Source organism: Pinus tabuliformis, chromosome 8, assembly GCF_031772625.1.
Source record: "Pinus tabuliformis cultivar Carrire ecotype Pingquan chromosome 8, CPIR1, whole genome shotgun sequence".
Classification (NCBI taxonomy): Eukaryota; Viridiplantae; Streptophyta; class Pinopsida; order Pinales; family Pinaceae; genus Pinus; species Pinus tabuliformis.
This window is the reverse complement of record NC_142294.1, coordinates 396119004-396191092: the sequence shown is the minus strand read 5'-3', so window position 1 is coordinate 396191092 and position 72089 is coordinate 396119004. Positions and strand designations below refer to the sequence as shown.

Sequence of the window (72089 nt, the reverse complement as noted above, 5' to 3'; positions counted from 1 at the left end):
AGGGTTTCAATCATGGGAGATTCAGATTTAGTTATCCAACAAGTGAAGGGAAATTTTGTCACTAATGACAAAAGACTAAGGTCTTACAGGTCTGCTGTGGCTGAAATACTAGGCTTCTTCTCTGAATTCCAAATCAACAAAATTTCTAGGACCCACAATCTACATGCGCATAGTTTGGCCACCTTTGCTAGCACTTGCAAATTACCATTGGAACCTAACAATTGTTTCACAGCTGAGATAAAACACAGACCCTCCGTTCCAAACAATGTCAAAGACTGGCAGGTATTTGAGGATGACATGCAAATAAACAACTTCTTGACATTGCAACAAGAATTTGCAGGACTAAACATTGACACTGAAAAAGCAAGTCAATCACAAATACCTGAAAAAGCAAGTCAATCACAAATACCTGAAAGAGCAAGTCAATCACAAATACAGTTTGAACAAACTAACCACCCAATATCACCTACAACAGCAAAACAAATGCTAAATCCAACTATTTTCAACAAGGAAAACATTCAGCAAATTCAACCTATCAGTTGTGAAGAAATGGCCAATGCTGAAGCTGAAATCATAGAGCTGAAAAACAATTTTCTACCAACAGGCCTAACTCCACTAGAGGACATCTTTGATTCAAATGATATTCCCAGAAAACCAAAATTGCAGCCCCTAAATGCAGCCATTGAAGAATGCAACATTGGTACCATTGACAAGCCCAAAATAATAAAATTGTCTGCATCTCTACCTCCTGATCAAAAGCCTAAATACATTGACCTCTTTAAGGAGTTCCAGGATGTCTTTGCATGGAGTTATGAGGATCTAAAGTCCTATGATACCTCTGTTATCCAGCATACTATCCCTCTCAAGCCTGATCAAAAACCCTTTAAACAAAAATTGAGGAGAATCAATCCTATTCTTCTCCCAGCAATGGAACAAGAGGTACAGAAAATGTTCAAGGCAGGCATCATAGCACCTATCAGATTCTCTGAGTGGATTTCAAACTTAGTCCCTACAAGAAAGAAAACTGGTGAAATAAGGCTTTGTGTAGATCTAAGAAATCTGAATCAAGTATCCCTCAAAGATAACTACCCCTTACCCAAGATGGACCACATTCTTCAAAGAGTGGTAGGGGCCTCAAGGATCTCATTACTGGATGGATTCTCAGGCTTCAATCAAATCCTGGTGCACCCTGATGACCAAGACAAAACAGCGTTTACAACCCCATGGGGAACTTTCAAATATGTAAAAATGCCTTTTGGGTTGAAAAATGCAGGGGAAACCTTTCAAAGAGCAATGGATATTGCTTTTGCAAAGGAGATTCATGACTTTTTAGTCATTTATTTGGATGACCTCACACCCTTCTCAAAATCTGACCAAGAACATTTAAAACATTTGAGGCAGATCTTCCTAACATGCAGGAAATATGGAATTTCATTGAATCCCAAGAAGTCCCTGTTTGGTTTAGAGGAAGGTAAATTATTGGGCCACATCATTTCTAAATATGGCATTAGGATAGATCCAGATAGGATACAAGCTATCCTACAAATGCCCCACCCAAGAAATATCAAAGAATTGCAGGGATTTTTGGGAAAAATCAATTTCTTGAGAAGGTTTATCCCAAACTTAGCAGAACTAATCAGATTACTAAATAACATGCTAAAGAAAGATTCAAAGGTAAAATGGACAGTGGAAGCCAACCAGGCCTTTGAAGGGATAAAACTGGCCCTCACCCAAACCCCAGTCCTAACAAATCCTCAATTTGATAGGGAATTTATCTTATTCTCTTTTGCTTCCCAACACACAATTGCTGCTGTCTTGTTACAGAAAGATGACCAAGGAAACGAGAAGCCAATTGCTTTCTTTAGCAGAGCTCTTAGAGATGCACCTTTAAAATATCAAATCATGGAAAAGCAAGCTTATGCTTTGGTCAAAGCCATTAAAGACTTTAGGATTTACATCCTTTATTCCCATATTGTAGCATATGTGCCAAGTCCTATCGTGAAAGACATACTCACTCAAGAAAACCTAGAAGGCAGAAGAGGAAAATGGATTGCCAACATCTTGGAATTTGATATTGAGATAAAACCTACAAAACTAATAAAAGGGCAAGGTTTGGCCAAACTAATGACAGAAGCCAATTTCCAAGCCTTAGACATCAACCAGCTGGACAGTGAATCGGAGCTGGCGACTCCAAAGATCAATGTAGCCTTTGAACAATCCCCTTGGTACTCTGATATATGTTATGTGTTACAAAACCTGTGTGCTCCCCCAGGATTGTCCAGAACTAAATGTAGGTTCCTAAAAATGAAAGCTTCTAAATTTTGTGTAATGGATGGAAATTTGCTTTGGAAAAACCATGAAGGGATACTACTGAACTGCTTAATTGAGAATGAAACCAACAATATCATGAAAGAATTTCATGCAGGTGACTGTGGTGGACACTTGTATTGGAAGTCCACTGTGGATAAAATACTAAGGGCTGGTTACTACTGGCCCACCATGTTCTCTGATGTGAAGAAATTCACCACCTCATGTCATAAATGTCAAGTGTTTGAGGGAAAGAGACAGTTACTGCCACTTCCCTTAAAGCCCATTGCAACAGAGAGACCTTTTCAACAATGGGGCTTGGATTTCATTGGGGAAATTCATCCCTCATCTTCAGGACAACATAGATGGATCTTAACAGCCACAAACTACTTCACCAAGTGGATTGAAGCTGCTCCATGCAGACAAGCAAATGATTCAACAATCATTCAGTTTTTGGAGAATAACATATTGGCTAGATTTGGTTGTCCTGACAAAATAATAACAGACAATGCTGCTGCTTTCAGATCTAAAAAGATGGTGAATTTCTGCCACAAATTTCATATTACTTTGGGCCATTCCACTGCATACTATCCCCAAGGAAATGGCCTTGCTGAATCATCAAATAAAAGCCTAGTAAACATCATAAAGAAGGTGCTGGAAGAAAACAAGAAGAATTGGCACAAGAAGCTGGTCAATGCCTTATGGGCAGATAGACTAACAACCAAGAGATCAATTGGGACCAGCCCATATGAGTTGGTTTATGGATTAGAAGCCAAATTTCCTTCATCACTAGGGGTGCCTGTTATGAAACTTCTTCAAGAAAGCCAAGCAGAACCAAATGATATGCAAAGAAGAATCAATCAAATAATATGTTTACAGCAAACTAGAGACCAAGTTTTCAGCAGAGTTCAAGTTCTACAAGAAAAATTAAAGAAGGCCTTTGACAGAAGAACCAAGGCAGAAGATTTCAACATTGGTGACAAAGTCCTCAAGTGGGATTCAAGAAGAGAGGATAAAGGAAAACATGGAAAATTTGATTCCCTTTGGAGAGGACCATTTGCTGTCCAAGCAGTGCAAGGAAACAATACTTATTTCCTTAAAAGTCTAAATGAAACTGACTTGGATGAAGGTCCTGTGAATGGTAGGATGCTGAAGCACTATTTTGACTACCATCCATAAGTACAGCCTGAGATTCCATTGTACATATCCAAATGTATATATTACTTTCTGATAAAATGTAAAAATGCAGTTTCTCAAGTTTTATTAACTATCAGCAAAAGATAAATAGATTCAGAGATCTACCAAGAAGGAAAGTGCACAATTTTGGCATTTCAAGGCAGCATACTGCAATTTTGGTAAAAGCAGTTAAGGGCCAAGGCATTCTGACCTGCTGTTCTTGGTCTTTCAAATGAAAAACCATCCCCATGTGGAGCCACTGTTTGCTACCTATATCAATAGGTTTCATATTTCATGATTGGTTACAAAAAGGTCCAAATATGCTCTGCTTTGATGATGCAAAGATCCCATATTTCCATAAGGGGACAAGGTGTATATATATCTGGATGGGGACTAAATTTTGATGGACGGTCCAACAGCCTAATCTGGATCATGCCATGTTTTAAATTTCCAGTTGTAGAATAGAGAAAGAAGTCTGTCCAAACTGTTTAATCTTGGCAGACAACTAGCTTAGGTAGAGAAGTAGGGTTCCCAACTACTTAATCTGGGACCTTGGAAGAAATAAGGGTAGAATTAGATAGAAAATCAAAAGGAAAAAGCCAGAGAAAAGAAAAGGCAAATAAGGGTCTGCAAGCCTAAGTGCACCCTCCAAGAAGAAATAAAAAATGCTAGGCAAATAGATGGGTAGGCAGATGTGGTTGCACAAGTGTCATTGCTTACAATCAAAGGTGTGCTGACCTATTTCACAAAGCAAAGTCAATGAATTGAGAAATCCTTCTTCTCTATCAGGTTGCAGCAAGCAGAGAAGCATGTCTAACTTCCCAAATTTTCCCCATTTCATTCATAACTAACATCCCATCATCAGTTGAGATTCATGGAAGAATTGGTGTTCTCATGCTGGTTCTTATGCTTTTAAGAGCCACATTTCCTGTGTAAAAATATTTTCATTTTGATCTACTCCTTAAGCTAAGTGTTTTTCAAATAAACTTAGTATTATTGCCCCTCATTCACTCCTTTCATCCATATTAACCCTAACTCTATTATATAATTCCCCTATGTTACCTTTTCCCTAGTACTATAACACCATGGTGTATAAACCCCAAAACATTGTATAAATATCCATCCCCTTGGCATTATAGCCAATAAGTCCTCTGTCAGGGATCAAATGACATCTGGTCACTTTGATAAACCAAGGCCAAACCCCCTCCCATCTTCTGAATCCATTTGGCCCATTAAAACCTTCATTTGCTAAGAAAACCTTGGAAAAAACCCTTTACCCATAACCCGCTTTGTATTATGAAATAACACAAAAACCCACTTTTTGCCATTTATCCAAAGTCTCCGCCCGCATTATTTCATTCCGAAAAAATACATTGAAAAACATTACAAAACACCATATCCCTAAGTTTTTCCGTCGGGCGCAAACTCCAAAAAATATGTTATTTTAATCCTTCCCCCGCGTCCGTATCATCCGATCAAATCATCAACCCGTCAACCGTCCGATCGGGCACTTGTGATCGGACGGCTATTATGAATATCGGGTTGGGCCCGACGTCCGACAGTTATCACCCGAGAAACTGTCAGAGGGTGACGTCAGCTCTCTGCCACGCGTCGCCCTCACAGCTTCTCGGGTCGGCCTCTGACAAAACCGTCACCGTATTGTAAGCGGTCCGAGAAAACCATTACCGTTGTTCCACTTACCACCTGTTTTGCCGGGCTTGCGTCATCCCCACATCAGAGCCACGTCACTGCCACCACGCCGTCGCATCAACTCCTTCGTTCGCCCCCGTGCTGATATGGCCGCCACCTCACTATCCCCATGGACCAATCGCAGCCTGCCACATCACCCAGTGACGTCATGCTGACGTCATCCGACTCCGACCCCACCCGATGACGTCATGCTGACGTCATCCCAAAAACGCGCCAATATTGCCAAAAATCCATATTTAGGCCAAAATGTCATGTTTTTTCCACTTTTGGCAAAAGAAACTCTAGCTATTTTTGCATGCTGCTCACGTTCAAACTAGCGCCAACCTGCTAAAGTTGATTCCAAGACCACCGGCGCCTCCATTGCACCTGCATTTGCAACTCTTACCGGCGAAATTACTAGGTATTCCTCAAAATCATTCCATGAGCCTGGTTTTATCCGTATTTCCTCAAGCAAGTTGTTAAGAGACTGTAAAACACAGTTTTCACCATCAAATACACAGTGACTTGCACCCATTTTCAACCAGTGAAGCCATAAACCTCCTGCAGAGCCGCAATTGACAAATTCAGTTGAATTCACAGCTAGTTCGCGCAGTCGTGAACTAGAAATTTCAATTGACCAGATTCACCACAGAAAATACTCCTGGTCAGTCCTGCTACTGTTTTATCAATCCTTTAGACAGTATTTCAACTGCTGTTTATTCAATTTGCCTTTTGTTTCTTACAATTCACTTCCATTGCAAGAAAAAATTCCTCTCTGTTGTTCTGCTCGATTGAAACCGGTTCACATACAATTCAGAAACTTTACTAGCCATGGAGACACCAATAGCCCTGAACATTCAGCCTTTGAATGCTCCTCAAAGGGAGTTAGAATGGAAAGCTCTGGGAGATTTAGATTACCAGATGATGGACGCTTTCCCAATGAATTCTAAATTCAATATTCACATGCTAAATTAGTTGAAAGCCCAACACCTTAGTGGAGCTGACATATTAGGGATTTGGGACTCGAATTTGCCAATTTATAACCTCCCTCAAATCAATACCTTTCCAGACTTGGTCCATAGGTGCCAGGAGTGCTATGACCCATGCCAAAGAGTTGTTCTCAGTCCTACAGGCTCAGTGTTGTTTTATATCACCCTAGAGGCCATAAATGAGATGCTGTGTTTTAAAACTGCAAGACCATTGGCCCCCCTCTCCATGATAGACTTGGTCAAGAAGGGGAGTAACTTGGCAAGTGCCCAGATCACCAAAATTAATCAGCTATTCATACTGCCAAGTTCTGAGACCATAAGAACTCCTCCTATTGGATATCCTTATCTGAATGATTTGGGCAGAATGCTGGTATATTTGATCAGCTATGTCCTGGGGTACAGGGGAGTTGAAGATGTTGATAACACTATCATGGAAATGCTGTCAATATTTTCTCCTGGGAAAGCTCCAGCTGTACACTATGACTATGCCACATACATTGCAGAAAAGATTCATGAACAGCTAATGAATCTGCAAAGGGAAAGGGTTTTCATATACACATCCTACATTTACCATCTATTCTTGTTCTATCAACCAGACAGCTTCTCCGTTCCCCTCAGGAAACTTAATGTACAAGGGAATCCAAGGTCAGTTGTGTTTTGGTCTTCAGTGTTTCACTATGTTTCTGAATCACCATACACATACTGTGAATTCATTGACCTGTTTATTCACCCAGCTATGACATTGCTGTATGGTGTCCCTCCTCCAAGGCTGACCGATGACATGCAGAGAATCCTCCATCTCTCCAAAAAATACAGCATTGGTGATTGGTATTTTTACCAACATCACACAGTAATCAGAGTATATGGCTGTGAGTTGGATCCTTATAGGCTGCCACGGTATGTCCCTATGAGACTTTTTGCCCTAGAATACTTCAGGCAGTTTGGAAATGCAGACTGCTTCCATTTCCAAAGTAGGAATAAGAAGGTGCAGCTGAAGGTAAGGAACCAGCTAGGCCCTTTTTTGTACAACAAAAGAGAGGAGGTATGGAAGGAGGCAGATATGATCCTAGAGGGCTTTAAACTGCAAACTAGTTTCAAATGGGCACCCTATGACCCTAATCATTTTATTACCCTCAGAAGGATAAAATATAAATTGGGTAATTATGCACATGTAAGGCTACCTCATATTGAAAAGTATGCCAATTGTTTGAGCTGGAAGGAGGGCACTCTAGAAGAGCCAACTACTAGAGAACAGATGCTAGAAAAAGAGGCTAGAATGCTCGAAAAGAAGCTGACTTGGAAACTTGTGGACAGGTTTCCTTATCTTATCAAAGGCAACTTGGAGCAGCTGCATCCTCTTCAACAATACATCAGCAAGCTGCCATGAAAACTCAACAAACATCCAGCAAAAGCAAAGAAAAGCAGATGGAACAAGAGCAACCACCTCCCATGACTGAAGACCAAGCAGAAAAGGAAATGGAACGGCAAGAAGAAGTACAACAGCAGGTAGAGCAACAGCAACAACAAGAATCATAGCAAAGAGAAGGGAAGCATGACAAAGAGCATCCCACACATCAAGAAGGGGCAGTTGAGGCCCCAGTTCTCACTGAGCAGCAGGCTCAAAACATGGTGCCTCCTAGGCAAGAAGCTGTTAATGAAGCCTCAGTCCTCCAAACTCCACAAAGGGAGGATGTAAGCAGAAAAAGGGATAGAGACACCCCCTTAACTACATCAATAAGCCATGGGGACGAAAGGCACAGGATAAATCCCCTTTCAGAGGAAGAGATGCCTATAGGGCAATCTTTGGGTATGGGCCTGCCTAGTATGGAGGCATCTGCAAGTTCCTTCCAACAGGAACAAGAGAGGACAGTGGGAGGAGAAGTCAGCTCTTCCGGCCAGCAGAGAGAAGGTGAACTGAGCATTAAATAGCAGTTCATCGACATAAAGAGGAGGAGTGACCCCACAAGAATGCAGCTGTACAATCATTTGCTAAAGATGGCTCCCACTAACCAGGAGAGACTGATATCTGCTTTTGATGTTAATGAGGGCAAGATGATCATGAGTCACTTCATGCCAACTACTTTGCAGCCACAGTCCCCTTCAGATTACTTGAGGACCAATCTTGAGGTCCTGGCCAAGGACATCCACCCAATGGACAAAATTGAATTGCATAAACAAATAGGTGAGATGGTCTATGCATCCTTGGCAGATAAAACCTTGGATAACTACAGGCTAGTAAATAGCCTAAATAATACAGCTGCCAAGCTTGAGTTGGAGAGAGCATCCTCTCAAGTGAAGGACAACAGAATAAGGTCCTTAGAAGATATAATTATTGAGATTGGGCATGATCCCAAAGATATTAAGGGCATACAGGAGATATTGAAGTTGAGGGATGCAGATATGGCCGCTTTAAGGAGAAAGTTCAAAATTCCAGCCACCATTCACCCTCAAACAGATGAAGTAGCTCAACAGAGGCATGATGAAGATGCCACAGCTTTGCTGGTGTCTCTCTATAAGCAGCTTATCCAGACACAAGAAAAGTTGGGAGAATCCGAGGCTGCACAGGCAGCATTACAAGCAACTGTGAAACAAAGAGAAGAAGGGCAGATCTCCCAGCCTCCTCCTCAAATCATCAACCTTGAGGAAGCTGCTCCAACTACTATTCCTCCTCCTCAACAGACTGAACAAGCAGCACCATCCACTTCAGCACCACCAACAACAGAGCAGGCCCCTAGCTTGGATATGCAAAAGCTAAGAAATGAGATTCAGGCCCTAGAAGCTCAAATGACAGAACTTAATGAGACCAGGGAAAAATTGGCCAAAGTAAATGATAGATATGACAAATCCAAGCAGGCTATGGCAGAAAAGGGCAGGGAGGTAAAAGCCCTCAAAGACAGGATCAAAGAACTAGAAAATGAGCTCAAGTTAGATAAGGTTGTGGCTGGGCTTAAGGCAATGCTATGGGCTAACATTGGCCAGTCTATTACTGACCAATGGTAGTATATCGAGACAATCCATGAGCAGTTAGAGCTCATTCCAAAAGCACAGACTGAAATTCATAGATCAAGGGCTGCTCTAGGCAATATGCCTGAAGTTGCCACCAGGATGATTAATGTGCTCAACAACAGAACAAGTACTCAGTTGGCTAACATGGGAATTTCAAACAGAACTGAGCCCATTCAGTTAATCAAAAGAGTTCTTACCTTGAGAATCTTGGTGCAGACATTAGAGAGAAGAACCCAAGACATGCAGACCGAGGTAAAAAGGTTTATGGACAAATTCCTGGTGCTGCAAAACAGAGGGTTCCCTAGCTTACGGAACAACGCAGGGAGACTGTTCACACATGAGCAGTACGCCAAGAGAGTCAATGCATTTGCCACAAGCCAAATCAATGAAAATCCCAGCAGCTCAGAGGAAACAGGGCCAGCCACAGGACAAACTATCTACAACATAGTAGAAAGTTTATTTTTTATAATGAATGAGATTAATCACCTGTTTGAAGTAGCTCCCAATTTTTATAAGTATACAGAGGCAGAGGAGACTATGGATGCAATTCTCAGGCATCAATTACCTACACAAGACTGGTGGACAAAGGCAATTCAGATGATCCTATAGAACGGGAAGCCATTCTTCAAGTTTTATTATTTTTTATCAAAAAATACACAGTGGCATGCACAAGAAAAGTCAATAAAATCAGCATGCATTAGGGATGAAATCTGAGCCACCTCAGCAGAACTTACGGCCAACAAAGCAAGGTGAAAAGCTACAGGTGTCCAGGCCGAAAAGCTACAGCAGAACAACTCCTAAAGCGCATTTTAGTAAAGCGGATCACTCCAACCGACTTGTTGGCTTCCAAAAGCCAAAATATCTTCTGACAGATAGAAAGATGCATTTATGTTGTATTAAAGACAACAATAACTTCTTATCTGTTGTTCTGTACAAAGTTAATGAAATATTTATTTCTCAAATGACTCAACGCCTTAGATATTTTGTAAAACTGTTTGTATATATTTGCCCCTCGCACAAGCTTGCAGGGGTTGTGGTTTATCTCTCTGGAAGAATTCCTTGTGCTGTAATCTTTTTTTCAGAAATTTAATACAGAAGATGATGGAATTTCTTAAAGTTCTGAAGTGTTGAATGCGTTCTGGTGTTTGTTGAAACTGCATGATTCCTATGTACCTCACAATACAATAAGTTTCCTGTAACTCTCTCTGTTATGTATTTCAAATCTATTACAATCCATATATGTTTCAAATTTATAAGTATTTAGCAACAAAGAAAAAGAATAGCCTTCAGGATTTATTCGTGCAATACCCTGAGCTCAATCTATGTTGTTAAGGAATGTTTTCTTCAGCTATAATCTTGATATGTGTAATTCTTAATTGCTACACTATCAGAATATATCTTTCACAGTGAACTTAGTTTCAGGAATTCAAGTTTGCTCCTGAGCAATATACTTCACTTTCACATCACCAGTTTAATGGAGAATTCTTAATTGCTTTCCGTTGGCTGACCATACATCACCACTTAAGTTTAAATCTTGTTTGTTGAGATACCCAATAGGCCCTGCAGTCTGAACATTCTCACCAAAGCATTTCAAGCATTTCACAGCTCTAGACTCCATTGCCCAATGAAATATAACTGTTTGAACATTACATCTTAGGCATTTAAAGAGATTCTTCAACCAAAACATAAACAAAAAACCTGAGCATAATAGCTAGCCTAAAATACTTCCATAACAGAGACAAATCAAAAAGAGAGAGCCCTCTCTGATTACAGTTTGGCTAGATCCTGTAATCCAAAGATTGGTTAGTGGTTACCCAGGCCGTATTCCCTTCGGAGTCATAGGGAACAACCTGGGTGTTAGCAGATAGCTTGAAAATGGATTCGGAGAAGATAGAAAAAACTGTAAATTGGCCCTCACCTAAGAACACTTTTTAGGTGAGAAGTTTTCATGGCTTAGATAGCTTCTACAAAAAATTTGACATGAATTTTAGTGGCATTTGTGCACCTATCATTGATGCCATCAAGAAGAATAGGAAGCTATTTTATTGGACAACAAGAAAAAAAAAATCAACGATTGAAGAAGAAGATCATTGAGAAGCCGGTGTTGAAGTTGCCAGACTTCAATCAACCCTTTCAAGTGAGATGTGATGCTAGTGGGACATGCATTGGAGTTGCACTAAGGCAAGAAGATAAGCTCATTGCATATTTCAGTGAGAAGATAAATGAGTCAAAACATAAATACTCTTCCTACGACAAATAATTTTATGTGGTGGTTCAAGCTTTGAAGCATTGGAGGCATTACTTGATGCCTAAGGAGTTCGTTCTATACATGGATAATTTTGTCTTACAATACATTATGCAACAACATAAGTTGAATCATAAACATGCAAAGTGGGTGGAGTTCCTTCAAAATTCCATTTTGTTTCAAAGTATATTAGTGGTAAGGCAAATAAGGTTGTTGATGCCTTGAGTAGGAGATGCTTAATCATGCAGGAAAGTCAAATACAAATTTTAGGCTTTGATTATTTGAAGGACTTGTATGACATTGATGTTGATTTTAAAGAAGCTTTTGCAGCATGTAAAAATGCATTTAATAGGGACAACAGTCCATGGAAGGAGTTTATGTTGCAAGATGGGTTATTGTTCAAGAACAATTTGTTATGTATTCCCAATTGCTCAATGAGGGAAAACCTGGTCCAAGAAAAGCATAATGTCAGGTTGGTTGGACACTTTGGTGTTGAGAAAACACTTGGGCAGCTGAGTCACTTCTCTTTTTGGCATAAGATTAAGGTAGATGTACAAAGGTACATGAGTAAGTGCAGGGTATGTCAACATGCGAAAGGGAGAAGTCAGAATGATGGACTATACATGCCATTATCCATTCCCAACAGACCTTTGGATTCAATGAGTATGGACTTTGTTTTGGGTTTACCGAGAACTCAACAAGGTAATGATTCAATCCTTGTAGTTGTGGATATATTTACTAAGATGGCTCATTTCATTCTATGTTTCAAAACTAGCAATGCTACCCATGTGGATAATTTGTTTTTTGATGAGATTGTTCGGTTGCATGGTTTTCCAAAAAGTATAATCTCTTACAGGGACATAAGATTCATCGTACGTTTCTATAGGACCTTGTGGAAGAAACTTGGCACTAAGATAAATTCTAGCTTAGCCTATCATCCACAGTCTAATGGGAAAACAAAGGTTGTAAACAGGAGTTTAGGTAATTTGTTGAGGAGTTAGTAGGTAACCAACCAAAGAAATGGGATCATGTGCTAGCCCAAGCTGAGTTTGCCTATAATGACTCACCAAATAGGTGCACAAGAAAAAGTCCATTTCAGATATTGTACGACATGCATCTGAGGGGAATTTGTGAGCTAAGAGACTTGGGAAAGCTTGAGCATAGAAGTGCTAATGGAGATGATTTTGCAACAACCATGAGTGAGTTGCATGAGAAAGTAAAACAAAGATTACAAGATACAAGCAACATCTACAAGCAATGAGAAGATTTACACAGGAAAGAGGTAAACTTTGAAGTGGGAGATGTGGTCCTAGCTCACCTAAGAAAAGAGAGGTTTCCAAGGGGAGAATATAACAAATTGAAAATGAAGAAGATAGGACCTTGTAAGATCCTCCACAAGTTTTCAAAGAATTCTTATGAGCTCGAGTTACCTCTAGGAATTGGCATTTCACCCATTTTTAATGTAGCAGATTTGTATCCCTACACAGTTGGTGATGTGGATCCAACTTTTGGGAATCTTGACCAGAATGAAGGAATGGAACAATAGTGGATGAAACAAATGCCCGTGGCAAAGAGTTTAGAGGCTGAACAGATTTTGGATACACATGTTGCCAAGAAGACCAGAATGAAAGAATACTTGGAATATCTTGTGAAATGGAAAGACCATCCGATGGAGGATCCTACTTGGATGGATGAAACAACACTACAGAAAGCAGGCCACTCTATAGAAGGTCTTATGAGCAAGAGCTCATAAATTTTTTCTTCCATGGGGAGTCTGATGCAGGTGCATTAGGCCGAGCACATAAAAATGATAAGTTATTAAAGTCATACCAAGAGCCTAGAAATGTGATGGATTGATCACATGCCAAGCCTAGAACATTTTAAAGTTTATTTGTGAAAATATTTTGATATTTAGTTAAGATTAGTTAGGAACATCTAGTTAAAAGAAATGATTTTATAGTTAGTTGGGAGTTAAAGCTAAGGGAAATTGGTTCACATCCGTGAACTCATTCTTGGACAATTTTTTCAGTTTTTGAAAACAAGAAGAGAGAGGAACATTTTAGAAAAGGGGAGATTTTTGGAGTGTGTATGGGGCATGGATTTTGTTCTTTGTGTGAGATTAAAGTTAATTGAACATCATTTCTTAGACTAGTGGTTTTTTTTATTAGCAAGTCAAATTTGTAAGTGTGTATGAGATATTTAACTGTATGAGCATTTGTGAGGCTTGTTAACAATGATATTAATATCTGGATTTTGAAATTTCTTTGGTCATTACTCTTTAATATATTTCCTAGAAAAATTACTCTGTATAGTGAATAATTTGTGCATTGTATTCTCTCTGTTATTTACATTTAAATGAGAACCTAGAGAATCACATTTCAGTAAATCCTTTAATCTCATGCTTTTGTGTCCAAGATTCTATATTGGAAAGAGCCATTTATGTTACAGGTTCGAGAATATAGAGCACTCTGTGTCAAGCCAACAGAAGAAGGGAAAATCGTCATCAAACTTGTGGGTCAAATTCTAATCAAAGAAAGACAAAAATCGAAATTCTTCCATCTGGGTTTTTGTGCCGAGCAGGGTCTGTTTGATAACACGTGAGCGATTTTCCCAAAAGATCCTTGGTTGGGGATTTCTGAAGTGATCTTTAAACTGTGTTTTTGTGGATTGTGTGATTGGGGGAAATGACTTGTTTGCTTGCACCAACACTTGTGTTTGTAGGAATTGAAGCTGAAAAAGACAACTTCGTGTACCCTTGTAAAAGACAACTTGTTGTTCCCTTGTACCAATGTCTCTGTTAACCTCACTCTCATGTGTTAAAAATAATTATAAGGCCAAAATAATTAAATTAATTAAAATCAAGAAAGTTGGATTTAATCCTACCTTTCTAGATTGAGTTTGTTCCTCATAATTAGGAGTCAAGTTAGGCCTAGTTGGTTGAGAGATTCTCTCCAACTAGTTAAGATCCTAGATTAGTGTTTGGTTGAGAGATTTGTTCAACCATAGTGTCCAAGATAGACGCACTATCTTGAGACAAATTCTCCTCATGTATTTATATGTATCATAACCATTATTTTAATAATGAGAATGTGAGGAATGTTGTAAGGCATTTTCCATCATGTCTCTGTTGTTTATGTCTTTGATATTTTTATATATGCTTATTTGATCTCCTTCATGTGGTATCGAAGCTTAGACGATTCCTACCTGGGTAATTTGATATGCGTGAGATTTGGTTTCAATTCACGGTGGGAGCATGGGTGGTCGACTAGTGTGAGCTCATGAAGAAATTGGTTGCTGCTGGGAGGTGCCAAATAAGCCTGTGTCAAGATATCACTTTCGCAGTCGCTACTAGAGGAGTTAGGGTAGAACCAAGTCGCAGCAGTTGACCAGCAATGAGGTTGAAGCAAACATAGAAAATCCAAAGAAGATTCTTTCAATTTTTTATCACACAATTTTGAAAGGCGCTTATAGCATGTATAAACGACTTAACTACTATGTATTTGTAGCCACCGTGATGCCTCTTCAGAGTCAAGCAACAAACCAGTCCTCTTCAGGTGAGGATAGGAAGTGTAAATTTGCGTTCAACACAATCTAGCAAGCACAATTTAGTATGGGAACAACATCGTGATGCATCCATTTCTTTGCAATCAAAAGATGGTGGACAAGAAGCTTCTCAGGGTTTGCCATTTCAGCTTGCAATGTGGGACTTTGGGCAATGTGATGCAAGCTCTCACATTTTGGCTTATTGAAGGAACTGTGAATAAATCAACGTTTCAGAAGTGCATTGGATCACTAATTGAGTTTTATGCTTTTAGTTTGATTCATTGTTAGCATCATTTTTTATTTAATATTGAAATTAAGTGTTTCTTGCTCTCATCGCTGAATTACTTAGCCTTTATCGCTAACCCCTCGATCTTGACCTCAACTGGCTCTTCTCCTGCTCACACATACCCTCAGGCTCTACACACTCGACGAGCTCAAGTACTTCTACTATTATTGTACCTAGAATTAATGGATACTTTCTCTACAGCTGAGACTGGTGCATTATATTCCCAATCACCCACCACCGAGCCCTTCTGATACTTGGCTACTTGCTTTACCACATAAAAGTGACCAAGTGACACCCAAAACCTGTGAACAAGAAGCCCACCGAAGCCCCGAAGCTTCTAAAGCACTGAAGCACAGTAAATAAATAACATAAACAATGTACCTCTCAGCCATTACAAACTTATTCTGGTGGTTACACTCCCAACATTGAGGAGAAAAGTTTAGGACAAAGGTGTTACAAAAGATAGTTTCTTTCCAGAGAAAGCCATTACATTGAACAAAACTGCGTTGAAGAATCAATGTTTGCCACAAGGAGTTGCCAACGTTTTCCAGAGAAAATTGTCTAAGAACCAACGTTTTCCAGGAAAGTTCTGTTAATTTACTTCTCCAAATAACCATTTTCATAAAGCTATGGCTTTATAATATAAATATTGAAATGTGCCAATCAATTTTTTTTAAAGTGATTTCATGAATTCGCATTTTAATAAGAGTTTAAAAAGTATTGAAAGGTAAAGTTTACTATTGGAGAGAAGATATTTTTTTTTTGTTTTGTTTGAAATTTGTAATTTTTGGAGAGATAAGAAGTGTTGGTAAGTTGATATTCTGAAATGGAGAGATAAGAAATGTTGGTATTTTTTAATAAATGGAGTAATAAGGTGTAAAATTTTGTAAATGGTTTTTTTTGGAGACATAAGTGATCATAGAATTTTTGGATGAGATAAAGGTGTATTGAATTTTTTATTTTGGAGAGATAAGGTGTGATTTTGTGGAATGATACAGTGAAATTATTTTTGTTGTAATTTTGAAGTGATAAGTGTTTTGTATTTGGAGTGATAAGTGAATTTGTTTCAGAGAAAGTCATTGTTGTAATCCAAAGTAATATTTTACTTTGAGAGAGATTGAGTTAGTGAACATCTAGTTTTTGAAGACAATTTACCTCCAAGGAGTTCTCAAACTTTGTGCTTGAGAAATTTCAACGAAGATGTTGTAAAGATGAAAGGTTGATGTACTCAAATACTTAATAAAGACATATTTTTTGTGGTGTTGAAGTGTCCTAGATCCGCCTAAAATTGAATAAGGGGATATTAGGAACACCTTGTGTAGTGCATGATTCTTGATGTTGCTTATTTTTTGTGTCTAATTTTGACACTATCCTTATAATATGGTACACCTGGAGTACACAACAAATTAAACAAATGCATGCACATAATAAATTCTCTTCAAGCTTAGGTAATCAAACAAACTATAAGCAATCAAGAAGCAGCGACACATAATCAAGTTGTCAAAGACGATTCTACATCAACATCCAATCAAGTTAATGAAGTTGTCATCTACATCAACAATCAACTACATCAACTTTTTGACAATGCACTTGCAACAGTTTTGTACTCAAAACAAAATTGTAACTTGCAAATAATATTATTTTTTGTAAGTTAACTTGTAACCAAATTCAAATCAAATTGAGTTGAATTGTAAGGGTGCATTCTCGGTGGAACCCGACACCTAAGCTTTGAATTGATAAGGAGTCCTGATTCCATTTTTTTCAACTTAGTCATCAAATTCATGTGAACTTGTCATTTAATCATTGTAAGTCTTATCTTGTGCATTTTTCGATAGTATTCTATACCCTTCTTTGGAATATTCAAGCAATGATCAAGAAAACAAATTCAAGCTAGAGATCAAGCAAGTTCAAAAACAAGCAATCGTGATCAAGCGAGTGTGAAAGCAAGCAAGTGCGAGTTCAAACAATCAATTGTTAACACAAGTTCAAGCGAGCGTGCAACAATCAACCAAGCATCAAGCCAGTGAGTTCAACTCTAAAGCAAGCAAATGTGATATTCAAATAACAATCAAGCAAGTTCAAATCTACAACAAGCGAGCGTGAGTTCTAGTATTCAATTATTCAAGTCAGCATGTATCAAAGCAAACAAGTTTAACCAAGCAAGTTAGAGAGATCAAGCAAGTGAGCGTGAAGTCGATTGAATCATTCACAAAGTTCAAGCGAGCATGAAGTTGATTGAAGCATTCAAAAAGTTCAAGTGAGCGTGAATTCAAGCAAGTTCACATGGAGAAAAACATTGAGTTGTTACAGATTCTTAACAATCTGATCCTATCAACTGTTGAAGACATGGTAAAAATCAACAAAGCAACTCTTGTTGATATTCAAATGCATTTACAACAGGCACATGAGACAATTGAGTTTCTTCAACTGGAGTCACAATTACAACGAGATGAGTTGCAATAGAGGAGTGATGCTTCATTCAACCATACATATGAATAAAAATGATGATTCCAAATCACTCATCCAGACAACTTCAAGTGTAGAAGTTGTCCATGATCAAGTTCAACTTTCTTCTTCCAAGCCAATCATCAATCCGTGGGAAGAAATCCAAAGAAACAAAAATCGGTGTGGATTAGGATATGACAAAGATGACAACAATTTGCATATCCCAGATTATTCAAAGCCGATAAAGTTCATTAGTGCAGGATTTCTTGATCAAGTAACATCAACAAGCCATGTGAAAGTTGAAGACAAACCCACATGCAAACATTTTCAAAGAACATGTCACATGGAATATCATTGTTTTGATCTCCATCCTTGTCACCATTGTGGCTAACAGAATCACTCATCCAAAAAATGTTGCAAACAAAACCAACCAGCCAGATTGAAGATCAGCTATGCATGGATTGATCCTTGGGAATGGCTGTCAACAACTAAAAAATTGTATAAATTTTACAACAGAATTCAATCTCACCTATTGTAGCCAACAATCAAATGAAGATGATATTGTAAGAGCCCTATTCTAGGGTCTGCTAACCGATCTATTTTTAAAGAATTTAAATGCAATAAGAGGCAATAGTTTACTTACTTACAAGACATTAAACAAATAAAATTTTACCATTTACATTCTAATAAAATTTACATGAGCAATCTATGGAGGAATACCTGTATCGGTGGCTGGTGGAGATGCCTTTGTCTTGCTGCTCCTGCTGAATGCTCCTCTTGACAGATCCAATTGGATTTACCTCCCAACCAACTAGGAAATAATTCCTAGCCCAGGAAACCTCCACAGGTTCCCTAGCCCTCCGAACCCAAGTCCAACCAGGTGTAGTGTGTGTGTCCAAGATGAATGTTCCAAACCAAGATGAACAATATTTCCCTCCTCTCAACAACCCAAGAAACCTCCACAGGTTCCTAAGGTCTCCAAAAAATCACAACAAATTCTAAAATCACAACCAACCCCAAAATCATAAGCAAGGCCCAACCTCTTCCTTTTCTCCCTTCCCCTTCCCTTTTTATACCCTCCCTCTCTTCTCCATCTCAACCACCTCTCATTAATGTTATTAACTTCTCATCCATCCTTACAGTTGACTTCTCTTCTCCCAAGTAAAGCTGGGAGTACATTTGGAAATGTGACATGAATATAAAATTGAGAAATTAATGGGAGAGGACCATGTCTTCTCCCAAGTAAATCTGAAAGTACATTTGGGAATGTAAGATATATATATATATATATATATATATATATATATATATATATATATATATATGGAGAGGACTATGTCTTCTCCCAAGTAAATGTGAGGGTACATTGGGGAATGCGTGATGTAATTAAATGGAGAGGACCATGTCTTCTCCCTAGTAAATGCGAGGCTACATTGGGAAATGTGAGATATAATTAAATGGAGAGGACCATGTTTTCTCCCTAGTAAACGTGAGGGTACACTGGAGAATGTGAGATTAATTCATATATTATTTGAAATAATGGAAGGAGACCATATCCACCTAAGATTCAATTTGAGAAAGTAAGTTGGGAATTTGAATAATAGAAATAATGAATTTTATATTAGACCAATATTTCTCAATATTTTTAGATAATGTAAACATTATTAAAATTTGTAGGATAAGATTTAAGTGGGGCATTACATACACCCCTCTTTCAAAAAATTTCATCCCGAAGTTAGAATGAAAAGATACAAGGAGTTAGAAAGCATAGCAAATCAGAGAGAGTTATAGCAATAAAATTTGATAAGTCAGACAATGACATTACTTCCCATCAAGAGTCTTCAAATGATCTATATCCTCTTATCCATCTTGACCTACTTCTGTTCCCACCCTATCCATCCTTTGCTTCTTTATCAGTGGCAATGACCATACCAACCACTAATAAAACCGACATGGTGGAAGCGTCAAATACATCGACCTAACTTCCCTAGCAGGTAACTAGCAATCATCATCACACGTCTAGGGGAGCATGTCCACCACTGCCCTCCCAGGATTCTAGTTTTTGGATGATACACGGTGGGAAATGCCTCCACCTCTCCTTCAGAACTAGGGTAAACACCCTAATATGGACCACACTACAGAGCTGGTTGGACTTGTCATCGAATAATCCAGTCAGGTCGTCTTGCCACTTGTCATTTGCATTTTACTCATGTCATAAGAGGGCATATCAAGTTGATACCAAATGTAATAGAACAATGTACATCATACCTTTCCTCATTGGTCGTCTCGACCTTCCCAATGGAATAGTAGATCTTGGTTATCATACGGTTCTTTCCAATATGTAGTTTAGTTCTCATCCATGCATATATATAATCACAAAATAGATATAGATACATGATCTTAAACATCATGTTTATTAAGCCCAGTGTCCACGTGTCAATTTTTGTTGTTCATACTTGAAATAAATATTACATCAGATAAATCATAATTTCACTAAGTCATTGATTAGATAAATCATATCTATATAAGCCTATACGATGCAACAGTAACTCTGACAAGTCATGCACTAGATAAATTGTAACCAAGTAAGTCATACATTTGGTCATACATCCAACATTTCCATCATCAATACCAAATCCATCAATTGATTTTCACGTTTCCAACCAAATGTATATAATGTTCATAAATAACAACATGGAACTGCAAAATAGAACCTTAACATAGGTGGCTATCTACGTTAAAATGGGCATCATAAATGCTCATGTGACATCCTTGTGGAAGCCCTCAATAACAATTAGAGTTGAAACAAATTCAATTGTTTGTCATGGAAAATAGCATTTGAACCTGGATATGCTATAAGGTGGTACCAAAACCAAAAAATAATGGCAAGCAATGGATTAGTGCACTATCAATTCCACTAGAAGATGCTAGTATAAGTTTTATGCATATAATTTCTTTAAAACTTTAATGAATATAAAAGTCGCACTCTTCCAATTTGATGGTTTTTCGTCTTCCAAACCCATTTAGTTAATCTTGAAAATAAAAGACTCAAGACTTCAGAAACTGTTTCCAACATGATTTTCATACTTTTTTTTGTAATTTGAGAGAAATGTCCTTTAAATGTCAAAAGGTTCAAATTTATTATATATTTAATCATTGTTTACTAGTACTAAAACAATTTCATGATATATACTGCGGCTCACAATATCACCAGAAAAATGAGAAATAATTAAATGAATGGAATAATTGCCCTTGCCTTGCTGCTATTAGTATTAACCTTCTAAATGGCACCACATCTCTAAATATGCCTACTCCTTTCACAAGTGGCCAGTGACCACAAAAGTTGCGAAGAAAGTTGAGGGTCCTTTTATCCAAAACTAGAGACACATTATCTTTCACGACATTTTTATTCAACACTAGAATAAGGGTAAGAGTGTATTCTAATATTTTCACTGGTCTTTTATTGACTAAATAAGTTTCCATTTTAAAATTCCAAATTCTCTACGAATTGATCTTATCATTTAATTTAACATCATTAAAAACAACTATCACAGTAAGCCTTACACAAGTCCATGGTATTCAATCTATGTTTTTACTAGAAAATTCCACCACCCACAGAATAATCATTAATGTGACATATAGGATATTTCAACATATCCAAATTTGAATTCCCATGCTTCATAGTCATTTACTTCTCAGACTCAAGACTTGTTATTATGACTTCCTCCATGAAGAATGACAAACATACTATCTAAAAGATAATCCTACTGTCCGAATGGAAAATCTACTGTATCTTAAATAAGAATAATGATAATCTAATATCAACAGAATTAAAAGCCACCCTCGTATGTAATATAGAACTGACTACATTTTTTTTTATAGATTGGGACACGTTTGCAACGAGGAGGAATGGCGTGGGACTGGTATATCTAAGCTTCATATAAACTGCTATGCTAAAATTTGTCTTATCCTATGCCCATAGATGAAGGGAACTTGGAGATCAGTTCAAGTAGGCATCCCTGAACACAAAGAAGGCACACTTATTTGTCAGGGAGGATCTGATTAGTGAAGATTGATGCTTTTCATCAGTGCCTTCAATCCGAATGTCAAGATCCTTGTGTATTGAAGGAACTTACTTTAGGCACTCTCTTGTAGCTTACACCCAGCGGAAAGGCACATGTTAGGGGTTACTCCTGTAGATATTTTTCGAGAGATATATGTAACAACAGGAGAAGGGAGTTTTCCTTTGGCACTTTTGGGTAGCTACCAAGAAACTTATAAGCAAGAGGTCATTACCTATAGTGAGCCGTTTTTCCCACAGCTTCTTCATTGTCGTCACCTTTATACTTTGAATTCAATGTTGCATTTGTTGTCTCATGCATCATCAGGACTTTGCATGAAAGCATGTGATGTATATATGGTGATGGAGAAGTGTCACCTTTGTCTAATCTCTTCTTTGCACATCAAAGATTTATACAAGCTTGAGTGGTGGTGTGCGTAGACTCCCAGTGCTAGTTAAAGTTGTTTGCTGTTTGCAGCAGGTGCGTTAGAGAAAGTGATTGACATACATTTGGGTTGTAAACTTAAGTCTTATCTAGTGAAACTTTCAGTTGCATTGCACAGGTGGAGGGCACAACACCGAATAACTTTATACCTTATCCAGTAAACGAAGCATGCACAAGGGAAGTTTAAGTTCTATTTTAAATATTTTCCAAGTATGTTGGTTCTGCTATAATGTCTCTATTCTAGTAGCATAAAACCCTCCAAATTGTGATTTTAAACCTGTAAAGACACTTAACATAAAACAATATACTGGGGACAGTTACAGTTAGCGAGGTTAAGAAGCACAAAAAAATTTCAGTTACAACTATTTTCTCTTCGTAAGAAAGGTACCAATTACATACTTGTTCCTACTACCTGGAATGCTAAAAAAAAAAACTCTTTATCCTTCAGGAACTCGTAAAATAAATAAAGATGCATAATATGATGCAGTCCATAATCTGGATAAGATTCTCCAGCTGCACTATCTGTCCTATGCTACAGATATTCAATAATTTTCTTTTGAAAAACAAGGCTTGCTATAATCATCGATCATTTCCTACAAATCTATCAGCTGCACATGGAGGAAAAGACAATAAACATATCCTGGGAGCTAAACGAAAGCTCAAGACATATCTTATCTACCTCGACAGATAAGAAAAAGTATTTTTGGCGTAAATTGGTGGGCAAGCAATCTCTAAAATATCTCATAGCTGCTGGGCCTGCGAATGCATCATCCTCCATAATGCTTTAAAATATGAACCTTGAGACTTTGACTAAATTTACACACTTACGTAATCTTTGTACCCTTTATTCCAACTTGAAAAGGATGAATGTCTGTAACATTGAAAACATGATTGATATCTATCGTTTCAGTCAACTTCAAAAGATAGGCATTGTCATTGATTCGACTGAAAACTGGGCAAAGCCCAATCTTTTTAGGTTTGAGCTTGTTATAATTCTTCTGAGGGTACCTTTCCTTTCCAAAGTGCACTATAGCTCATTCTTATTTCATGAAACACATTCTCTTTCCTACTTGTTGTTATCCTCTCACACAAATCAAGTAGATCTACCTACCCCCTTGGGATTATCTCCATAAATAACTTGGAAAAGAGATGTACCTGTAGATTTGTTAGCACTGGAGTTGTATGAAAATTGAGCTTGTACCAATTTGATCCCATTGCCTCAGCTTTTCAGAAGCTATATTTTGTAACATATTAACCAAGCTTCTATTTACTACCTCTGTTTGACTCTGATACACTGAGTTGAACTGTAACTTGCTATCCAATTTCTTCCACAAGGTCCTCCAAAAGTGACTAAGGAATTTAGTATCTTGGTCACAATCTCTTTGAATTTTATTTTTATTTTTTTACCATCACTAGTTTTCTTGTGTAGAAGGAAATGAGCCATTTTAGAAAACTGATCCACAATTACAAAGATAGAGTCATTACCTCTATGAGTTTGTGGCAACCCCAAGACAATCTCAATCGAAGTATCTATTTATGGTCTCTTAGGCACCTGTTTGGGTGTATATAACCTGATATTTTGCTTCCCTCCTTTAGCAAACGGACAAATTTGACAAGTAGTAACAAATCTACTGGCATTTCTCCTTATTTTTGGCCAAAAAAAAAACTTCACTTAATAAAGTATAGGTTGGTCTTATCCATTCCAAGTGTACAACTAAACCTCTGGAATGCAATTTTTGAAATTAGCTCATCCCTTCTAGATCCATTGGGAATGCACAACTAATACCTTTAAATTGGAACTCATCAGCCAATACATAATCTTCAAATAAGCTATTTCTTGAGGCACTGAGATCTTTATAAACCTTGTTGAAATATGGATTAGCAGTATATTCACCCTTCATTTCTTCAAACCAACTATCTCCATTTCTCATGGTGACTAAGCTATGATGCCTCTGACTTGATGCATTGGCCATGACATTGTTGTTCCACTTTGATGCTTCACAACAAATGTATAGGACTGCAATTGGAGCTTTGGTTACCTTATTTTTTAGTAGTTCAAAACTTATTTTAACTGCTTTGGCCCATGAATACTTTCCCTTTTGTACAATATGTTATAGTGCACTAATTCCATTGAAATTTCTAATGAACTTCTTGTAGAGGTTCACAAATTTATGGCATCTCTTCACTTATGTTATTTTTGGGAGAAGGCCACTCAAGAACAACCTTTACCTTTTCCAGATTTATATTCAATCTACTTGTTGAAATTACGTTTTACCCATTTTTTTTCCTCTTTCAGATTACAACATAATGTCTTTCAGCTTCAAATTAAGGCTTGAATACACACTACATGCAGAGATTTTTGAAAATTGCTTCATTAGGATTTGCTACCTTCACATCTAGCCCATGCAGAATTCCAAATTCCATCTTTAATGGGGAATTCCCTCCTTTTTATATTTAGAGAAGGTTAAAGAAATTTTTCTTAATCTTCTCCAGAATGTCTTTTGGTATATGGGCTATTGATAACCTATACACTGGAATCCCATCTAGAACAAACTTTACAAGTACTAGTTTTCCTGTTATGGACCATGATTTGTAACACTAGTCAGTAACTCTTTTCTCTATCTTCTCATACAACCATAACTAGTCTTTGAACCTATACTCATTTGGTTTAAGTGGAATCTAAGATTTTCTACTCCGGCATTGTCTTTCCCTTTCAACCTCTAACCATTGAAAGTATTGAAGATTTATTAAAGTTACCTCCATTTCGGTTTCCTTTTCATACAAAGCTACGATCTCTTTGTACTTATCTACTTCCCTGAGACTCTCAACTCTAAATAAAATGATGGCACTCGAACAACAAGTGTGACAATGAAATTGGATTCCTCATTCTTATTCCCTTGATGGAGTCTTCTCTTTTGTGGGATAATATCATTCTGCTCAAATATTTTGTCACCATAAAAAAATAAGGCATCATTGAGCATCCCTGTGTTAAGCCTCTCGATGCATGAAAGAATCTAGAGGTTGATCCATTGATTAATGCGATAAAAGTGTAGAGATTAAGCACTTGTTGATCCAGTTCACCCTTTGAATGCACATTCATATGTGAACTAGGGCTAGCCTTAAGTACATCTAATTAACCTTATAAAAAGCTTCAACGAAATTGAGTTTCATCACTATAGCTAGAATTCTTCCTTATATTTATTCAGTGTAATCCTTGTATGGTGCCTACAACATCATGGATTTGTCTATTTTAAGGGAACCCAAAATGTTCTTCTGGAACAACTCAAGAGATAATTCTTTTGAGTCAGCTTGCAATGGTTTTTGTGAAAATTTTATCAACTGTATTACATAGAGATGTTTTACACAAAGATGGGCTTGTAGTCTTATAGAGGTCCGGGTCATTTCTTTTTGGATTTATTCATTTGAATGTAGAATTTATATTGCCAAGCACTTTCCTAGATTTTCTAGACTTGTGAACCACCTTCATTGTTCAGTGTTCACTAAGTCTTCATCTATCAAATTATAAATTTTGTAGTCCAGCCATTTGGACCTATATTTTTTTTTTGCTTTGTGAAAGGAATGGAGAACTTGATCTATTGCTTCTTTTGTTACCTTAGCATTAAGCATTCAGTTTATTGTTCATCTATAAGTCTCGGAAAGAAAGATGATAGCTTAAGAATTTCTACTATGTTGCGGCCTAAAGGGTCCTGGAATAGTGTCTTGAAATAATTGACACTTTCTTTTGCTATATTTTGAAAATTTCAGGTTTTCAATGCATCTATTTTCCTGATATCCCATTTTGGATTTTTAGGTTTGGAAAAATTCTATTTTTTTTGTATTTTCATCTTTCTTTCCCAACCATATGGCCCTGCTCTTCGGCCTCCATACTAATTTTTTTTTCTAACAATATTCTTTTAGTTTCTTCCAACCTCTTCAACTTGAGCTTTTCTTCATTAGAGAATATGCCTTCTTTGGGTCCACTGTTGTGAAATAATGGTTTGATATGAATTTCAGTGTCTACCAATTCACTTTAGGCTTCCTAAGCTTTCTTTCTTGCCAATTCTACCACTACTTTCTTTACCAGTTTAAAATTTTATGTGAATTGAAAGATAGCTATTTCTTCAATATTTGGTTCATATTTTTGCCATTCCAATATGACTAGATTTTGGAAACCCTAGTTTATTGAATTTGAAGGGGAGAGGAGGCTTATTGTCATCTTTTTCTACTTGTAACAGCATGGGGAGATGATCTGACCTTCCTCTCTTCCCCCTCCTAGTACTTAATTCTATCTTCTTCTTCAAGAACTCTTTCTGCCACTAGGAAGCTGTCCAACCACTTTGACAAAAACCAGATTTAAATTTAAGATATAATCTATATATAAATATCCTTTCCTTGTATTGTAAAACAATGATAAAACAAGGCTAGAATTAGTAAATATATCAAGGTTTTAGCTCAAGAAATCATAGATTTTCTTTTACAATCAGCTAGTCCAACTTAGGATATGTATTTGAAGCACAAATGACTTAAAACTAATGGTGTGTTTAAGTGTTCTTATTGCTGTTATATATCTTGTTATATCTTTAACAAGTACCCCATAACCTGAACCTGTGTTTTATATATAATTTTAATCCATGCACATTTTCTTATTATTGGCTTCCTTTTTTTTCCTGATATGGATGCGAGTTATTAGCTTGCAAGCTCAATAATGATAAAAATTTTGTCTTGAGTCTCTGGGACCAGTAGAGGATAAGTGGAATTCTACTAAACCTTCAGACTTTGTTGCTTTAAAAATGGTGATTTACTATTGTTACATGGCCTTGGTGACCCTTTAAAACCAATACAAGTTGGTAAAGTAGATGTAGCCCTGCCAGGAACAACCAGGTAGTAAGAAATAGACTTTTATCATAGGCATACACTGCCATCCTTGAGGTGAACTTGCATGCTTGATTATCTGAATGTTGGTTTTCATGATGGCAACAAGTGTTAAGAATGGTAGGCACAATATTTACTATGCTACAAATTTTTCTAGTAGTCACAGTTCTTTTATAGCAATTAATTTAACTTTTCTAGATCACCTACCCAGATCAATTACTTTAACCTTAATCTTTAGCAACAGGCGTACTTCACTTATTTTCTCAAATGAGTATTTATTGGGCAGTATTGGATTATTTTAGTGATTTATTAATTTGTAGCACTCAGTAAAGATTTGGTTTGACTGGGAGTTGGCAAGACTTGGCAACTCAGGAAAGACTCGGAAAATAAAAAAAAAACTTGAAATATGGTAAATATCATGCAACACAAAAAGAACTAGTGAGTCTGGTGAGTCTGCCGAGTATGAGGTGAGTCTACTAAGTTGCATGTCTCCTAAGTGTGAGGTGAGTTGAATCTGCTCACTGCCAAGCCTTCCAAGTGAGTCTCAAGCAATTACTTGTCCGAGTGATGAATCAACAAGATTCAGACACACTTGTGAGTCTTGTGCAAGTTTGGCAACAACGGTTTGCACAATTCACATATGCTTGACAATCTTTGACAATGACATGAACCCTTCCCCTAACGTTCTCAACTATCTCTTTTACCTGTACTGGAAATCTTCTAAAGTTTTCATTGTAAATCTTTTCTGGCTTTTTTTTTCATGATTCTTTCTATATTTTCGATGAAGGGTCTCTACAAAGGTGCAACCTCATCATTTGTGGGCATGGATTTTGAAAGTTCACTTCTTTTCAGTGTTTATTCCCAAATGAAACAAGCTTTACAGTTTTGTCCTAGAAAATTCATTGGATCAGGCAATGCTCCTAGCCTTTGTTGTAGGGGTAGGAGATATTAACAACAAATAAACTCATATGTTTTGATCGTCTAGGGCATGGCAGCCATACTGCTTCTATTTCGGATGGAAGATATGTAAGTAATATTAATTACAATGGTTTAGTAGTTAGAGGTGCTCCTTAGTCAAGACAACAAGAAGCATGCAACAAATTATTACTTGAGATAACAAGCGTTCTTTAGTTCCTAAAAAAAATTATTTATAGCAACACGCAAGCAACAAAATATTATTTGAGAACGATAATATTATTTGAGGTAACAACCAGACAAGAAAGAGACACATGAATTGGTTGCCTCGGGAACTTGGAAGCGTGAGGAATGATAGGTGTTTACTTAGTGTTCACTGGTATTTGTTTGTTTAAATAGCAACACACATGCAAAAGATGCTAAACATGAACACACGCTAATATTACTTCAAATAACAACACACTGAAACGGAGAAGCGATTGCATTCTCATCTGCAAGCGATTGAAGAAGAACAGAAAGTGAATTTGCTGCATAATAACAGAGAAATCATCTCAAGGAAACAAAGTGTGAATTGGATGCACAATAGCAGAGTGAATTGACTGCATAATAACAGAGAAATCATGACAAAGAAACTCGTAGCGATGGAGATCAACATGGATATCCTCTCTGAGAAATCTATAGTGATGGATATCGACATGGATATCATCTCAGACAAACCAAAACCAACAGGAGGAAATAATAAAATCTCAGCCTCCTACTCCTACAGCCGCACCTCCAAAAGGTTTGTAGCTCCAAAGAGATGTGAAGAAAACATGGACAGAAGGAATAATAGCAGATGCAGGGGAGGATAGATTCATAAAAAAAGATAAAGCATGCTGCTATTGGCTTGCAGGCAATTGCAAGTACGCAAGTGACGACTGCAAATATTTATACACGAAATTGTCTTTCAAATTGCTCAAAGAACTGCCTTCAAAGTTCATTTATGAATAGAATACTGCCAAAAGGTTTAGCACAAAATGGTCTTCTACACAATTTTATTTGCCCAAGAACAGAAAATTTTCTTGTTGCAACAAAACTAAAATGTTATTTTAGCTTAGATGGAAGCTTCTACCGGATTGCAAGGAAAATTTTAAAGTGCAATTTACAGGTTATTAATGTCTTGGTCTTCAAAGATTCAACTAGATTTGAAAAAATCTCTAGTGGGTAGGCTTCAAGGTCCATATTTTGAACCCAACCTCTGATACCATGTGTAAGAGCCCTATCCTAGGGTCTGCTAACCGATCTATTTAAGTAAGTAGTTTACTTACTTATAAGACTTAAACAAATAAAATGTTACCATTTACATTCTAATAAAATTTACATTAGTAATCTATGGAGGAATACATGTACTGATGGCTGGTGGAGATGCCTTTGTCCTGTTGCTCCTGCTGAATGCTCCTCTTGACGGACCCAATTGGATTTACCTTCCAGCAAACTAGGAAATAATTCCTAGCCCAGGAAACCTCCACAGGTTCCCTAGCCCTCCTAGCCCAAGTCCAACTAGGTGTAGTGTGTGTGTCCAAGATGAATGATCCAAACCAAGATGAACAATATTTCCCTCATCTCAACAACCCAAAAAACCTCCACAGGTTCCTAAGGCCTCCAAAAAATCACAACAAATTCTAAAATCACAACCAACCCCAAAATCATAAGCAAGGCCCAACCTCTCCCTTTTCTCCCTTCCCCTTCCCTTTTTATACCCTCCCTCTCTTCTCCATCTCAACCACCTCTCATTAATATTGTTAACTTCTCATCCATCTTTACAGTTGATTTCTCTTCTCCCAAGTAAAGCTGGGAGTACATTTGGAAATGTGACATGAATATAAAATTGGGAAATTAATGGGAGAGGACCATGTCTTCTCCTAAGTAAATCTGAAAGTACATTTGGGAATGTGAGATGAATATATATATATATATATATATATATATATATATATATATATATATATGGAGAGGACTATGTCTTCTCCCAAGTAAATGTGATGGTACATTGGGGAATGTGAAATGTAATTAAATGGAGAGGACCATGTATTCTCCCTAGTAAATGTGAGGGTACATTGGGGAATGTGAGATGAATATATATATTGATAATGAGTTGGAGAGGACCATGTCTTCTCCCTAGTAAATGTGAAGGTACATTTGGGAATGTGAGATGAATTCATATATTATTTCAAATAATGGAAAGAGACCATATCCTATCTAAGATTCAATTTGAGAAGGTAAGTTGGGAGTTTGAATAATAGAAATCATGAATTTTATATTAGACCAATATTTCTCAATATTTTCATATCATATATACATTAATAAAAATTTTCAGGATAAGATTTAAGTGGGGCACTACAGATACTGTCATGCACCTGAACAAAGGAGTACAACAGTGAAACTCTCCTACACCTGAAGGGGGGGAGTTCAAAAATCAAATGTAGATGATTGTCTCTCCTTTCAACTGACAAAGGGGGGAATTAAGGGTGGTTTTCAGATTGAAAGTCTTGACAACATCAACAAAAGAAGCCAATGGGCATCATCAAAGTAGCCAATGGGTAGTTTCGACATCATCAAATTCACGAGTGGGCACTATCAACATTTTGTTAGTGGACAAGCAAATGGGATGCTGATTGAAAGCAAAGGACAAATGTGTCATTTTGAAACTTGGCACCTGATGAGTTCTCAAGATATGTATCAGACTTGCAGTTGATTCATGTTCTCTTCAGATTGGATTTTTTTCAACATCCAACTTTGGTGGCTTTTCAGGCATCGTTTTTGAGGATCAACCATTTCAGCATGAGAACTTGGAAGATGGTTCCTAGTTCTTATTTTGGACTTATCATTGAGGGGGGGAATATTAACCTCGCTTTCATGAGTTAAAAACAATTATAAGCCCAAAATAATTAAATGAATTAAAATCAAGAAAGTTGGATTTAATCCTACCTTTTTAGATTGAGTTTGTTCCTCATAATTAGGAGTGAGGTTAGGCCTAGTTGGTTGAGAGATTCTCTCCAACTAGTTAGGCTCCTAGATTACTATTTGGTTGAGAGATTTGCTCAACCATAGTGTCCAAGATAGATGCACTATCTTGAGACAAATTCTTCTTATGTATTTATATGTATCATAAACATTATTTTAATAATGAGAATGTGAGGAATGTTGTGAGGTCTTTTCTGCCACGCCTCTATTGTTTATGTCTCTGATATTTTTATATATGCTTATTTGATCTCCTTAAGCTTGTGGTTTGCAGAGATAGCAACCATCAATTTGTGCTTGTTGTTCCCTTACACCAATGCTAGTGGTTTGCAGAGATAGCAACCATCAATTTGTGTTTGTTGTTCCCTTGCACCAATGCTTGTGGGTTGCAAAGATAGCAACCATGAGTGCTTACCTTAAAATGTATGATAATTTTTAGAATGTGTGATAATTATTTTAAATTTTATTAATATTGATGTGTTTTTGGTTGAGATTTTCTTATTATTAATTATATTCCACAACTTATCTTAAAATGTATGATAATTTTTAGAATGTGTGATAATTATTTTAGATTTTATTAATATTGATGTGTTTTCGGTTGAGATTTTCTTAATATTAATTATATTCCACAATGAATATTTATCTTTAAAAACAACTCATATTTTTCTCTAAGAAAAATATTATTTGAAAGTATCAACATAATTATATTTTTATTATACATTTTTATTTTGGAATATACATTATTATTGAAATATGTGATAATTATCTAAAACTTTATTATTATTAGTGTATTTTCATCTTGAAATATGTGTAGTTATTTATAAAATTTCAATTGCTATAAATAATAAAAACAAAAATAATATATTCAATAAAATATTTTGGTAAAAAATTGCATTTAGATGGTTGGGTTCTGGAACCACCGAGATGGGTGGATTTTGAAATAAAATATTATGGAATCCACCCAAATGGGTGGATTTTGAAATAAAATATTATGAATGATGTATCTATAATTTTATTGGAAGAAGTCAACATAATTATATCTTTATTATATGTTTTTATTTATGTATGATATATTTTTTTTATTATTGTTATGTTTTTATCTTGAAAGATGTGTAATTAGTTATAATTTTTAAATTATTATAGAAAAATAAAAATGAAAAGTAATATTTCAAACCAAGTTGTGTTTAGGGACTTTTTGGAAGCTTTTGGGTATTTCCGTTGTAATAACTCTAAAATCCGGCAATAATTTATTGAAATCACAAGTTCCATAGGTAATCCTCCACAATCGAAGTGCCCTACGGGTTTTTCACCGTGATTAATCCATATATACAATAAAAAAATGAGTTTAAATAACACAAATCAAGATTTCACCTCAAAATTTTCCACTGCTTTAGTCCAAAAAGCAGCACTAAAAACAACTCCATTTCAAACTAAGTTTATTTATTTTATCACATGACCCTTTTTTAAATATAATATTTTAAAAAGATGTATCCTCTATTTAATTGGCCATACAAAATAATAATTTTTTAAAGCTTTATTATTATTTTATTTTATTATTTTCATCTTGAATAATGTGCAACTATTTTAAAAATTTTAATATAATAAAATAAAAAAGTAAAAAATAATATTTTAGATCAAAATTCATGCAATATTATGGAGAAACTTACTCCTCCCACTATCAAAACATGCATTCACAAAATTTTGTTAAAAAGATTGTACCAACATAATTATAAGTTTATATCATGTTCTCATTTGTATGAGAATTATAATACCATGTTCTCATTTCGAAATGGAAGAGAATTATTATACTCTCATCTTGAAATGCAAAAGAATTATTATATAATATTATTATATGAAAAATTAAAACAATTATTTAAATTTTTTAGTGTGTTTTTATCTAGAAAAATGTGTAATCATTCATAAATTTTTAATTAAAAAAAAAAAAGATAAACATTTTAGTTCAAAACTTGCTACTTAACCTTTTTTCCAAATAAAATATTATGGGTAGATATACCCCTCCCTTTAACTCACATTCACAAAGCAAGTAAGATGCATCCAACAATGTAATCTTTTTATATAAAATTAGGTTAATAAATAGATTTTTTTTTTTTCAAGTAAAGTGAAGTTTTATTTTCTCTTCTTGTTTTTCTTCTTTTACCTTGGATATTTTTTAAATAAACAAAATTCTCATGAATAAAATTCCAAAACTAAAGTTCCCTTTAATTAAATGAAATTGTAACTTTTATTAAAATTTCCACCTTCATATCATATTCTCATCTCAAAATTCTTAATAATTATGATACCATGTTCTCATGTCAAAATGCATGAGAATTGTTATACCATGTTTTCAAAATTATTACAACATTTTGTCAATTAAAAATGTATAATAATTATTTAAAACTTTTACATACCTTTTCATGCCTTCTTATCTAGAAAGACGTGCAACTATTCATAAATTTTTAATTTCTATAGAAAGTAAAAATAACATTTTAGTTCAAATCTCATGTTACTTAACCTTTCTTTCCAAATAAAATATTATAGAGAGACATACCCCTTCATATAAAAAGATATGGAGAGATGTACTTTTCTATTTGATTCACTATCACAAAGCAAACAATATATATCTAGCAATTCAACAACATTTTTTTTAAATTAAGTCAGCAAGTTTAATCTTCTTTACAAGTTTATTTTTTCTAATTAAGTAATTATTTATTTATTTGAATTTTTTAAACCAACTTAGATACATCTTAACTCTTTATCTACTATCTTAGATCTCCATACTTGATAGATCTAGAGTTAATGGATCTAGGATAGTTTAGTTTAATTAATTATTATTATTATTATTATTATTATTATTATTATTATTATTATTATTATTGACCTGAATCAACATATTTACACAACTACATTATAACATCTCTTCCATATTGAGCTAGAGCCCTCTCAGCCTATAAACTAAAAAAAACTATTTTGTACTCATTAATTTACTTATCTCATATTATCTCCCACCAAGTTAATAGCTCACTCTCCATTATTATAAAAATAAAAGAGGAATATTTATATCATAACTAACACGTTTTTATTTAATGATTCATGTTAATTATTTATAACTTTATTATTAAAAGACAAGCAATATATTGAGATCTACATCATAAATGTGAAAGCATTCCATATATACATCATTAAATGTGAAGGTATTCCACATTGAATATTAATATTGGAACGGAATTCGACCATACCATTTCAAGTAAGATTGTAATTTTTTATTGTTTAAAACACATTTTGAATCCATATATAGATTTAGCACCTTGAAAAACTCCACAGACATTCGAACTCTATAGATTAAATAACTTAAACTCAAATTTTTAAAAATCTTGATAGGATTTTCCTTAAAATTAACGAGAAAAATACCCTGAAAAGGGTCATTTCATCTATTAGTTAAAATATGTCATTAATTAAAAATATCTCACTAATAATTAATTAAATATGATATAAATATTAATATATATTTAGTTAATTGTTGAGTTGTTCAATGTCTATTGTTAATTTAATTACAATAATATGATTTGTCAAATATTATTAATGGTCACCTATGAAATCAATCATTTATTCTTCAAAATAATCAAAATGAAACATAAGTAATCTCATACAAATATCTAAATTATAATTACAAATAAAATCTTTAAAACTATAAATTTATAAACCAATAACAATAAAAAAAAATTAATAAAAAATTAAGTATTTTTTTTCCTTTAGATTTATGCTAAGTTGTTAAATTAAAACATTGATTGAGACTTATATCTCTCTTAGATGGATCTCTCTCTTGAACTTAGTCTCTCCTCCAACTTGCATAAACTTACAAAAATACATATTGCAATCATGATCCATGTGGATATTGGTAGCCACCCTCCTATTTCACCTAGACCTCCACTCGGTTTCATATGTTTCCTTGTTTATTTCAACATTTACTATTTTTAGTGATTTTTTGGGTCTTGAACTTTCGGAGCAATTTTGACCCCCTAAACTGTGTTTTTTTAGGTCCGCAGCAGGCCCACCACCATAGGCAAGGAAATGTAGAAAATCATGTAGCACTGAGAGAAACCTTTCCAACAAGGTAGCGTACGTGCCAAACGGAGATAATATGACCAAGTTATGACCCTCGGAAGTTGGCTGCCCAACTAACCCTAACGAGACCAACAAACTCTTAGTGTTCCATCTCTTAGGGTTAGGGTTTTCCCTCGCTATTCAATAATAAATAGGCCCTGGAGCCTCATTGTAACACGGTTTAGAGGCATGTAGTTGCTACATCTCTTGTAAGAGATAATCTAGCATTACCCAAGCTAGTTTATTTCCATTATGTTTGTAAGCATATTTCAGTATTATGATATTAATGAAATGAAGTGTTATTTGTGCTGCATCTTGGTATTTATGATTATATCTGTAATTTGTTTCATTCTTGTTTAAGTTCAAATTAGTGGTATGAGAGCGGTCAGCGCTTTCTTTGTTTTTCTTTGCAAGTCCCTAATGAGGTCAAGGTATAAGGAGTTAGGGCTCCATCTAGATGAACCTTTTCAAGACCAGCCTTGCACACCCTCACCATCTCCCATGGCAGAAGAAAAGAAAGACGAGGGGGCAAGAGATCCTTGCAAAATATTGCTCGAGGAATCTCTCAAGCGATAGAGGAACGTAGTGATGGATAACTTTGCCTAGATCCTTCGACGACTACACACAAGCAACACATCTTCATCCAATAGCCACTCTGGAGGTGCCACTCCTTTTAAGGTACAAGTTAACTTTGATATTTCAATATTTGAGGTCCAGATAGATGGAGACGTCGTAGATAAGTGGATGAATATGTTAGAAGGATATTTTTTTTGTTCATGACTTTTCCAACACGGAAAAGAATGCTTTTGCACTTTTAAAAGTGTTCCACATGTCAAGGACTCGTGGGAAACCTATTGTGAACAAAAGGATGAGAGGAAATCCTAATTGTTTTCAGTCACACCCACTTGGGAATCTTTCTGAGATGCCATCAAGGAACAATATTACCTTGTCGGGAGCTATGAAGATAAATACATAAATTGGACCACGCTACAACACGAAGTTGGGTATCAAGGATTTTGAGTGGAATTTGGTACTCAAGTACCACAACTGTCTACACAAGTACATCCAGGATGAGATGGAGTTTCTGGATATCTCCTCGCTCGGCAAGACATACTGATACATTGTCAAGATCAAGCAAAACTTTAAACAGAAGAAGCGAGACTTTGGATCTATGAATATGAAGTAAGGAAAAGGTGCCCCCAAACCACAGAGAAAATACCAAATCCAAGGTGAATCAACCTAGGTCAACCCGTCGAAGCTGCAAGCAAAGAACAACACCATGAAGATAAAGAAGGACACGGGAAAATGGTATGAATTCCATAAGAGCTCCACTCGCAATGCAAGTGAGTGTCAGACCAATCACTAACTGGTGGCTGAGCTAAAGGCTCCCAAATCAGACACATGTTCCGACTCTGAGACAAAACCCAACAAGGGTAATGAAAAAGGGAAGCAGATAATCGGTGCAGAGCCCAGTGCCACCGTGGCCACCACTAAGATCCAAAATAATGAGCTTGAAGATCCAGAGGAGGGGGAATGCCTCTTCCACTCACAGATGTGGGTGAAGGGTTCTCTGCTACAGTTCATTGTGGCTAGCAGGAGCCAAAAGAACCTCATTTCAATAGAGTTCATGAAGCAATTGGTCCTCCCGGCGACAACACATCCACAACTGTACACCATCAGGTGGCTTCACCAAGGACAAGATCTTCGCGTCGGCCACTAGTGTCGCCTTTCCTATAGCATCAAGCCATTCACGGATGAGGTACTATGTGATGTTGCTCCTTTTAAAGTTTGTGGTGTATTATTAGGACAACCATACTTGTGGAAGTGGTATGACGTATATGAGTCTAGACTAATTTTTACTTTGGGAAATAAGTTGTACATGATACCAGAGGTAGCCCCGCCTACCACCATCTCTTTTATCACTGCAAAGAAATGTAGTAAGATTATTTCCAAGACCAGGAAATTTGTTTTCCTTATGATTCACCCTTAGGGAAAGAAGAAGGTTGTGGCCACGACTTCCAGATATGGCTCCTTCGCACAACAACAACAGATGGACAAGGTGGTGGAGGAGTAAAAGGACATTTTCTCCTCACCTACAAGGGTACCTCTGCACTTTCAAGTCAATCACTCCATCGATCTGACATCGGGTATGTCACTACCCAATGGGTCGATCTATCAACGCTCTGTTATGGAGAACGATGAGATCAAGAGGCAGATTCAAAGTTGTTGCAGAAAGAGAAAATTAGGCCAAGCTCAACACCCTATGGGAGTCTAATTGTATTGGTACAGAAGAAGGACGGGACCTGGAGACTTTGTATTGACTATTGGGCGTTGAACAAGATCACTGTCCAGAATAGGTACCCAATCCCACAGATTGATGACCTTCTGGACTAGCTCAAGGGGGCCATATATTTCAGCAATATTGACTTAAATTCCGCCAATTGCCACGTGCCTATCGAACACTCCCATGTGTACAAAAATTCCTTCAAATCCAAGGAGGGCATTTTCAAATGTTTGATCATGCCTTTCAGGTTGACGAATGCCCCAAAAACCTTCATGATATTGATGGACGACATCTTGCGACCCTTCACCAATGCATTCATGGTGGTGTATTTAGATGACATATTGTTCTTCAACGAGAGTTGGGAATAGCACCTCCACTATATTCAACAAGTCCTTCAAACCCCGCGACAACACAAGTTGTGTGCCAATTTGGAGAAATTCACTTTTGGCATGACCGAGGTTCAATATGTGGGGTACATCATTGATGAGCATGGTGTGCATGTGGACCCAGCCAAGATACAAGTCATTCAGGATTGGCCAACCCCAACTACTCTAATAGAGCTCCGCAACTTTCTGGGTCTTGCCAATTTCTACCACAGGTTCGTGTTGGGGTTCTCTCATATCACTTGACCTTTAAGTCAAGTCACTAAGGGCAGAATGAAAGAAAAGTTTTCTTTTTGAAACCCAACAAAAGGTGTTTGCCTTTGCTTTGCATCAATGATCACATTGCCAAACTTGTAGCAACCATTTGAGATTGACATAGATGCCTCTGACTATGCTATTGATGTAGTTCTTACTCAGCAGGGGCATCCAGTGGCTTACCATAGTGAGACACTTTCAGATGTAGTCTGAAAGTATCCCTCTTACAACAAATAAATGTATTATATTGTGCAGGCTTGCCGTCAATGCAAGCACTACATTCTGGGGAAGGAAATGGTCATCCATACAGGCCACTGACCCCTGCAATTCATACAGACACAAGGGAAGTTGCAGAACGATCACCATCAGAAATGGTCACATACCTGCAACAATTCCATTTGAACAATAAGTACAAGAAGGGCAGCACCAATAATGTGGCAAACTGCCTCAACCGACCACCAACCATGGTGCTGGTCACTGTGCTCGACTCCTGTGGGCACGAGATTTCTGGATGGTCACATCTTTACAAGAGCGATCAAGAATCCGACAACACATACCAGACACCCCTTGAAGGGAAGCATTTTGATATTAAGTTTAAGTAGTGGCTCTGAGACTTTGAAAAATGTGATCGTGAGAGTGGATTGTGATGCTAGAGGATTAGGTGGTCTACACAAAGGACCCCTTTAAGGGGGTTCACATTTGGACTTATCCTTGTGCAGTTAAGACCCTTGGTCATCCTTAGAGTAGGTTCTTCCATTCAAATTCCATGGTATTTTGTATAAATATTTAAAAATCCTTAGATTTGTATGGAGAAAGGTGGATTAGGTTGATTTTGAGAGTTCTTTGTGAGATCGGTGTTCATATACCAATCAATACAAGCATCTTTGAGATCATACGAGACATATCTTTCCTGGTTGTATTTTTCCTTGATGTCATGGTATATGGATGAAATAATATGGGTCTCTTGACTTTTACCTATGCTTTCTTGTAGCTCCTTGATCACCTAAGAAAAATTTGTGTATGACCTTAGTGCATCCACATCAATGACGATTAGAGGGAAAAACTTACAATGTATATAGCTTACTCAATACTCACCGGAAGTATAAAATATCATATATCAAATCAAATGGGTCAAAATCCTTTTTCCAGTGGTGATAGTTTGATGGAAAGTTTAGGTCCCTATCAAAAGTAATGAGCCTTACAGTTATGCAATTATCATGAAAAAACCCTGAAATTGTTGATTTTAAATTAGTGATATCTTGACCTCTTGATCTTTGATCGAGACAACAATTAACTCAACTAATTTTTGTAGAGAATTTAGCCCTATGACTTGTTTACATGAAAATCATCCCAGAAAGCTATATTTTTTTTTTTTTTAATTTTGTGGCCATCAATTTTCCCCTTGGAAAAAAAGTAATAATCCACAAATTAGAAAAAAATTAACCCGCTTTTATTGTAGAAAGGGCTTTCATATTGCATCTTAAATACCAAAATATATCTCTAAAAATAAAATTGTACACAATAAGATCCAAGAATATTATGGAAATTCTCTTTTATTAATATCAAACCATTAAGCTAGGGAAATACATTACAATTTGATTCCTTTTATGGAAGGAGTCCACTTATGTTCACTTGCCTCTCGAGGGGGGGACCTTCTAATGGGCTAATGCTCCAATAATCTTCTCACAACCCATAAGGAGTTATCCATCCCTATTTATAGTTATCAAGAGAATTTTAGAAAACTCTAATCATGACAAACTCCTAACTACCTAGTGGACCTTTTTTAATGAGGTCACAACACATTTATTCAACACTAGATACCATAATGGGCCTTATTTAATAATATGTTGGACCTATTTTGCCCTACATTGAATGGGCTCCATTGTTATTATTCTACTATTATTCCCCTTAAGTACACTACATTTTCATCCATACTTGCACCCTTGCAAGCATACTAATTGATATGAATTTGGTTTATGCCTTCTAGGGGATATCCTATCAAATGTTAGTGAAGCTATCTAGAAATAGAAAAAAACAAAAACAAACCCTTCAAATGCTTATGGTATTTTGAAACTAGCCACATACGTATTTATTATCTAATGTGATTTTTTTTGGGACTCTCTCTATAAACATTAATAAAAAAAGGCTCATAAAAAATGTAGAACTTATTGCCAAAAAAATGCAAACTTGAGGCACTATATCATTTCTTCAAATGACTCTAATAGTGATCTTATTATGGCAAGAGACTCCTCACACATTTGAGGAAAAAACTTAGCTAGGATATGACATTATATCATTTGGGGTCTCAAATGGAATATCTCTCAATCAACTAGTCTCTTGTGTTTTTCAACTTTGTATGTTGGTTAGAATTACTAGCAAACAACATATTCTTTGTGAATGTGTGTTACATTGCATATAATTTTGGATTTTGTTTTGAAAATTATTTGTCTTATTCTTTTTTATAAAGATGCTGAAATATGGTAAAATTGTCATGAAGCTCCTCAATATGTGAGATTTTGTTTCCCATTTTGAGTTCATAGAGAATACAACTTACTATTGATATTTGTGAGGAGCATTATCATTTGTGAATATACCTTGTATGTATTCCTTTAAAAAAAAATTGAATAAGGCTTATTATTGATATTTTATATCTATAGTCTACAAGTGAGGAGCATTATCATTTGTGAATATTTCTTTTATGTATTCCCTTTTAAAGAAATTTCTCATGTGAAAGGTGTATGTTTTCCAATGTTGGATTTGTTGTCATGGGAGTGAATGGGTTTTGCTTCGATATCCTAAATGAGCAGGAAGCAAAAGCTAGTGGCTTTGAGCACTGCTGAGCCCGAATACATTGTTGCGAGTATGGCCTCGTGTGAAGATGTCCGGTTGCGGATGCTCTTTAGTGAGTTGTTTGGACATTTGTTGGATACCACTGTGATCCTCTGCGACAACCAAAGTGGGATTCGTTTATTAGAGAATCATGTATTTCATGATAGCTCCAAGCACATCGATATTAGGTACCACTTTATCCGGGATATGGTACAACAAGGAGCAATAAGGCTCCATCATATTGGGACTCATGAGTAGGTTGCCAACATTCTGATGAAGCCCCTAGGAAAGGTCAAATTCTTGACTTTCCGAGAACGGTTAGGAGTCGTGGAGAGACCCTCTTATGAGGGTACCGTATGATACGTACATTGAGCTCTCAGAGCTCCGAGGGGCTTGGGGTACTCCTTGGAGCGATGAGAAACCATAAGGTGAGTGGTTTAGTCTTCCCCTAGTAGTTTTCTGGGTACAAGGTGAGTGGTTCAACCTTCCCCTGTGATGCCCCGTGGTGACATGTAGCAGGATGAGTGGTTCATCCTTCTCCTACTAAGACATCCTACCCATGCAATATGGGACTCATGGGAAGTACCTCTCATCTGGCCAACGAGTAGGGAAATGAGGATAGGAACCATAGCAGTACCGATGGATGCATCGTGTAACTATTGTACTCCCTATCCTAGGATGATATTGATCTGGGATCAATTGGAACTCACTTTGGGTTAGTAAGTGGTATGAAACACTTTCTTTATTTGGAACTGATTTTGGATCAGTGAAAGCGGTATGACAGACTCTCTTCATTGGGACTGACTTCGGGTCAGTAAGAGTGCTATGTGATACTCTCTATCTGGGCTGACTTCGGGTCAGTAAGAGTGTTATGTGACACTCTCTATCTGGGACTAACTTTGGGTCAGTAGAGAATGGTATGGTACATTCTCGATCACTTATTCTTCTTCATAGTTCATCAGAGCAGAGCAGAATTGTGCAAAGCATTGATGGTAGAGATAGTACTAATAGACACTTGGATTAGCAGATGGAGTTCTCGCTAGTTGAGAGGGAGTGTTAAAATTGGAAACTAGGGCCAAACTCCATGTGTGTAACATTATTTATGGCAGCTGATATTTTTCTTGGATTCCTCTCTCCGAGAGGTGTAGGATTGATCTAACGATCATCTCATTCCGAAATGTATTCATGGAGATATGAATTTATTTGTATTCTTGACAATTTGTCAAGGTCGGCGAGCAAGCAAAACAATGATTTTCGCCCCCAACTTATCCTCAATGTTTCATATAAAAGGAGGATACCTTGTGGCATTATTCCACTCATCTCATCTCACATTCTTCTCTCTCTCTCCTACGCATTAGAGGAGCATCTCTCTCTCACACGTGTGGTTGAAAGGAGGACGCAGATTCTGGTTAGGGCAGCATTGACTTGGGTTGACTGAGGTGCAAGTGGGTAGATTGGACAACGTTGACCAACGTGGAGACTTCTTTGACTACGGATTGGGTAGGGTCGCCTCTCCTAGGCAGGCCACATTTCTCGGCAGCTTCCTTGACCTGTTTTGATACCACACTTTGTCCAACATTGAATGTCAAAGGTTGACCGCAGATTTGTCCCAGTGTTGACTGCAGTTTAACTGGAGATTTCAAATTGTTTTGGGCTGCCTATTCTTGTTGTTAGAGGCCGAGTTGACTAAGGATGACTAGAGCTCAAATCTGACCTCTTTGACCAATCTTGACTTCGCTGGTTAGGGTTTTGTTGTTGTTGTCATACAATTACAGATTTGTATAATTGTACTATCTATCAAGGGTTTCCTCGCATTGGGGTTTGTCCGTGGCTGGTGTGACATCTTGTGTCCTCTTGTCTTGGCTTGTCTTCTACTGTTATATTTATGTTCTATCTGCATTTTACTATCATGCTGATGTGATTGCTATTCTGAAATTGATATTGGGCTAATAAGAAAATTTGAAGTAAATTGCTCTTAAGCATAGAACATACCAAAATTAATAGATTTAGATGTTATAATTTCCACTTAAGTTCAATTCTTTCATTTGACATGTTGAGCTCATAATGACCATTTCTTGTAATGACTTCAAACTAGCTTTAAAAACAATCATGTAAATATTTTAGGTTTTCTTAGAGAACATTGTTTTTTAGAATGACTTTTTTTTGCATCAAGGTCAAGTTGTCAACCTTTGTGGTCAATTGGATTTAGATGATGTTATCCTTTCCACTTAGGTTCAATTCTTTCATCCCTATCCTATAACAACAAGGTTCAAAGTCATAAACTCAACAAGTCACTTACTAAAATTAAACCTAGATGGAAAGGATAATAAAGTAACTTCACATTTGAAAGACAAATGCAAGTAGACTTCAATGTCTTTGAAATTTCAAATATAGAAATCATTGAGTAAAAACCAAGATGAATTATTCTCCACAATCAAGTGAATGCAAAAATACTTTTGACATAGCCCAAGGCACCAAATAGATTATGTTTTAAATAGCCATAGAATAATTCTTATGCTGCCCAGAAAAAAAGATGTATTAGTTAAATCTAAAATGTAACCCCCCTCAATGAAAAGTATATATCTTAAATAAAATGTATTAGTTAAATCTAAAATGTAAAGCCCCTCATTGAAAAGTAAATATTTTAATTGCTTTCACTCCATGGTTTTAAGCCAATCATGGGCTAAGTGTAAAGTCATGCGAAACTTTAATTTTAAGTTATTATAAGAAGGTTATGGCAAGTCTTGGAATTCACACAATAAGATCCTAGATGAAAATTTACAAGACAGTTACTCCTCTCCCTGGAGATAAATAATCTTAGAAAGTTACTCCTATCCCTAGAGATAAATAATCTCAGTTGGGACAAGAGAGCCAAGAGGGTGAGAGGGAAGAAAACCTGAAGCAACCTTGGAGACATGGTAACTAGTTGGAAGATGTCTAGGAGAGGACAATCAAGTAGCTGGCTGGTGGTCACTATGCGTCTGTGAGTTCTCTGGTTAGATTGTTGTGGTCTTGATGCCTGCTAACATAACTTTATAGGTCGTTGTCTATCAACTACTCTCAGATTTGAAAAGGCTCAGGGGGAGAATTGGACGTGATTGTCATTCTCACTGATTGGAAGGAATGGTATCTCTCCTAGTTGAATTCCAGGACTGCCAAAACCTAAACAGATAAGTATTACTTCTGCAGACTATTTTTATAGTTTTATGGTTGGCCTATCAAGTTGAAAAGCATAAATAGATAAGTGGGAAATGTACTGTTGAACCATTCCATGTTTGCTACATGTTTTAAGTATCATGGTTGCAATGGCAGATCCTTCCTAAAAAACTGTAATAATGGTTGCAATGGCAGATCCTTCCTAAAAAACTGTAATAGTAAGATACTTGCTGTAAAGGCTGAGATAATTGTTACTCTTGGAACATTGATGAAAATGGTGAGTTTCTATGGATAAAAAACAGGAGGAAATAGAGTAGTTGAAGAGCCCTTAGAAATAAATGTTAATATTACAAGGTAAACCATGTAAACAGATATTATTTTACTGGTATGGTATGAGACTATGACGAACAAGGTTAGTTCCAGTTGGCAAGCGGCGTTTTACCATCCAGAACAGCCCTTGTTCAAAATATATAAATACAATATCCTCCAAATGGTGGGTGAGTCGCAGGTCCTGCCTAATCACTGGAGCAGTAACAATAGCAACTCTGTAATGAACAAAAAAACACCCACAGTAAACAAATACGAATTGGAAGTGCAAATAGTATCTGAATACACATTTACAGCAAGGATTGATTCACAGCAATAAGCTGGAAATACATAAAAAGCTGAACCATGAAGGTTAAAAGACGGAGCCAAACTGTTATATGCAATATGGTAACTGTAGGAAAGAGAACACGGCAATGACAAGACATGTAGAATATTCACCATTTAAATAAATAAGAACCCGGAGATACCCAGAATTCATACCCAGAGATACTAAAATTTCCGCATAAAATCGGGCAGTATTGTAAACATTTGAATCCTGATTAACTAAGATAATCGTAATGCCCAGAGAAGGGGCAGGCCGAATGGCCACATTCATAAAAGTTATATAGCTGAGCTGACCAGAAAATCCAAGTCTGATTTCGGCAGCAAATTTATACTCCAATGCCGAGGAAACAGAAAAAGAATGAGCAAGATGGAATATGGAGAAAATGTTCTCTTTACATGTGTTTTACAGTTTGAGTCTGAGATCCAAAGAAGGCTTCCTTTCCTTCTTGCTTGATCCAGTAGGCTTCTCCGTGAATATAAAAGGCTTCCTTTTCTTCTTGCTTGATTCAGTAGGCTTCTCCTCAGCGAATATATGGACCTTAGATCCTTCTGCGCCATCCAAAAGCGATTGAAATTTTGTGGGCATCTTTCCTGGAGTCGAAATGGTATCTGGGTTATTTGCACTCTGTAATATAGTTGAGGAATGAAGGCGTGAACTAGGTAGAGCAGTTGGTATATTTGCATTGATAACAGCTTCCAACAGAGCGGTAAACCCAAACATTGGACGAGGGTAGGAAGGCAAACGAGCAGCATGTTCATTGCGAAAAAGCAAATCATAAGTACCCGCTAACTGCCTTGTCATGGTATCTGACATCATGGAAGCAGATGTACTCTGCGATGCAACCGAGTCATGGAAGTTTGATATAAGTGTACCAGACTGAGGAACAATTGGAACCGTGGTGAAAGGGTTGGAAGGAAAAGCAGTATGGTTGCTGTGAACAAGCAAGTCAGAATTAGCAGCTAGGTGCCTTGTCATGGTATCTGACATCATGGAAGCAAATGTACTCTGTGATGCAACCGAGTCATGAACGCTTGATATAAGTGTACCAGAGTGGGGAACAATTGGAACCGTGGGGAAAGGGTTGGAAGGCGAAGCAGTATGGTTGTTGTGAACAAGCAAGTCAGATCTAGCATATATGGGGGACATAGGTGTAGCAATTGGTATAAACTGAGGGACAATTGGAGCAATGGGAAAAGCGTTGGAAGGCAAAGCAGAATGGTTATTGTGAAGAAGCAAGTCAGAACTACCAGAAGTTCCATCAATATTTGAAGCACTGGAATCAAATTCAGATGGTGTTCCAGACAAATCTTTAGTTTCATCTCCATCTTTTCCTTCAGATGTCGTTTTAGATCTTCGTTTCGGCAGCTCTCCGGTCTCCAGAAACCTGAGTACCTCGATCTTCGACCTAAATTGGCGTCCTGTACCTGGTTCGTAGTAAAACTGCAAATAAACAATTGTCACTCTCAGATTTACGGGGAAGAAATGAAAATAAAATAATAATTCGAAGCAAATACTTTCCCTTAACTTTCATGGTTTAAATGTGGTGGAATTCTGAATGGCCCACACACTCATGGTTCAAACATGCAGATTATGATTACGGGCAGAACTCTGCATGACTCACATAGCTGGTTTAATATGTATGAGAAGCAGTCTTGGCACAAAGTCACAGTTACAGAGAACAGATGCAAGTTGCAACCATTAGATTCAAAATCCTTTTTGTTCCGCTATCCAAAAATGTTGAATATATAAATTATTTTCAACTTGACTTTGATTTGCCATCTTGATTATCATTTTCTTTTGACAAATTTGAAACTCTCATACACGATAACTACCTCTCATCATTTTTCTGGAAAGATTGCTCCCTAAAAAAATGAGGGTGAGGAAGAATCAAATCAAAACTGAAAGTAAAGAAACTGAAACAGAAACAGTAAAAGAGAAAACTTCATAAATTTGATAAGGACATTACTTTTATCCTTACAAGAACAGAGAAAGGAGAAGAGGGCCTTTAACATACCTCAGGTAAAGTTCTCCTTCACTCTATATTATGACTATTTCAAATCTAACTATTTGGGTGGCCAGACAAATCACTATTTCAAATCTAACTATTTGAGTGGCCAGACAAATCAGTAACGCTGGCCTCTCAAATTCGCACCTTCCATTTTAACTATTATTCATTCATTACTCACCAGGTTAGGAAACTTCTCTAAGTAAAGAATAAGCTTAAGCATATCCAAGAGTTGGGCATTGGTTTTCAAACCAGGAGCATAAGCAGGAGAAGGGACTGAGGGAAGCAGATCCTGTAAGTAGGAGGCAAATTCTGTAACAACCTCCATTCTTTGATTTATTTAAACATAGCTAAAATATTTTTACTGCACATAATAGATCCCTGTCTCTAAAACTTCAAACAGCTTAGCAAAACAGCCATTAAAATGAAAATAAATTAACGCAAGATGGTTGGCCTTCTACAGTTCAAAGAAAACAAAAACAGAGGCTTCAATCCAATACCTTATCTACGGTGCCTGCACGGTTGCCACTCTTTCTAATTTTGCATTCAAAGATCCATCCTTCGGGCAGCCATTGTGGCCGTTGAACCAGTTTAGATGTAGTAGTCGTACCAGGCGAACTGTTCACTTGCTCTCCAGTGGTCTGAACTTCAGATTTTGAAGGCTGTTCATTCTCAGCTCTGTTGTTGTCTGACTGAGTTTCCATAGTGGAGGGCCAATGCAGATGGTATACGGATGGATTTACAGTGTTAAAAGGTTAAAATACGGTATACAGAATGCAAATTTGATTGGAATTTTGAGAGAAGTTATACTTCCATTTTGACGGTAATTTACAGAGTCCTTAATTCCAGAACTTGGCATATTTTGAGATGATCTAAATAAGTTATTTTATTGAAAAATGAATAAATATATTTATTTATTTTTGGAGTAGTGGTTAAGTGGGATTTTTTTGGAAAACTTTCTGATTTATTTTATGATTTAATTTGTTTAAAATTTTATAGACATTTATTGAAATCACAAGTTTGACATGTGAATTCTTGACAATCCAAGTGCTCTCCAGATTTTTGATGGTGCCAAGTGAAAAAACCCTTTTAAACAACACTAATCAAGATTTGACCACAAATTTTTTTCCCAAATTCTGGGAACGCTAATCAAGATTTGGCCACAATTTTTTTTGCCAGATTCTGGCCAGAAATTTGTGGGTAACTCTAAAAAGTCTCACCTAAAAATTACTCCCATTTTTTAGAGCTGTAGTCCAATGTGACTGATCATGGAAATTCCGGCCATATTTTGATAAAATCAGGCAGGATTTTTTGTAAATCCAAGTTACAATTGTCAAACTTCAAAATTTTGGGTGCCCTACATGTTTTTGATTGTTGGCATTGAATCTATTTCCACCATTAAAAACATGATTCAAACACTGCTATGCAAGATTTTTTGAATTTTTTTGCGAGATTCCGGCCACTTTTGGCCGTTCATGCAATTCCCCGCCCAAGATGTTTTTGATTGATGAACATGATTCAAACACTCCTACTGCAAGATTTTTTTGAAAATTCTTTGCCCCTATTCTGGCCACTTTTGGCCATTTAGGGAATTCTTCCACGTGGGTAGACGACTCTTTTTTTAATATAAATCAACAATTTGAATATTGAAAAATAATAAAAGCTTGGCTACTTCAAGATTTTGGGTGCATGAGATGTTTTTGGTTGATGGCATTGAATCCATTTCCACCATCAAAAACATGATTCAAACACTCCTATTGCAAGATTTTTTGAAATTTTTTTACCCCGATTCCGGTCACTTTTGGCCATTCATGTTATTCCTTGTCTAAGTAGAAGACTTTTTTTTTAATATAAATCAACAATTTGGATATTGAAAAATAATAAAAGCTTGACTACTTCAAGATTTTGGGTGCCCGAGATGTTTTTGATTGATGGCATTGAATCCATTTCCACCATCAAAAGCATGATTCAAACATTGCTATTGCAAGATTTTTTGAATCTTTTTTGCGGGATTCGGGCCACTTTTGGCCATTAATGCCATTCCTCCTCCTGGGTACACCACTCTTTTTCTTAATATAAATCAACAATTTGAATATTAAAAAATAATAAAAGCTTGACTTTTGTTTATTTAAAAAACAAATCATAAAATATCAAATTTATTTATTTATTATTTCACTCAAATTTCCCAATATCTTCGAATTTCTCACACAATTTTGATAAAATGCAGCGGATTTTTTTTGGAAATTTGGGTTACAATTGTCAAGCTTCAAGATTTTGGATTTTTGTGTGACATAGGTTTTTGATGGTGCTGAATCATTTCCATCATAAAAAAAGATTGAGTTGATTTAAAAAAAATACATGTGTAAAAGGACCATTCTAGCCAAATTATTGCAACGCTCATCAAACACAAATATGATAATTAAACATTAACTGTTTACCTTGATAACAATTGTTTATTTTTATTTTTAACCACACATCAGTTTCAATGAGAATTCATTAAACATAGAGTGCACAATTGTAGTTGGATAATTTATGAATGTTATAAAGGTATTGGTGTATTAGATATTTCTCTTCCTAAGTATTAAATTCCTATTCCCAAGGGAGCCACGTCGTGCTCTATTTATTAACTTGGGGTTCAGGTAATACACTAAGGTTTCGGCATATGCATCATTCTCACTTGATTAAATGGTTAACCTTGCAATGTTTATTTGAAGAATTCTCTAGAGTGTGTCATGGTAATGCCCTCCACCACTTTTAGTTAATTTGAACGTAATAGGTGTATTGATCTCCACCATCCAAGTACTAGTGTTATCATCGGACGGTACAGATTTCAGCGACGAGGATAATGGTAACTATTCCTACTTTTGGCTCCCTCTTGACTTGGTCATTCTACCTCTGTGGCCTCTCTTTATGTTGAAGAACTCTTAATTCAACCCTATCGATTTCTCATTAACGAGTTGTGGCTACCCTTGCAATGGCGTTAGGCACTATTATTTTCCTTTTAACTCAAATTTCTTCTAGGGTTAGGTCGGGTTGTCATGGTGCCTAAATGGCATGGAGGAGGAACCATTACAGTTCTCACCAACCCCTACTCTAGATGCAACCTTATCTTCATTTTACAAGGAAATAAGGGTTCTTTTCATTTATTTTCCATTATCCTCAATTTTAGTAGTAACTAGTGGTTATGGGGAATCTACGACTACGGATAGAAGTATCTTCCCTAGGCCTAGTGGACTAACCTAGAACCACAAAAAGACAAAGGGACTAATTTTTTCCTTAAAGTAAATAGATAATGGGATGAAGCCTACGTGGAATCTATCATATGCTTCGCTTCTTCCTTGTCTTGAATGTTCATATCCTAGTTCTGGTTGCTATTAGTAGAACCCACACAGTCAAATAACACAAGCTAACGATCCACGAAATCTGTGCAACATCATCTAATCACTTTATTCAATAGATCAACATGGTATTGAAATATATGAAACCATAACATCATATGTAGGAAAACAAAGAACTCTTCGTATTAATAGAAATGGAGTGAGTTACAACAAAAAATAGGTGTTGATCTTGTAAAAGAGCTCCTCCAAGTTGACTTATCCTTTCCTTGTCACAAAGTGCACCTCTAATCACCCTAATGCATCGAAATATATTTCTCACATCAACAACATAAGGGTATAATCACTCTTCGAAAGCTAACAACAACCAACCAAGTGCTTGTGGAATGAGGTAAATATATAGGTGAAGGAGGTAGTTCATGAATTCCTATCCTTTTACCCATGTGAGCTTGAGATCCACTCTTGATGGGAGGATGAGTTTAAGGGATAAGGGATGAAAACTCTGAGGTAGGGTAGGATAAGATTCTAAACTTTTATCTGAGGTAAATAGTCACAACAGATCCTGGAAACTTCTGGAAGAGGAAGATTCAAGATTCTTTCTCTTTTTCTCAAATTTCTAGAATCAACATTCCCCCAACACTGAGAAACCTCCTAGTGATCAACGCAGGTGCAAAGTATGGAAAATTGGTAGTCAACGCTGTCCACTAAGAGGCCAGTGAGCGTTGATCCTTAAAATGATTGAAACAAGTTGCTTTTAGGAAGAAACACAGGGTTTATAATGAGTCATGCTTAGGGCTTCGTGCAAGGATGTTGAAAAGGAGGTCAAAGGATGTTGATTTATCTAGTTGAAGGCCTATTGACGAGATGACACAAAATGACCTATAATAGATTGCCCCCTAAAGTGCAAAGTGAGAAATGATAACTGATGACTGAAGTGTTTTACCTTGTGACACGTTGAGATCAATAACAATCAACAATATTATTATCTGTTACAATACATTTACATTGTTCCATGTTTGCTGAGGGAAGCATACCCATACTCAACACATAAGCTAATCATTACATGTACAATTACCAAAAGACACATCCACAGATGACTGATGGTTGACCCATGACTGAATGAATGCATGTATGATCATAGCCATCATATGTTGTGATCTTGTACTACTCTTGAAATTGTAGCCTCGATGGATGAAACTATATATGGGGTATTCTATCTCATTCACACGACCTACCAATGTACAAGTCTAACCATGTGAATCAATGAGATGAGGTTGAACATGGTAGACACCATATGATTATCGCCAAATGATGTAAGTCGTTAATAAATGTGAGAGAAACCACCGATGATGTTAATGACCCTCAAGGTACTAAAGTACAATCCATATGGTGTGAATAAATGAGTTGATGTCAAACACCACACATAATCTTTCAATCAAAGGCCAATGATGTAAACTCGTCGCCAAGAGCGAGGAAACTTTCCATTGATGTATGAAAAAAACTAGTTACCAAGGGATGTTTCTAAGTCAACTTCTTAGATAATAATTTGATGTCGACAAGTGACCCATCATGGGAGGGCCTTGATGTATCCCCCATCAATGACAAAAAACATGTATGATGATTTGAGACAGAATGATCATAATGATGATGATACAGAACTGGATCAGGAAAGGCAGACATGGAATGAAGCCTTAAGAGTATTGTAGCAGATATTGATTGAATGAATTTTCTTGAACACTGTGGAAACACTGAATGAAGTTGGTAGCATTGACCAAAATCTAAAAATAGAGGCTTTGAAACGGTATGATAAACCAAAAGACAAGCATCTTTCCCAATCTAACAACCATGAAGATGAAGTGGAAGAGTGTTGTATTTAAGAGTGACTTGTTGCCATTAACAAATGGACTACCTTGTTTTCCCAATTTCCCCAACCATACTAGTGAGTACCTCTTTATTTTTTAACAAGCTTGAGGAGGATAACATATGCTTGATCTGTAAGTTCATCCTTCAGATGAGTCCCTCTGAGAATATTTAACAAACATAGAGAAGGAGTCATTTGGTCCCATCATGAACGATGAGTTCATCGTTGTTTGATGTTTTAATGAATCTAATGAAGGTATAACTCGACATCTTTTTTATGTTTAGAGAGTTTGAAAAAAAAGAAGAAAATAAAACTCCAGATATTCCTTTTCGTAAATAGTCCCTTAGGTCCGAAAAGACAAAAAATAATACCCAAGAGAACCTCTTATCCATGTTCGACTAAGGTATTCATTTTTCGTAGTTAGAATATATTAGCCCAGAAAAGGGTTAAACTTATACTGAGTAGATGTATTTTCATTTACTTTAACGAGTTAGAGAACATGAGTGCTCGTCAATCTTTTCATATTTTGGGAGCCTGAAAAGCGATGAAAGAGGATTTTAGGGGATTCCTTTTTTGTAAGTTTATGGAGCCCAAAAAAGTTATAAAAGTATGCTTCTCTTGGAGGAGTGAGTTGTATAAAGGATAGCGATTGGTTTCGGTCATGATGGAACTGCTCAAAGCACACAAAGGTCAAGAGGAATTTTGGGTTACAATTTTCAAGCTTTAGGATTTTGGATTTTGTGTGTGGCATAGGTTTTTGATGGTGCTGAATCATTTCCCCCATAAAAAACGATTTAGTTGATTTAGAAAAATACACCAAATTCCTTTGAAAAAGAAGCGTTCTAGCGAAATTGTTGCAACGCTCATCAAACAAAAATATGATAATTAAACATTAATTGTTTACCTTGATAACATTTTTTTATTTTTATTTTTAATCATATATGGATTTCAACGAGAATTCATTAAACATAGAGTGCACATTTGTAGTTGGATAATTTATGAATGTTGTAGCGATATTGATTTATTAGATAGTTCTCTTCCTAAGTATTAAATTCCTATTCCCAAGAGAACTAGGTCGTGCTCTATTTATTAACTTGGTGTTCAGTTAATACACTAAGGTTTCAGCACATGCATTATTCTCGCTTGATTAAATGGTTAACATTGCAATGTCTGTTTGAAGAATTCTCTAGAGCTTGTCATCGTAATGCCCACCATCACTTTGAGTTAATTTGCATGTAACAGGTGTATTGATCTCCACCATCCAAGTACTAGGGTTATAATCGGACGATGAAGATGTCAGCGAGGAGGATAATGGTGCTATTCCTGCCTTTGGCTCCCTATCGACTTGGTCATTCTACCTCTCTGGCCTAGCAGCTCTGTAACGTGGTATGCTGAAGAACTCTCGATTCAACCCTTATCGATTTCTCATTAACGAGTTGTGGCTACCCTTGCAATGGCATTAGACACTATCTTTTTCCTTTTTACTTAGATTTCTTTCAGGGTTAGGTCACGTTGTCATGGTGCCTAAATGGAATGGAGTTGGAACCATTACAGTTATCACCCACCCATAATCTTGCATGCAACCTTATCTTCATTTTACAAGGAAATAAGGGTTCTTTTCATCTACTTGACAATATCCTCAATTTTTGCAGTAACTAGTGGTTATGCGGAATCTACGAATGCGGACCGAAGTATCTTCCCTAGGCCTAGTGGACTAGAATCTATCGTATTCTTCGCTTCTTCCTTCTCTTGAATGTTCCTATCCTAGTTTCGATCACTATTATTAGAACTCGCACAGTAAAAAAACACAAGCCAACGATCCATGAAATCTACGCAACATCATCTAATCAATTTATTCAATAGATGAACATGGTATTGAAGTATATGAAACCATAACATCATATATAGGAAAACAAAGAACTCTTTGCATTAATAGAAATGGAGTGAGTTACAACAAAAAATAGGTGTTGATCTTGTAAAAGAGCTCCTCCAAGTTGACTTATCCTTTCCTTGTCACAAAGTGCACCTCTAATCACCCTAATGCATGGAAATATATCTCTCACATCAACAACCTAAGGGTAGAATCACTTTTCAAAATCCAACAACAACCAACCAAATGCTTGTGGAATGAGGTAAATATATAGGTGAAGGAGGTAGTTCATGAATTCTTATCCTTTTACCCATCTGGATTTGAGATCGACTCTTGATGGGAGGATGAGCTCAAGGGATAAGGGATGAAAACTCTGAGGTAGGATAGGATAAGATTCTATACTTTATCTGAGGTAAATAATCACAATAGACCCTGGAAGTTTCTGGAAGAGGAAGCTTCAAGATTCTTTCTCTTTTTCCCGAATTTCTAGAATCAATGTTCCCCCAACACTGAGAAACCTGCTAGTGATCAACGCAGGTGTAGAGTATGGCAACTTGGTTGGTAGTCAATGCTGTCCACTAAGAGGCTAGGGAGCGTTGACCCTTAAACGATTCAAACAAGGTGTTTTCAGGGAGAAACTCAAGTCTTAGAATGAGTCATGCTTAGGGCTTTGCGCAAGGATGACGAAAAGGAGGTCAAAGGATGTTGATTTATCCTATTGAAGGTGTATTGACGAGATGTGACAAAATGGCCTATAATAGATTGTCTCCTAAAGTGAAAAGTCAGAAATGATATCTAATGACTGAAGTGTTTTACCTTGTGACAAGTTGGGGTCAATAACAATCAACAAGTTCATCATCTGTTACAATACATTTACATCGTGACATCTTTTCTGAGGGAAGCATACCCATACTCAACACATAAGCTAATCATTACATATACAATGACCAAAATGCACGTCCACAGATGACTTATGGCTGACCCTTGACTAAATGAATGCATGTATGATCATAGCCATCATACGTTTTGATCTTATACTACTCCTGAAATCGCAGCATGGATGGATGAAACTATATATGGGGTCTTCTATCTCATTCACGTGACCTACCAATGTACAAGTCTAATCATGTGAATCAATGAGATGAAGTAGAACATGGTAAACACCATATGATTACTGCAAAATGATGTAAGTAGTTAACATATGTGAGAGAAACCATCGATGATGTTAATGACCCTCAAGGTACTGAAGTACAATCCATATGGTGTGAATAAATGATATGATGTCGAACACCACACATAATCTTTCGGTCAAAGGCCAATGATGTAAACTCATCTCTTGAGGAAAATTTGCATTGATGTATGCAAGAACCAATGCACCAAGGGATGTTTCTCAGTCAACTTCGTAGATAATAATCTAATGTCGACAAGCGACCCGCCGTAGGAGGGCCTTGATGTATCCCCCATCAATAACATGAAACAATTATGATGATTTGAGATAGAATGATCATAATGACGATGATACGGAATTGGATCAGGAAAGGAAAACATGGAATGAAGGATTAAGAGTATTGTAGCAGATATTGACTGAATGACTTCTCTTGAACACAGTGGCGACACCGAATGGAGTTGGAAACATTGACCAAAAGAAAAAAAAACAGAGGCTTTGAAATAATATGACAAACCAAAATACAAGCAGATTTCCCAACCTAACAACCATAGAGATGAGGTGGAAGAGTGTTGTGTTTAAGAGTGACTCGTTGCCATTAACAAATGGACTACCTTGTTTTCACAAATTCCCCAACCATACTGGTCTATACCTCCTTATATTTTAACAAGCTTGAGGAGGATAACATATGCTTGATCTGTAACTTCATCCTTCGGATGAATTCCTCTGAGAATATTTAACGAACCCAGAGAAGGAGTGGTCATCGTTGTTTGATGTTTTAATGAGTCCAGTGAAGGTATGAGAGTTTGAAAAAAAGATAGAAAAGAAAACTCTAGATGTTCCTTTTCGTTAATAGTCCCTTAGGTCTGAAAAGGAATAAAATAATACTTAAGAGAACCTCTTATCCATGTTCGACTAAGGTATTCATTTTTCATAGTTAGTATATCTCAGTCCAGAAAAGGGTTCAACTTTCACTGAGTAAACGTCTTTTCATTTATATGAGTTCGAAAACACGAGTGCTAGGCAATATTTTCATATTTTGGGAGTCTGAAAAGAGTTGAAAGAGGACTCCATGGGGTTCCATTTTTGTAAGTTTATGGAGCCCGAAAAAGTGATAAAAGTGTGTTCCTCCTCGAGGAATGAGTGGTATAAAGGATAGCGATTGGTTTCAGTCATAATGGAGCTGCTCAAAGCACACAAAGGTCAAGAGAAAAGGGTAAAAACCACTCATTACAACAGTTCCTCAGGAAAGGTTAAAAGTGAAAGTGTGTGGTCGGCCAAGAAGATGGTGATGATGGAATAAGAAAACCAAGGCTCATCTAGTAGAAAAAGGCTAATAAAAATAAGAATCACGGGATAGGATGAGAATGGTTTCATTTTTTTCACAAGCCTGAAATATGGGAAACTATGCTTGGAATTGGTTTCTTTTTTACAGAAGCTTGAAACAGAGAAAAAATTATTCTTGAAATTGGTTTGCATGCCCCCAACATAATGACACAATTTGAGGTACATGCCCCCCAATTTTCATTTCATTCACCTAAATAGACTATTGGTTGCTGACAAGTGGATGGAATGAAGGTTAATTTACGAGATCAAATGAAAGACACGACTAGGAATTATTTATGAGATCTAATCAAAGACTCAAATTGGAAGGGGATCTATTTCATTTTTTAATGAGCTTGACACAGGAAAAGAACTATGCTCAAGGGACCTTCTTTCATTTTTTAAAGAGCTTGACAGAAGAAAATGAGCTTTGCTACAAAGAAACTTGATTCATTTTTTAACGAGCTTGAAACAAGACAAGGAACTATGTTCCAACATCTTCTTTCATTTTTTAATGAGCTTGACACAGGAAAAGGAACTCTGCTCAAGGGACCTTTATCATGAATTCCAAGAGGCCATGGATTCCAAAAGGTTCTCATCAGATGGGAGAACAACACTCTGGAAGGTATCAAAGGATCCAATGGATAGATTAGACTCGAATGCCCCTAGTAAATGGTGCACTACATCACCTACTAGATCATCAGTAGACGCGAACATGGAATAGGTTGCCACATAATTAATCTGTGGCAGGGGAGATACCACTTACATATAAGGACCATTTAGGTAAGTTGGTTGATTGGGAGTCATGTTAGGACCAATGAACAATATCTGGTCAATTTTGCATGATTCTTCCTTCATGTGGGAAACACATTACACGAAAGAGTGAAGAGACAAGAGTTGCCATGACATAAACATTGTCATGCCCAAGAAGTAAATTAAAATCCAAAAGGCCTTGGACTACATAATACCAATACATACAATTTTTCCTCCCAAGGTAATAGGAAACTTAGAAGGATCCCTAATGGTTGATTGGTTCCTCTGTTAAAAGCTAACATATTCAGAGAGACAAACACAATTGTAGGGAATATAGAGCTTCCCAAACAGTGGAGGATAAAATAATAATTGCAGCCCCTTCATTTATGATTGTGCTAGTTACAGCCACATTATAATCCTGTACTATGATCTAAAAGGGCTCGTAAGGAGGAAGAGTATATCGTGCTAGTTGAGAAAAATCAAAGGAAGTGACGACGCTACGTGGAGGAGGTATCATGGGAACCGGAGAACTGCTCTCCAGTGTTGTGGGAATGGGAGGACTATCCCCTAGTACATTGGAACATGAAGAAACAAGAAGAACTTTAGCAGTATGATCCTCACTCTCTATGGGAAAAGTACGATTTACTAAAGGTGGAATCGGGTAAACCATTTTCTCAACCAATGTTTGGTCGAGAATAGACTCATGGGATTCATGTTCAAAAAGAGTGGGATTGATTGGATTCAAATTTTGATCAATCACTTCATCAACTAGTGGAGGATTGGGAGAAAGCTTCTGGTAACCAGATGGAAGTCGTGTAAGTTTTTCTAATACATTTTGGGCTTCATCCTTTTAAGGACAAAGGTGAATAAGATGATTTCCTTCAGATAAGCTACAGGAAAACTTAACTTTACCCTTTTTCCCATGGACCTTTTTGTCACTAGTTGAGGGTTTATAACCAACATGATCTCGAGAGGCTGATGAAAAAGGTCAATGTGAGCCTGTAGACCATAGTTCTATTATCTTTTGAATACCAAGACAATCTATAAGAAGGTAGTTGTAACCCTCTCCTCCCCACATCTACCCAAGTAACCGACCAACAAGGGTAAACATGTGATGAGAAGTTACTATGATATGATTCAACCTCCTAAGTTACCTTAAGGAAGTGGAATCAACAGAAACACACCATACCAGACCTTCTGCACTTGCTACGGGACTCCCAAAATGCATCCCAGTAATTCCTCTGACCAACCCCTAGGTCCCACTGAGCTTTTAGATCTATAAATCCATGGACGACCCCTTAATATGGACACGGGTGCGTCTAAGAACCTTCGGACACATGCACAACATGGGTATGCCTATGCCCAGGGAATTTTCTGCTCATACCTGTGCCTATGAATCCAGGATTTAGGCCACTTTTCAATCCTAGAAGCCAAGTCACTGCCGAGAAACCATTGTAACTTTTAGAATCCATAAATTACATAATGACAAGACTTACAAATCAAAAATTGACTCCAAGACTAGGCCTAACCATCCCCAACTAGGACTGACATTCTGTCAAACACTTGGCATCAATGCACTCGACAAGAAATGAATACAAGGCAAAGCATAAAAGACTAATATCTCATATGAGACTGGACAAGAAGGATCACCAACCTCTTCCCTTAACTATTTTGACATCAATTAGGTCTTGCACCCATTTTCCCTTCAATTACAAGTAAATACATGAAATAACCACGACAATAACTAATCATATAACCATGCTTATAACCAGTATTAAACCATGAAAATAACAATGAGATAACAACCATTAAAGCCACATATTAGCAAGCCAAAAAGCAAGGGATCTTAGCTTTTATTAAACATAGGCAAAGTCGACCGGGTTTGGGACTTCCACATACCACCTGACCATAGTGATGAGGCTCATCAATAGGTAAATTATATGGGCCTTAATGCCACTCTCCAACTTATTAAAATCAACTTTTCTCACATTTCTTTACATATTTTATTATATTTTGCTTAGTAAGAAGGGTAAAGGTGAGATGTTATATCATGTGGCGTAATGTGCATTAATTGCACGATTTGGAGCAGTTTTTGGCTAATTTAAGTGCAGGAATTAGAAGTAGAAAAGAAAGAGGGATTTTAGGAGATTGGGTCTCCCTCCTTAACTCCTCAATCACTTGAAGATTCCTCCACCAGATCTCATCAGCTCAGAGTTACAGGCAGCCAAGCCCACCGAGTTCATTGGCAGCCAAGCCAGTGATAGTTGAAGACAAGTTAATCTTGATTTTGGGAGCCAAGACTCCCTAATTTTAAGGAAGTTGTTGGTAGCTTCATTTGTATAAATAAGAAGGCATAGGGCCTCATTAGGATTCTACTTTTTATCGTAGCCAAGAGGCAATTTCAAGCTTAAGATATTGTGACTATTATTTTAATGTTATTTTTGACATTTTGGTGATAATGAAAAGGGTTTCTTTGATCGAGAACTAAGTTGACTCAAAGGGATGAAGCTCTTGGGCTAGGGCCCAACCCTAGCATTAGAGGATCCTCTTCTTTTTGTACATGTATCCTTAGATTAAAATCATAGATTAGTTGCTGAAATTATTTTTGTTTTGTTGAATTTGCAAGTCTTTGAATGTTTGGTTAGTTTCGCTTCCATTAGTTGGAGAAGTAGATCAGTTCTATAGTAGTGAAAAATAACTTTAGAAAAGCTGGTGACAGTGGCCTCATCCTGATCTCCCTCATGGAATCATGATTTGAGGGCCCCACTCTCACAACCCCAAAAACAAAGTTATCTTTTAGCTATTACACAGCTTAGGATTTCTTGTTGAGTAGACCATTGTTAATGATTTCTTAGAAGCACCTACAATTGTCATTTTGGTTCCTTAAGTTTGTTGTGGATTAGAAAACATTCCATTCCATAGATTTGATCCACTAGCCATCAATAAATCAGTTTCTCAAATTCAACTCATCTTTTCCACATTTACATAAAGTTGTGCATAAATGAAGAAATGAATATGCGTTGTTGTAGGAGTTTTTGATTTGCAGGGAGGAACTCATTCCACCAGCCTCATCTAAAGTTTTCTCCATCTCTCGCCAAACCCTACCAATCACCAATTCAGATTTTTGTTTTGTAGCTACCGTGGACAACCACCTTGAGAAAATCCAACCATCCTAAAGAGTTGGGTTGATCCTTGGGTAGTGTGCACCTTCGCCATACCTTATTCCACCATTATACACCTTCCCAACACTTCCTTTCACCTTCCCTACCATCCTACAACTTTCAGCTAAGTTTCTTGCAGTAAATTGGGACGCCCTGTAGTAACTACAAGAAATCTTGTAGCAGCTATAGGAAACCCTATAGAAACTTGTTTTAGACTGTTTTGGGCAGAAATAATGATCAGAGTCTAGGGAAGGCCTTCAACTTGACCTCCATACCCTTCAATTCCGTTTTTGACCAATTTTACCATATCTTCCTCTCCTGCAAAAGAACAACTTGATTAGCTTAACATTTACATTTCTAAATTGAAAACCAAAACTCTTTTCTACAATATTAGCTAATGCATTCGTACATCAGTCTTGGAAATGTTAGGGTCATTTCCATGCCTACTTAGTCTAGATAAATAGATGATAGAATGCAAGGTTAAATAAGGTCTCTTCTGCAAGTAATATGTGTTAATTCCTAGCTCGGTGATTTCATGTCATTTTCATAGCACTTTCTATTGAGCACTTTCATTTCTTTAAGATTAGGCAAGAATTTACTTTCTGCATTAAAGATAGCTTTACATTAAGTAGTCAACCTCCTTCTAGTCAATAGAAGACTGGTTTGAAAAACCCTAGTGGTCTATCGGCCCAGTTGAGAAGTGACAAGAGTAGACTGGTGCATTTGTTGTGTATATAGCACTATCACCTCCAAGTTTGTACAAACCTTGGGTGGATAAAGTAAAGTTGGTCACCCTAGGAGTTGCAACATCCTTTCTGCAATATTGGGGCTCAACACTTTTTGGTGTCGTTGTCGGGGAGGTGTCTAGGTAGATGTGATTTCTTATTTCCTTTTTGTTTTGCATTCAATAGATAGTTGTAATTTATGCTTTCTTTCCATTCGACAAGTAGTTCCATTCAACAAATAGATGCAATTTCTTCTTTCTTTCCATTCTGCAAGTAGTTCTAAAAAAACATTAAAAGAAAAAACAAATTTCTTTCAAGCCTCATAGGAGTAGAGACAACTTAGGAAAATTTCTGCCCAAATACCCCCACACCATCAAACAACCAACCTTCCCTGTTTTTCAGTGGTTGTGAGCTAGAGGACCCATTAGGCAAACAACCAGAGATCTTTGAAGAGCCTATTGGGGAAGAAGAAGAAGAAACCATTCCACCAACCTACACCATGGCTAAAAATAGAAATGGGATTGAAAATATAAATGGAGCTAAAAACAAAACTGAGGGTGATTTTCCCATTAGAGAAACTAATGGAGATGCTAGGATGAAAAACATAAACCCCTCTGCCCTTCCTCACTTCCATGGCTTAACCTTAGAGGACCGTGATACCTTTTTATTCGAGTTTGTTTTCATCTGCAAAACTTATGATTATACCTCTGATGATTAGAAGTTGAAGTTGTTTCCATCCACCCTTAAGGGTGCAACCTTGCACTGGTTAATGGGTTTACCTGGGGACAACATCACTACCTGGGCTCAAATGAAACAAGCCTTCAACAACAAGTACGAGATTATTGTAGGTCCAAAGACACCAAAGAAGAAATCTTTAGAATGACCTTGGGACATGATTATGAGGAAAGGTTCCAACTAAGCTACAAAAGGGCCAAATGCACCCTTGATCCTAAATCACTCAAGCTAGTCCTTCTTAGAGGGATAAAGGAAGATATCCTAGAAACCCTAAACATTGTGTTGGGAGGGGACATCTACCAGTTATCTTATGATGATATCAAGACAGTTTTCAAAAATCATTATGGGGTAGCCAAAAAGAAGGGTAGGGCTAGTCAAGCTTTGGTCAGTTCATCTTCCTCCAACACATTCATCAAAAGTGAAATTGGGAACATGTTGGAAGACTTTAAGAGTGAAATGTTGCATACCCTTGCTCTGCAAATGGACACCATGCAAATCAAGAGGAAGTAGGAGGAAGCAAAAAGAGCCTTAGCTACCTTTTACCCTAGATGCACCAAGAGGCACCCTAGAAATGAATGTTCATTGAATCTTATAGAGATCTGCTCAGTCTGTGAGGAGAACCACTCCACAGACAAGTGTCCTCTGCCTGGATTGAAATCTATGTATCAAGGAACTGAAGGTGTGACTGAACAACTCTGCTATATCAACCAAAGGAGGCCTCAAGGACCTCGAACACACCAGTAGGGCATGCAAGGGGCCTCCTATTCATATTACAAGCCTAACCAAAATGCATCCATTCCCCCTTTGTGTCCTCCTACTCATCCTTCATGGTCCACACCTTCTCCCTGGTCTTTTGCACCTCAATACCATTCCCAACATGAGAATCAATCATTTCAGCAATATGCTCCCCCACAACCTCAATGGAATACATCATCATAGGGGTGGAGGCCCCCATACAACGAATATCAAGCCTTACTGCCTCCACCTCCATCTCAACCCGAGCTCCTTCACCCTGCTCTGCCTAAGCAACCTCAGATGCCTACTGAACCAAATCCGAACCCGAACAACAAATAGGCACAATAGGTCTATAGTGGAGAGAAATCCTACCCTTCCTATGTTGTGGAAATTCAAGAAATCAACCTCAGGTCTAGAAGAGTGATTCCAGATAATCAACTTCCATCTCCACCTAAGGAGCTTGATAAGGAAATGAAAAAGAGTGTTCCTCAAGACAATCCACCTCCTTTTCCTAAGATATTAATCCATCCTAGCCAACACACCCAAGAAGGACTGAAATTCTAGGTGAATTGAAAAACTTATGTGTTAAAATCCCACTACTCGTGATCAGAATCTGGATTAGGGGCAAAAATTTGCTCAAAACCAAAGTGCTCACAATCGCTTGAAAATTGAATGACCATGTCCATCTTGGTGATATGATCCCAACATAACTCATTTCACTCAAAACAGAGCTCGCATGAGAAAGATATCGTGTTCTGATAGTTTCGTCAAACATGCAAAGTTTTGGGTATAAGGTTGACTCGGATGCTGACTAGGCATTCAACCTAGTCAGCAAAAAGAATATTCCTTAAAATATTCCCAGAATATTCCCACGGGTGGTTCAATTGAATGGTGAAAAGGGTTGGCACGTTATTTGGTCAAGGGCATTGAGGTGGACCAATGAGAGGCTGACACATGGCAAGCCCGGACGCCGTCATGTGCCCTCTCAAAGGTCAGATAAAATGTTGTTTGGAAGGTCGGGGAATCGAACCCACGACCTCGCCCGCACAAGCCCCACTCTCCACCGCTATGCCACAACCATTGGACTTGACATATGGTGGGCACACTTTTCATTTAAAGAGATTAAATGTGGTGGTTGGGGAGGAGAGGGCCAGCCCCCTCCACATGTGACCAACACTACAAACCAGGAGCCAACACCAATTTCTAAATGCTAGCTTAATGTGCTAACTAAAGTTTAACACTAATTAACCCATGCTTATCCTTAATTAAAGTGTGGATTAACTTGTTAGTAGTTTTGGCGGGTCCAAATAATCTGGCATTGCTCCCAATTTGGCAGGGTTAACTGGAGTTTCTCCAGATTTTGTAGAGTTTTCCATGGGAAAACTAAAGAGACCATAACTTCTTCATTATTTGACCAATTTTGGCTCAAAATGAGTCATTCCTAGATGATTTAGATGCTTTGAACATAATGGAATATGTTGCAGAGGCAGAAAAGCACTTCTGTATGTTATTTTTGTACCTTAAATTTTAAGGAAGCCTTGGGCCACCAGGAGAGGAGGTCAAGCTTACATCAGCTGCAGTCCAATTACAGAGCTTGGATAGTCATTTTTGGGTTTTTTCGGTCTTTTTAATCCAATGGAGTAGGTTGCAAAGCCATTGGACCAATGTAGGTGCATGTAATAAGATAATTGAACATTAATCCAAAGAGGGCCTAACCATTGGAGTAGGTCCAAGGAGATGTAGCCCAGGAGGGGTGAACTCCTTTATCAACTTTGTGCTATGAGTTGTTGTGTTTTACTTCTCTACAATTTACTTGTTGTATATGTGTTTCAAACAGCTAATTAACCTCAAATTTCTCATAAAAGACACTCAACACTTGACACATAATTCCTCACATTTTGGTTAATTTGAGACGATCCTAAACAAATTTATTTTTAGTAATGATGAGGGACCTTGCATAGCATTAAAAGGTTTTCCCAACATCCAAATCATGTTGGTATCAGAGCAAGTTAGGTCATTTTAACCCTGAGATGGTTTGCCAAGTTAGCTAGAAAATTAGCTATTGGTTTTGTATTTCTGCAAGGAGAATTTAACTGCATGCAAGTTTATGTGTGTAAGCTGAAGAAGGGAGATGCTTCTCTGTTGAGAAACGTTTTGAAGCTTTTTGATGCATTACAAGTGTGATGGTAGCTTCAACAAGTGATGTTTCTATTCCATCTTCCTTAAGAAGACTCTTTGATTTAGAGATGTTGCAAGAGCATAACATCATGAGAGATATGGCGCAAGAGATGAATGAATATAGGAAGGAGAACACTATACTTCAAGAGGATTTGATGGCCACGAAGGAGGAGAAGCAAGAGCTTCTTGAAAAGATGCATGAGATGGAGATTCAACTCCATGATGCCAAGGAAACCCTAGCCAAGTATGTGCATGAAAATGAGGTATGCAATTCAAGTTTATCTTCAATTTCCTCTCAAAATGAATGTTTTGGTGCTTTTGAAAGGAACACTAGAGGAATATGGTCCAAATTATTGATGAATATGGGCTATGAAGGTAAAGGGTTAAGAAAACATGCACAAGGCATAGTTGAGCCAATTGTTGTTGAGGAAAGGCCCAGGTATTTGGGTCTTGGTTATGGACAACATGATGGAGAATGCTCCAAAGCCAAGGATGCACATGAAGGTATTCCAAGAAAGACTTTCATTACATGTTAATTACCTCAAGATTGTGAAGTTTGTGTTCATGAGGAATGCAAAAGTTTTATACTCATTTTGCAAGAATATGCTCATAAGCATGTAACTAGTGGAAATGAAAAACAAGAGGATGTTGAAAGATCTAAGGTAATTGAAACCATTGTTGGTATTCTAAAGATAGCCACTACCTTATCAAATTCACCTCTTCAAGAAGGAGACATAGGTGAATGTTTAAGGTATAAATCTGCCTTTAATCAAGTTTCTTTTGATTATGATCAACATGGTAAATCTTCAGATAAGATTTGGAGAAAATTTAAATGTTCCTTTTGTGGTTTAAATAACAATATTGTTTTGAGGCGTTGGAAGAGGATCGCCATACATAGGAAAATATCAAAACAAAAGAGATAGAAAGCCAAAGGTCCATTGGACAATGGAAACCATGTTGAAAAGAATATGCAATTATTTTTCACTCATTGCCATAAGCGGCGTCATCTTGTAGACAAGTGTTAGACTTTGCATACAACAAGTCATCCATGACATTTGAAGAAGGTGGAGAGATATTTTGGCAAGAATGGAAAAGAGGATTCCATAATTGATGTGGGTCAGGATGATACACATGATGAAGTGCAGCTGAAAGAAGCACCATTGAAATGGTTTGGAAAGAGATGGTTAGATTTATTAACCAATTAAGGCCTTGCATTTATTTTTATAATTGATGCAAATTTTTCCTTATTGATGCATTTCCTTGTTATTTGGATGCATTTCTTTTCTCCTGAAAGTATGTTGCATATTGCATGAAGCAAGATGTTATAAAAGTAGAGTTATGTTGCCTCACTTAGATGCAACAAAGGTGGAAATTTTCAACAACACATTTGCATGCATGTTGTATTCTTGAACTTGCATGTTTGCGCCAGGAAGGTGTTTGAAAGTGGAGTATGTTGACTCACTTTATTGTAGAAAATCTGGTCATTTCGTCTCTTTAAGTACTCATACGTATGAATGGGATTCTTGTACTTGTGAGAGAGTTGAGAATTGTTATACATGCATGATAGTTTGTGTGTGTGAACAATGGAATTTTTAATAGTTTCATTGTGTTTGAACATGCATGAGTGATTGACTTGTGTTGGTTGATTGCTTTGTTAACATGTATGTTGTCAACTTGAGAATGTTGATCATTTGCACATGCATGAGTGTCGGCTTGTGTGGTCAATTGATTGTTACATGTATGTTATATCAACTTGGAAGAGTTGATTTTGTCTCCAAAGATGAAAGGGAGATGTGACGAATTGTTTCATGAGAATGTGGAATTCTTTTTGTAAATCGTCAAGTTGTTGTACATGCTTTTGCTTGACCTGATCGTCAAGTTGTTGTACATGATTTTGCTTGACTTGATCGTCAAGTTATTGTACATGCTTTTGCTTGACTTGAAAGTCAGTTGTTTGAAGAAGCATGTTTTGTCGACTTGTGTTTAGTGGATGGTTTATACCCCAAGATGTAAGAGTACATGGAGATGTTCACATGATGTGGCATTTGTTGCTTTGAAGAAGCAAAAGGAAGATGTCATTAAGTTATATTCTTGCATGAGTGTTTTTCAAGGTTAATGGTGTTTTTTGTGACAAGATGTCACAGGATTTTGGAAGGTTCATGCTTGAGAAAGAGGCTCATGATTAGTCTTCATTCTCAAATATTGAATGAACAACATGTTAATACTAGAGGATGATGGAATCAAGAAGCGAAAGTGGAAAAAATGCCAAAAAAAATTGCAGCCATTGTAGACCATTTGACGTGTTGATGCTAAGAAGCGAAAGGGATGGCAAATTCATTCTTCTAGATGTGGAATTTGGAACCATGGAGGTAAAAGAATGGTAATTTATTTTCTTGTTATTACTGATATTGGAACTCATCACTGTAGTTCACTCAGATGGGCTTAACTTGGAAAAGTGGTTTCCAAGGAGAAGCTTGCATCGAATGCATGTGTTGTAGGAATTTACAGGGTAAGTTCCTCAGACAGAACACCAAAGGACACCGCTCACAACAGATCGCAGATCAATACACCAATATTTTTGACGTGGTTAAAACCCTCAAAGAGGGAAATAGTTCACAGCCTGAGCCAACGCGGCCACTTCAGGCAATTTATTAATAAAAGAATGAAAATTTACATATGTTTCTCTCATGCACGGATTACCCTACAAATGACCCTCCATGCGCTTTAAATAGAATTCATGGACCAATCGGGTGTCAAGCCACGGATCAAGTGTCGGTAATACCGAGGAGAGAATGAACCGTCGGATCACTACATATCGTGACCGTCGGATTGTAAGTTACAAAATGTACAACGGTAAAGAAACACACTTTACCTAACTCTATACCTAACTCTATACTAGACCAAGTTGTACTTAACTATTTCCTATGTGTCGGAATATCCTAACACCCCCCTTAAGAACAACTTGGGATAGGATTGAAGGATTTACAAATATGACACAATAGGAGAAGGAAGGAGGCACTAGAGCCTATCCCCCCTTAGTGACAACTTCCTGAACTCCAACCATACATCGAAGTTTAGTGAACTTCGCCTCTGTGAGAGCCTTTGTGAAGATGTCTGCAACTTGATCATCTGTTGAACAATATTGCACTTCAAGAACATGGTCATGAATGAGCTTTCTGATGAAGTGCATGTGCAGTTCAATTTGTTTGCTGCGCTGATGTTGGACTGGATCTTTGCATAGCTGAATGGCACTTTGATTATCACACCAAAGTGTAGTCGGATGCTGCTGCTGAAAGCCAAACTCTAACAGGATCTGACGAAGCCACAAGGCTTCCTTACTAGCTTCTACGACACCACGATGCTCTGCTTCTGCTGATGAAAGAGAAATGGCAGCTTGTTTCTTACAAGCCCATGTAATAGGTCCTGAACCAAGAGTGAACACATAACCGGCAGTAGACTTCCGATCATCAGGGTCACTAGCCCAATCAGAATGAGTGAAACCAACCAATAGAGGAGCTGCTTCGGCACTGTAATGAATCCCAAACTGAACTGTACCTCGAACATAACGAAGTATTCTTTTACCTGCTTTCCAATGAATTTCACCTGGGTTTTGCATAAACCGAGCAACAAGACCAACAACAAAGGAAAGGTCATGACGAGTATGAGTTAGATACAAGAGTTTTCCTACAAGTTGACGGTATAATGTAGCATCAGCTTCAGGAGAAGTACAAGTGACTGAAAGTTTGACTCCAGAATGAAAGGGAGAAGGGGCTGGCTTACAGTCTTCCATGTGAAAATGACGTAGAATATCACAAGCATACTTGGATTGGGAAAGGGAAATACCCTCCTTGGATTGCAAGACTTGAAGACCGAGAAAACAGTGTAAGTGTCCTAAGTCTGTCATTTCAAATTTCCTTTTAAGGCTAGACTTCACATGGTTTATAAGGTTTGGATCACTACCAGTAAGGATAAGATCATCAACATAAAGAACAAGGATGATAAGAGAGTTGCCCACTTTCTTGGTGTAGACAATATTGTCAGAATGACACCTGGAAAAGCCAGATTCTAAAAGAAAGCTATCCATTTTGGCATACCAAGCCCGAGGAGCTTGCTTGAGACCATAAAGGGATTTCTTAAGTCGACATACAAGGTTGGAGTCTGTTTGTATGAAGCCAATGGGTTGTTCCATATAGATTTCTTCATGCAAGTCCCCATGCAAGAAGGCAGATTTAACATCCATCTGATGGACTTCCCATTTGAAAGAGGCAGCAAGGGAAAGAACAAGGCAGATAGAGTTCATTTTGGCAACAGGGTAGAAGGTTTCAGTGTAGTCAATGCCTTCAACCTGTGAAAAACCTTTAGCAACAAGACGAGCTTTATGTTTATCAACTTTCCCATCTGGTCCATACTTGGTTCTGTAAACCCATTTGCATCTAACACGTTTTCATCCCTTTGGTAGAGGAACAAGATCCCATGTATCATTTGCCAATAATGAATGATATTCTTCATTCATAGCTGCTTCCCAATCTGGATGGCCTGAAGCTTCTGCAAAGGTGTCAGGATCATAATTTACTGGAGCTTGAGCCAGTAAAGAAGAGGCTCTCTCGAACTGAGAATGGGTACGTCCCTGATCTGTAGGATCACCAGCAAGATCACCTGCTGCATCTCGAGTAGCACGAACCCATTTTGGAAGCTGAGGAGCTGAAGGAAGATCCTGAGATGGTGGGGGAGGATTTTCATCCTCACTTTCATCATCTGAAGAAGAAATGTTTTCAAAAGTGGAAGAGATAGGGAGAGGTGGCACAACCGCCGGACTAGGCTCGCAGGCCGATATATTTTCATCAAATTTTACATCTCTTCTAATGATAACATTTTTGGACTTAAATGGAATAAGTCTATAGCCTTTGACATCTTCAGAATATCCAAAAAAAGTACATTTTTCACTCTTAGGTTCTAAAGCTTTATGCTTTTCATCTGGAATATGGGCCCACGCTTCACTTCCAAAAACACGAAAGTGACTTACATCTGGTTTGATTGAGATCCATGCTTCTTCTGGAGTGATATTCTTTAAAGCCTTAGTAGGAGTGCGATTTATTATGTAATTTGCACAGTTAATTGCTTCTGCCCAAAAACTAAGACCAAGTCCTTTAGATTGTAGCATACAATTAGCCATTTCCTTTAAGGTGCGATTCTTCCTTTCAGCTACACCATTTTGTTGTGGAGTATATGGAACAGTATGTTGCATTTGAATTCCATTCTCGGTGAAATAGTTGATGAATGTGTTTTTAACATATTCTCCACCATTATCAGATCTTAACTTAAGAATTTGATGTCCAGATTGTTTTTCAACAAAGGCTTTGAAGGCCAAGAATGTGTTAAATACTTCACTCTTGAGTTTTAAGAAGTATACCCAAGTGCGTCTGGAGAAATTATCAATGAAAGTTAAGAAATACTTGCAGCCAGAGAATGAAACAACAGGAAGTGGACCACATAAATCACTATGCACAAGCTGTAAAGGGGCTGAGGCGTGCCAAGAGGCACGTTTTTCAAAACTGTCCCGATGATGTTTTCCGAGTACACATCTGGAACAAACACCATCTCTGCAAGATACCATAGGAAGACCTGTCACCATATTTTCTTTACATAGATGTTGAAGGGAGCGATAGTTTAAGTGACCAAATCGCTCATGCCAAAGTTTGCTCACTTCATCGTTATGAGCAACAAATACTGAGGGAAGATTTGATGACCGAAAGTTGTGAAACTTATACAACCTTGTAGAATCATCAGCAATGCCAGTAGCCAAAATCTGTTTAGGATCTCTTAAGTCCTTGATTACAACATCATGAGGTGAAAATTCAATGATTTTACCTTCACCTGAATGAGTTATCTGATATACAGATAGAAGGTTGCAGGATAAGGTTGGAACACATAATACATCATTAAACTGACCATTGTCTAGATGAACAGTTCCAGTCCCTACAACACTAAGAGATTTATCATCACCAACATATATATTTTTGGTGTTACAATCATTTAAAGAAGAAAACATGGCTTTGTTTTTGGCCATGTGATAAGAAGCTCCAGAATCAATGAGCCACTCATGAGAATGAGAAGAAGAAGATACATTTAATGCATAGCCAGACCGAGATGCTTGACAACCACATGCAGAAAGTGCCATTCCTGAAGATGAAGTTGAAGTTGAAGATTGCCCCAAATGGATGTTATGCTTCTTCATTGCTGCTTCCAAGGCTTCCATCTTCTTAAAGCATTTTGATTCTAAGTGGCCATCTCGATTACAAAAATTGCAATGTCTATCAGTCTTCTTCACTTTGTTTTTATTTGTCTTATCATTTTGTTGAAATGATTTTTCATTTTGGGGCTGAAATTGCTTAGGACCCTTGTTTGGTTTAGGACCATTCTTTTTAGGATATGAATTCTTAGGATTCTTTGAATTTGGTTGCTGCTGGGCGGCTAACGCTTTCTTGGAAGAGTTTCCAAGATTAAGAAGACCAAGGTGTAAAATTTTTCTTGTTCTCTTATTAAAGAATCACGAAAAGAGTCAAAGGAAGGGCGCTTGTAGTCTGTTCCTTGAGAAATGAAGGCTTCTCTTGTAGAATGGAAGGTGGAAACAAACACAGAGTAGGCTGGTCCCAACTTTGTAAGAATGGAATAGATAAGGTTACTATCTTCTTTCTTAACTTTAACACCTTCCAAAAGATATCTAAGGGTCTTGAACTTGGACAAGAAATCTTCAATGCAAGAAAAATTATTAGGGTCCAACGTAAGGAACTCATTTTCAAGTTGATGGGCTCTAATTTCATTTTTAATCCCAAAAACTTTATTGATTTGTTTCATTGCTTCATCAGGAGTATCAATTTCTGCAATATGGAATCTAAGATCTGGAGAAATAGAAATCCCTATCAATCCACGTGCTTGATCTTGCCTATTTTCCCATTTAGCAGCCTTATCTTCATCCTTCGGTTTCTTTTCTTGGCCTGAGGCTATTCTGTAGAGACCTTTACTTCTAAGTAAATCCTCAATGTAAGCCAACCATTGGAAGTAGTTGGTGCTGCCAAGGGTAGCTTGGTATTGACTTTCCATTTCAATGGAAGTTGAAGCTAAATATGCTGAAAATAAGTGTTCCAATGGATAGATCTCGAAAAATTAGGCTGGTTTAAAAAAAACGACTCTGAAAACGGCTTCCGGATGAAGAGTTATGGCTTTTTGAAAAAAAGTTGTTGAAGTTGCCGATGAAGTGCGGGAATGTGCGGAAATGAAAAAGTCCGCCCCCACAAAATGGAGACTTGAACCCAAGACCTCTACTCTCTTAAAATAGCTTTGAACCAATTGATCTATACAAAAAATTTGAGAGAGAGAGAGAGAGAGGGTGGGGGGTGCTTTGGGTTGCGTGCTTGCTTTGAGAAAGCTCTTTTTCCCTACAAAACAAAAAACACAAAACCCAACACGGACATGAAAAGAAAACAAACCTTATGGCTCGAAGTTAGCTTTAGCCGAAAAACTAAATATTTTCAAAAATGAACCTTGTAGCTCAAAGTTAGCTTTGGCCGGAAACTAAATATTTTCCTCAATGTTTCTGATTTT

General features: G+C 37.1%; 1 protein-coding gene across 1 annotated transcript; it reads right to left on the bottom strand.

Annotated features, from left to right (window-relative positions):
• Positions 1–44882: 44882 nt before the first annotated feature.
• On the bottom strand, positions 44883–47350 carry LOC149235758 (uncharacterized). The gene is made up of 2 exons (XM_089368650.1): positions 47147–47350; positions 44883–46081 (listed from the first exon to the last, which is right to left on the bottom strand). The coding sequence occupies exons 1-2, from the start codon at positions 47348–47350 to the stop codon at positions 45044–45046; spliced, it is 1242 nt and encodes a 413-aa protein (XP_089224776.1). The 3' UTR covers positions 44883–45043.
• Positions 47351–72089: the final 24739 nt, after the last annotated feature.

Excerpts from the sequence above, each read along its gene's own strand:
- LOC149235758 (XM_089368650.1), bottom strand. The coding sequence starts at position 47,350 with ATGGAAACTCAGTCAGACAACAACAGAGCTGAGAATGAACAGCCTTCA. Across the intron at positions 46,082-47,146 it reads GTGCAGGCACCGTAGATAAG|TTTTACTACGAACCAGGTAC; the intron begins GTATTGGATTGA and ends GTTTATTTGCAG.